This window comes from Hyaena hyaena, unplaced genomic scaffold, assembly GCF_003009895.1.
Source record: "Hyaena hyaena isolate Hyena2069 unplaced genomic scaffold, ASM300989v1 scaffold_880, whole genome shotgun sequence".
Classification (NCBI taxonomy): Eukaryota; Metazoa; Chordata; class Mammalia; order Carnivora; family Hyaenidae; genus Hyaena; species Hyaena hyaena.
Window position 1 is genome coordinate 555,358 of NW_024081515.1, and position 72,089 is coordinate 627,446.

General features: G+C 36.9%; 1 protein-coding gene across 1 annotated transcript; it reads right to left on the reverse strand.

Annotated features, from left to right (window-relative positions):
* Positions 1-12,531: 12,531 nt before the first annotated feature.
* LOC120222488 (zona pellucida sperm-binding protein 2-like) lies at positions 12,532-43,597 on the reverse strand. Its single transcript, XM_039220334.1, has 2 exons — positions 43,561-43,597; positions 12,532-13,014 (listed from the first exon to the last, which is right to left on the reverse strand). Exons 1-2 carry the CDS (start codon positions 43,561-43,563, stop codon positions 12,532-12,534), a joined length of 486 nt encoding a protein of 161 aa, XP_039076265.1. The 5' UTR covers positions 43,564-43,597.
* Positions 43,598-72,089: the final 28,492 nt, after the last annotated feature.

The following is a 72,089-nucleotide window of genomic DNA, read 5'->3' on the forward strand; positions in this document are numbered from 1 at the left end:
CTCTATTTTCAGCACGGAGTCTGACATGTGCTCAATCCCATGACCCTGGGGTCATTACTGGAGCCAAAATTAAGAGTTGGATACTCAATGGATTAAGCCACCCAAGTGCCCCAATTAAGGAGTTTTAAATAAGAAAAAGAGTTAATCTGTTTTGCATTTCAGAAACATGAGTCTACCAAAAGTTTTAAATATGGGTTTCCTCTGTGTGTATGTATTTGGGTGTTGGGAAAGGGGGCCGGACAGAGTTGAGATGAGTTGACCAAATGGGAGGGTATAATAGTAATTCTATTGGGAAATGATACATTCCTGAACTATAAGACATAGAAGGATACAAAGGATAAGATGGTATAGGGTGTGAAAAAAAAGTTAAGAATGACCACCTGACAAATTCCTAGAAACACAAAATGTATCAAGACTAAATTGAAAATCTGAATATGACTGTGATAAAGAGACTGAACCAGTAATTATAAAAAAAAAAATCTCTAGACAAAGAATATCCTGCACTTGATGGCTTCACAGATGAATTCTACCAAGCATTTAAGGAACTAGTACCAATACTCCTCAAACTTTTCCAAAACATTGAAGAGAGGGAACACTTCCTAATTCCTTCTATGAAGCCAGTATTACCTTAATACCAAGTCAGACAAAGACACTACAAGAAAACTACAGACCAATATTATTTCTGGGTGCGGATACAAAAATCCTCAACAAAATGCTAGCATAATGAATTCAACAGCATCTTAAAAGAGTCCTATACCATGGCCAAGTAAGATTTATTTGTGAATGAAAGGATGGCTCAATGTATGAAAATTGATCAGTGTAATACACCACAGAATAAAGAGCAAACAAATAAACAAACACATGATCATCTCCGTTAGCACAGAAAAAGCATTTGGAGAAATTTAACATCCTTTCATGATAAAACAAAATAAAACAAAACAAAAAAGCCCTCCACAAATCAGCAATTGAAGGAGGATGTCTCAGTGTAATAAAGGCATATGTGAAAAATTCATATAAAATGATATTCAATGGTGAAAATCTGAAAGCTTTTCCTCTAAGATTGGGAGCAAAACAAAGTTGCCCACTTCACCACTTTTGTGGACCATTCTACTGGAAGTTCTAGTCAGGGCAATTAGGCAAGAAAAACAAATAAAAGATGCCCCACTTGGAAGGGAAGAAGCAAAATTATCAGGCTTCACAGACTTGATATTACATGAAGAAAACCCTAAAGATACCACAAACAAAACTACAGACAAATCCTGTGGGAATTAATGAGTGAATTCAACAAAGTAGCAGGATAGAATATCAACTGACAAAAGTGAGTTTCATTTCTTTACACTAATAATGAACAGGCTGAAGAGGTGATTGAGGAAACAATTCTGTTTAAATAACATCAAAAACAGTAATATACTTAGGAATAAATTAACCAAAGAGGTGAAAGCCTTGTACAATGAAAACTACAAAACATTGCTGGAAGAAAATAATGACTTTGTTTAACAGAATTGGAAAAAAACATCCTATAATTCATATGGAATCTCAAAGGACCCAAAGTAGTCAATACAATATTGACCCAGAATAACAAATCTTGAAGCCTCACCCTCCCTAATTTCAAAATTTACTACAAAGCTACAATAATCGAAACAGAAAACATAAATATCAGCAAAGTAAAAAGATAACTCACAAAATGAGAGAAATATTAGCAAATCACATATCTGAAAAATTAATATCCAAAAGGTATAGGGAGCTCCTATAATTGAACAGGGAAACAAAGAATCTGATTTTAAAGGTCCAAAGGATTGAATATATATGTCTCCAAAGAAGACATGCATGCAAATGGCCAATAAGTACATGAAAGGATGTTCAATGTCATTGATTATTACGGAAATGCAAATCAAATCTATGGTGATATACCATTTCATATACATTAGGATCACTAGTATAAACCAACAGTAACAGCAACAGAAAATAAGTATTGGCAAGAATGTGGAGAAATTGGAACCCTTGTGGCATAGCATTGCTATTAGAGAAAACAGTATGGTTGTTCTTAAAAAAAATTAAAAATAGAACTACCATATGATCCAGGAATTCTACTTCTAGGTATATACCCAGAAAACTAAAAGCAGGATCTCAAAGAGATATTTGTACACCCATGATTGTAACAGCATTATTCCCAACAGCTAAGGTGTGGAAGCAACCTAAGTGCCTACCAACAGATGAATAGATAAGCAAAGTACATACAATTGAACATGATTCAGCCTTAAAAAGGGAGAAAATTCTGCTCATGCTCCAACATGGATGAAACTTGAGGGGATTGTGCTAAGTGAAATAAACCAATCACAAGAAGATAAATACTATATGCTTCTACTTATATAAGCTACTTAGAGTAGTCAAAATTATAGGGACAGAAAGAACCATAGTTACCAGATACTGGGCGGGGTCGGGGAAGGGGGAGGTGTGGTAAGTGGGGAGTCACTGTTTCATGGGTAGAGAGTTACAGTTTTACAAGATTAAAAAGCTATGAGAATGGTTGATAGTGATATTTGTCAATATTATGAATGTATTTAAGACCACTGAACTATACATTTAAAATAGTTAAGATGATAAATTAAATGTTACGTGTATTTTGCCACAATAAAAAAAAATTGGAAAAATGAAGAATGATGAGCTGGATTCTGACCTGCTGTCTCAGGTACCAGGTGATACTCATCTGATACAGAGATGATGTGTTGGTCTGAGAGTTAGTACCTTCATTTTGCCTTTGTTCATTATGAGAGTACACTGGAATTTTCATGCAGGCAGTCAGCATACTGGAGTTCATAGGAAGGTATTTTTCTGAAATATTGTGTTATATGGATGTTCATACATGAACTCATCTCTGTGTGCAAGATATTGCCACAGTAAGAAGTTTCAAGGGATTAATGAACAATGCAGGCAGTGCATTACAGAGGGTAAGAAACAGATCCTTCTGCTACACTGTTCAATTCAATTTCCATCTCCATAACTTACCAGCTCTTTAACCTTGAGGAAATAGCTCTGAGAGTCTCTGTATTCTCATCTATAAAATGGGTCAATAGCACTACCTACCTTATAGCATTATTATAAAAATTGAATAAATGAATAATTGTAAAATGCTTGGACCAGTGGGTGATGTAAAGTATTAGTATTATTAGAGATTATTATAATGAATGAGAGACACCAGAGACTGCAGTGGGAGGAAACAAGAACATTAAGAAGAGAATCTGGGGAGCCTCAGCATTTAAAAGTAGAAGAATGAGCTGACAAAAAATTATAAAACAGAGAGACAGAGAAAAAGAGCAAAGAGACCCGGGTTAATTGTGTTATCTAAGCCAATGGGGAAAACATTTTCTGGTAGTGTTTAATATGGGCTGATGCTGACACATAGTTCAAGTATGATTAAAACTCAGGAGTGCCCTTGGATTTATCAACATTGGTATTTTTAGTGGGATAGTCAAATTCTCAACAAGATGGCCCACATCAGAGGACTGGGGATGAGCAAAGGATGAACAAGTATGTGAAAATGCTTGCTATGTGGTGCTCTTTCAAGAAGTTTGACAATGTGAGGAAGGACAAAGGTAGCTGGAGAGACACACAGTCCAGAGAGAGTGTTTTTGTTATGAGTATTGGTGATCATTGTCTTTGTTGTTGGGTCAAGTTTAGTTACTTATTCTGAGAGAGTGAGAGCAAGCACGTGGAAGCAGGGGAGGGGCAGAGAGAGAGGGGGAGAGAAAGAATCACAAACAAGCTTCTCTGCACTGTCAGAGCAGATTGCAGCTTAAGACTTGATCTCATGACCATGAGATCATGATCTGAGCTGAAATCAAGAATTCGGCATTTCACAGACTGAATTATCCAGGTGCCCCTTTGTTGTTTTTAATATGGGAGAATCATGATACACTTATAAAGCAAGCAGGAAGTAAGCCTGAAAATACACAAAAGAAAAAGAAATGTATCAAACAAGTCCGTGATGAGAAAGAAATGAGGATTTTCTTTTCAATGACACCAAAAAAAAAAAAAAAAAAAAAAATGCTCGGAACATCTGTTTTCCCTACACCATCCAACCCCAAACTGAATTCCTGACAAGGTCCCCACAGTCTATATTTTGGGATTTATGTTCTCTTATGAGCAGACATCAAACTGAGGTGAATCTATACCCCTTTGTCTCTCCCTGTACTCCGGTGGTTTTAGTCTGTGCTCATATAGTAGCCATGAGCCATCTGTGGCTATTTCAATTAAATTTTAAATTAAATTAAAAATTCAATTGCTCAGCTGCACTAACCACATTCAAGACCACGTGTGTCCTGTGGTTTCTGTGTAAGGAAGCCCAGGTACAGAACATTTTCCTTATCACGGATATTTCCTTTGGATGGTGCTGTTCCAGGAGACGAAACAACTCCCATTTCTCTCTGAGATGTATCACAGAGAGAGGAGCTCCGGATGCAGCTAACATCATCAGCCTGCTGATCTTGAACCCTTCAGCTTGCTCCCCACTGTGTTCATGGTCTTTTATTTGTTCTCTCTGTGGAATCAGTTTGTCTTTTAACCTCTATCAGCACCCTAGGGTGCAGTTGTTCTTTTGGAAATCTTCATTTGTCACGGCCCCTCCCTTGAACACTTGGGTAAACAGCCTCGCCATTGACTGTGGAAACACTATGCGAAACTGTCCTCTTTGTTGAGCCCTATATTCTACCTCAGCATATGTCCACTCCTTATGCAGAATCTACCCCTGGGCTCTTTCCATATTAAGTCAAAGGCAATGTGGCAAAGCAGTTCAACAAGTGGGCCAGCTGCCACAGCATTGTATGTGTAGAACATGGACAAGATGGTCACCTCATAGATAGTCACTTACCCCACCGGTGAAATGGGGAGGAAAACAGGGCTTCAGTGGGTTTTATGAGGATTACATGATACAGATTTGTCACACTCTTAATGTGATACATCCTAAATTATACACTGTCATTCCTTTCTTCTTCCCTCCCCGCCTCCTTTCTTCTCTCTCTCTCTCTGTCTCTATCTTTCCTGCCAGGACTATATCACAGGATATATTTGATTACAAGTCCAGAAGCCTGAGTAAGCGGAAGTTTAAGTGCATACTGCTTTGCTACTTGCTGTACAACATAGAAGCTGGTGGGGGAGAGGTCCATTGGCTGGAGGACATGGCCTCTAAGATGTCTTCACCTCTCCTTCATGCTGCATGAATCGTGCTGTCATTAAGACTGTGATTCATGGTGAAGGAAGAGGAAGACCTAGTACTTGTCTAAGCAGGAAAAAGTTTTCCCCAGAAATCCCTAAGGAATCTGGAGGGTTGGCTTTCAGCTGCCCTGTCTTCATTGTAGAGAAAGTCAGGGAAAATGGGTGAGAGTGGACTGTAGTGAAATGACCTGTAGATTCCTCCACAGTATGAGAGATAAGTTCCTGTGTGCACAGTTCTCTTCTCATGGCTCTTCTGTGATTTCATTTCATGGAAATTTTTGTCATTTTTGTAGGTGTGTCTCAATGACCATAGTAGAACTTCAAGAATCCCTTGTGCTTTCTCTCCATTGTTTTAGGAACCTCACTCCACCCCCTTGTATCTTCTACATATTGTATCTTCTACAGACAACATGTGGGTGCAATGATACATAATTGATAACTTAATTTTAGGTATTTTTCTAGCAGAATATAATCATTATTAAAGACTCTGGCTTAGCAACTATTCATGCCTTCTTAAAAATTCAATCCGTAGCCATGTGGTTAGTTTCTTTCCACAGCTCTGAGTCTGCATACTCGAGTATGCAGATTTTACATATTAGAGTCAGAACATGCTTTGTGACATAAACCATAATACAATGACATAAAAAGCTCTTTTCATAGACAGGGTATCAATACATTCCATTTTGTAATAATTTGTCTTCTTTACATATTTTCTCCTTTTTCATATCTGTGGAGTCCATTTTCAGACTAAGGCCTGTGTCTGACTGTTTTTAATATTTATTTGAACACATACAGGCACATATTTGTATACTATATCTTGGAAAGAGTGACTGTCCCTGACTATTTTTCACTTTTTCGCATTTTATAGTTTTATTTATTCCCATAATTTCTTTAGCATGCAAAAAAGATGAAAATATTAAGGGAAAAAATGTATAGTTTGGAGAGGGTTTGATACATTAAATGCTTTCTAACTTGGAGATCCTGTGAGTAATATCAAAACTAATAGCCCATAAAGAGTTTCATTGTAATGTTGAACATAAACATTGCCCATAAAGTCAAGACTCCAGAAGAAAGTTCAAAGACCCACCATGCTTTTGACTGAGCAGTACCAATGCTAAAGTTCCAAACATCTGTTTAGAAGAGTTTCCATTAAGGACTGTTCTTTTTTTTTAATGTTTTTATTTATTTCTAGGAGAGAGAGAGAGACAGCGTGAGCAGGGGAGGGTCAGAGAGAGAGGAAATCACAGACTCTGAAACAGGCTCCAGGCTCTGAGCTGGCAGTCAGCACAGAGCCCGACGCGGGGCTCGAACCCACGAACCGCGAGATCATGACCCAAGTGAAAGTCGGACGCTTAACCGACTAAGCCACCCAGGCGCCCCTGGACTGTTCTTTTACAAGGAAAAATCTGAAGACATTGTCACGTGTGTACTACTACATTGTGCTATAGACTTTCTACACATCTGTAAGACCCAAGGTTACGTGAGCTTAAAAACTCGTAATAAACTGTCACTGAACCGTGCTCCGTGTCACATAGTGGACATTCCTGGAGGTTGTGTGTTGAAAAAAGGACAGCTCAGCCAGATTCATACAATGGATATTGTATTTTTGATTACAGTTTTAAAACAAAACCTGTACTGTGCAGGCCTCCTTTAAGCAATCTCTGTTGGGGACAAGAGAAGACAAAGCAAAGCAAGCAAATTCAAATAAAGCAAAACAACTCCAAAACAAATTTGATTCACAAAGCAAGTGGGAAAGGGAATGGTTCTCAGAACCATAAACCACATATGGTAGAGCCTGTGTCTATGCTTCACAAGCTTCCAAAATGAGAATTAGTCTAGAGCAAAGTATCAAGCACCTAACAAAACCATGTGTTAGGCAGGAAGGCAGTGTCCCTTTCAGTGGCATATTGGCTTTTTGAGAGAAAGCCATCTAATCTAAGCATGGTAAGAATGAGGAAGTATAGGAGAAAAGACTCAGATTTTAGTTCCGATTCTGGTCCTCTTCAGTATGTGACCATGGGAGTCACTTAAGCCATCTAAAAATTCAGTTTCATTAATTAAAAAAAATCAACTGTGATATGTCAATTATGGGATTATTCCATTGTAAGAGGCAAATGCTGGCAGATGCTTACAGAAGTGCTTTGTGAAATGTAAACACTGAAATGATTATTTTGTAATCTTTTTTTAACGAACTGTGCAGGAAAAAAAATAAGTTTTTGAACAACAACAAAAAATCTGGATTTTTTACCTTTGCTTTAGTTGAAATAAAAAAAGAAATATTAAGTATTTTAAGCAAATAAAAATATTAAATACCAAGACATTTACCACAGGATTTCAAACCGACAGTTACCCAATAACTAGAATGCCATCTACTTTTTCAGTATTCCCTTGTGTAACCTATTGCAATTCAAAACAATTTTCCTCTTTTGTTTGTTTCATATGTTATCTAAAACTGGGGCTACCCATGTTACAAATTTCCAAATTCTACTCTACGAAATTCCCATACTTCTACTTCCTCCACTACTGTTTGTAACCTATAGATAAAAAGTACTCAAGGGGCGCCTGGGTGGCAAAGTCAGTTAAGTGTCCGAATTTGGCTCAGATCATGATCTCACAGCTCGTGGGCTTGAGCCCTGCGTTAGGCTCTGTGTTGACAGCTCAGAGCCTGGAGACTGTTTCGGATTCTGTGTCTCCCTTTCATTACCCCTCACCCACTTGCACTCTGTCTCTCTCCGTCTCTCAAAAAAAAAATGAATAAATGGTAAAAAAATAATAATAATAATTAAAGAAAAGTACTCAAGATAGGTTGGGGTAGAAACCCAGCCCTTTAGCTTTCTATCCTGAGGCTATTATCAGCAACACTCTTTTTATTACAACAGAAAAGTACTTCAAAGAAACTAAGTTAAAGATATAAATAAACAAAAGAACATCACCACTTACCATGTTACAGCTCTATTGACTATAACTGGATTTCTTTCCATAAACTCTGTTTGCTATCACATGGTTACATATATTGTTCTTTCAAAAAGGAATAACTCTCCTAATTTACCAAATTTATTTTAATACAATGACAAGTCCTATGACATACATTAGGCTTGATGCTTTTCTATAATTGAGTCTGTGCTGTCCCATACTCTAACCACCAGGCATATATGGCTCTTTAAATTAAATTTTAAATTAATTAAAATTAAGTAAAATTAAAAACTCAGTTCTTCAATCACACTATGAATATTTCATGTGTTCAGTGCCCATTCATATGTGTCTGGAGGGCTGCCATATAGATTACTGTTACAGAACATTTTCTTCAGTACAAGAAGTGCTATATGGCAGTACTTGACCAGCTCCTTTCCATTTGGTCCATGATGGCTTCACCTTAAAAATGAATAAAAAAATAACTGTGACCAAAAAAATCATTCAGAGTAACATAAAGTTCAGATCTGGGAAGAACAAGAAAAACTAAAAGTTTGGCCCAGATTTCTGCCTTCTTCTAGATGAGATCATGTTATGGATATCTCCAAGGTGAAACAATGTGGGCCCATAAATACCAAGTGACTGGTTTAAATTTGTACTGAAAGGGCGTCAGACAGGAAACTTTAACTTGGATCCCTTTTTCTTACTGCAATGTTGTTTTTTAAATTTCACATTGATCCTTCTCCATTCATCATGCACCCTTAAAAGACAAAACCCGACAGGCTTCAATTTTATTGACTGTGATGATAATTCCTTGTAAAATTTAAAGCCAGTAAGAACCTGTCTATGAAAACACATTCACAATTAAGGCCATAAACAAAAATACCACCTTGTTATCATATATCATCCATAAAAAATAAATGCTAAAAGTAGCATGTGTCTATGTTCTACACACAAGCAGCATATACCTTATGTATATCACTTCACTAACACACATTTCAATAACATACATAACATAAATTAGCATTATTATGCCAATTTCATACATGAGGAAATGGCAACTTAAAGAGGTCAGGTAGCATCGTGCCTAAATCCCCCACACTAGAAAGAAACAGGTGTCCTAAAATTTAAATCCAGGTGTGTTTGACTGTAAAAACTCATTTCCCCTTGCAGAGCACTTCATAGATAATCCTCTGTGAAAAGTGAGCTGTGGTAAATATTCTCTAAGTTTTCATCATCTCTAACATTACATAAGATTGTGTGTGTGTGTGTGTGTGTGTGTGTGTGTGTGTGTGTGTGTGAGAACAACGTTGTTTATACTGTTCATATGTCTTCTCCAATTTCCATTCTGATTCACTTATTCCAGGGCAATTAACTCATATGATAAAGATAACAGAAGAGGAGGTTAGGGTAAGATGTATAAGAATGAGAATTTATCAATTTATTAAGCATAGATTTATCAAATATAGAGCGCAAACAGCTCCTCCTTGCTGTCTCTGCTCCAACCTGCTCTCCCTTTCTCTCTGTTTTCCTCCATCTCTCTTTCTCATACTCCTAATGAAGTTCAGTTTTTCAAGTGTGGGTAGTATTTACATCCAACAGGAGAGATGTGTCTTAGGATTAGGAGTGTGGATGTAATACTCATTTTTTCGTTGCAAAACAAAACAATTGAAACAAATTTATTGAGTGTTTCTGGTGCTACAGAAATCGTGCCAGGTTTTAGCTACACAAAGATAAATCCAGCAGCATCTGTGGTGCGAAGGGCATTTCCAGTATGTAAGATAAGTGATGAATATAAACAATCCCAAACCAAATGATAACAACATGGTAAAAACCCTTGAAATAAAAGGCTTTCTGGGACAAGTGTCTGTTGAGAGATTACAATCGCAATATGGATCATCATGCTGTTTATTCAAATAAATATTCATTCTACTGAAAAGGTTGTGGTAGCAACAGGAATAAAATGAGAGTTCATTTCTAGTATGTGCCTCATTCTCTCTTGCCTCATCCTTGGTAAATGGAGGGGTGGCTACATAGAATGGCAGTGCTTTTTCACTTTGCCATATGTTTCTTACGTGTACTACCTAATGATGAGTTTCCTTTTAGAACATGAATGATTTGACTCCTACCTCATCTTATCTTGAAACACATAATGAAATAGATACATATGTTAGCAAATGTCCAAACATATTGAGCAAGCCCATCATTATTCACAGAATGAAAATGTTAACATCACGTTATGGAAATATGAAGAACGTTGCATATTAATGAAATTCTTTTATATTAAATGTTCGCAGGCTGAAAGCTTGTCTCTAGCTTAATTGATTCAAGCAATGAGTGGGGCATAAGATTTAGAGAAACGTGCCCATCAATATCCTTATTTCTAGACCAGTGGTAACCCTAGCATGTTGGTACTGTTTTCCAGATGACCACCAAAATACTACATTCCTCTGGAGCTATTTTTCATAATGCTGTATCTTTCAATTGATCAAATGCCGAGAGACTTGATGCTTTCAAACCATGTGGGAGCCATACATTGGCAGGGAGGGATAGAGACCTTTTAGCAGCTGATTAGCAGACCTTGTTATAGGCTTGCACAATTCATGCTCATAGAAAGAGTCAAGAGCTAACACCACTGCCGAACGCTTTATTTCTGTGTTTTACCTATTAGATTTTCATAAGCCCATATTACAACCAAATTTGAACACCAAATACACAATATTAAATATTAATTTGAAAGAACTTGAAAGAAATCATATTACACCTTCTAGTACATTTCATTTAAAATGCTAAAAAGCCAATCGTTTTCCTTATATATTGTGTTCACCTTCTTGGAAACAGGACCATGCAAGCTGATTTTCATTTTTATTAAGTGAGTGCCTATAATTGTGGGATTCTCAGAAGTCAGAAAATAAAACCCACATACCGTTGGAAATGGACAAATTCTTATTACTCAATAATTTATTTTCCAGAGGCTTGCTAATCATTTCATCCAACAACCAATTGAATCTATTTAAATATAATCTTCCTTTGCCATATTTCATGGATTTGAAAACTAGTTCTCAATAATTGTCTAAGAAAGAAAAATCATTGAAAATCAGTTAAAGTCATAGTTAAAATTTTTTTTAAAATGGGTGGTGGGGACACTGAGCAAGCACTGTCATTCCATTTTATTACTTATTTATTTTTCTTTACCTCAATACTTTGGTTTGACAATAGGCTTTATTGTATTTTTCCAGAAATCCTTGGGAGATGCAATTATATAGATTTTATTTCATTATTGCCTCCTTCCTTCCTTCCTTCCTTCCTTCCTTCCTTCCTTCCTTCCTTCCTTCCTTCCTTTCAAGACTGTTGGAGAAGTAACAAAAATCACTGTCTCAGTTCAGAGTAAGGAAGTGATAAGACTATGCATCAAAATCCATACACAGCAGATCCAGGTGGGAGTATTCATTTGCTGTCTCCAAGTAGCCTGGTCACACAGAGTATAATCATTTTAGTCATTTCATTCAAAACCCTCAAAGCTTGGCCCACAGACACCGCTTCTTACCACTCAAAATCCCTTCCCTCTTCCCTTTCAGCTCTCCAACTCACCTGTCATCCAGCAACAACTTGTGTGCTCAAATATTCAGACTTGGTGAACTAACAGAGTACCTTTATAGTCACTTGAAAAAATCATGCCATGGGGCACCTGGGTGGCTCAGTCAGCTCAGGTCATGATCTCACAGTCCGTGGGTTCGAGTCTTGCATCAGGCTCTGTGCTGACAGCTCAGAACTTGATGCCTGCTTTAAATTCTGTGTCTCACTCCCTCTCTGTCCCTCTCCCACTCGCTCTCTGTCTCTGTCTCTCAAAATAAAATAAAGACATAAAAAAATTTAAAAAAAGAAAAAATCATGCCATTAGGTTAATGACCCTTGGAAATTTAAATGACTTGATTGCCTTAATCTTTGGATTTACTTGGTAGTGAAGATCGCTCTCTATTAGTTAATGCATTTATTTGACCACAGTGTGGACACTCCCCATTCCCCCCTCCCCTCTCCCCTCAATTTTACATTGAGCCAACATATTCACTGTGTGCCCAGGGGCTCCTTCAGATGGCAGACTCTAAGAAGCTTCCGTTTGGATTCTTGTCGGAGCTAAGGACTCTTCTCGGAGTCTGCCATGATGACTAACACCATGTCTGTCAGACTGGCCATACATGGACCCCAACCAGGGCTACCATTCACTAGCTGGGCAAACTTGGGCACGTAACTTAATGTCATTTGTAAAATGGAGATACTGTCCTATCGCCATCGCTGTGAGCAATGGGGATAAGGTATTTGGCACAGAATAAACGCTCAATATAGTGTTTTTTTGTTTTTTGGGGTTTTTTTTGTTTGTTTTTTTATTTCAATCACTTTATTTGAAAATCCTTAGTGATTTAACATCATGGTTCTCTTCTTGTACAGGTAGTTGATGAAGCCTAGGGTTGCCACAAGGCCTGCTAAGGCAGCCACAGCCACCACAGTCTTAAAAGCAATGTATCCGGCAGCCCCGTACCCTTTTGAGTCCACAACATCTCTGAGTGAAGAGCTATCTGATAGCAGGAGGATGGGTCCTGGAAAACTTACGATCATTTTCTCTTCTTTAGTGGTGTCTGTGGCTCTCTTGTGTCTGGATGACTCAGAGCAAGTCACAGAACACAGAGGGGAGTCAGGAAAGAGTTGATTGCAGATTAAGGCACTGCAGTGGAAGTAGACCAGGCTAGAAAGCACTTGGGCCTCTGATACAAAGGCAAAGGTCTTCACGTCAAACCTCTGATAGTGAGTAGGATAGGTGATGGACGAGCCAACTGGATGGAAGGTGGTTTTGTGGTTATCCAGGTTGTTTTCGCAGCCATCCATGATAATGTTCCACTGGGGGAGGGAGGTTGAAAAGAAAACAGAATTTATGCCAGTGTATAATGTTGGCAAAGAGATCTATCAGACTTTAAATAATGGAAATGATTTATTCATGTTAGTTTATTTAACTTCAACAGATATTTATTAATTATCTTCATCAAAATATTAAGTTTCTACCAATTAAGTAAATACTAATCAATGAATATAACAATGATAAGTCCATCCCAGACTAAAGAAGAAAATAATGGTAAGAAGCTCCTTGGTGCATTATAGTCTTAATTCATAGTTTGATTTTAGCCTGAAAAACCACAGCTCTATTTATTATAACCCCTACACTAAATGATATTGTTTTTTAAGCGAGGATATTCAAATTCACATAGGTGAAATAAATTCACATTGGAAATCTTTTAGTCATTATGAAATTTTGGGTTACAAAGGGATATTTACAACTCTCTAGTCCTTGCTTTTCCCATTAGGGTGACTTTGGTTCAAGTTCTCCTTGTATTTGCAAAACTCTCTGAACTTATATCTGTCATTTGAACTTTTCCCCATACATCCCTCTTTCATTGCAACACATTGCAACAGAATGGGCAACCTAAACTCTGGTTAATTTTATAACCCTGCTTTAAATTTCTCTGTTGCCCATAACAAAGCCCAAACTCCTGAGTCTGTTACATGAGGCCATTAATAATCTGGTTTCTTCTCTGTCTCAGTTTTTACTATTTACTATCTGAACAGTTAGTTTCCTACATACACAAACATACACATGTACACATATGTACACACACACACACACGCACGCACACAGGATGGATGTAGCAGCTCTTTGACAACTATTAACACCAAACTAATGGAGCTGACTATTTCAATAGGAGCTATGTGAGCCAGCACAGTAGCCAGAGGCCTGCAGGTGACAAACATGTTTTCTGGTTTACTTTCTATGAATTTTTGGTAACTGGGACTGACCTCTTGGCTGATAAAGCTGCCTGGAGGGTTTTTTGATTTGTCTTATTTTTGTTTTATTTTAATATATCATAGGGAATGAAATATTGGAATCTAAGTAGTAGAAAAGGCCATTAGAGAATTAATCTCATAGGGATAATAAAGATACGTGGCCTTAATTTGTACTTCAATTTGGTGAAGCTGTAAGAAGAAATGATTTCCCCCCCACATCTTTGTAAGGATTTCTCAGCTAAATAAAGCATGTTAACATGTGATGGCTTTCCAAAATCTTCCTAAAGATAGTGAGACCACCCCTCTTCTCTCATTTATCTCATCAGCCTCTTTTAATTACTTCATAATTAGACAAATATAATTGAAAAAGAGTTAATTTGGTAAGGATTTATTTATGTACACAGATGATCATTTAAGGATTATGTAGGGAACAGAATGCTGATTAGTTGATTTATATAAAAATATGTGGGGGGGATTTTAACTGCTTTGCAGAATATAGTCTAAAAACTCAAATGTTATTGATCAGCTGTATATTCTAATGCTGGCTATAAAAAAGGACAACTGAAATAAGGCAGTCTCCATATGTTAGGTCTAAGACTTAAATTATTCTTGAGTGTGTAAAATAATCAATTACTTTTTTCCTTTTAAAAGTCAACTTATTTCCTTTAGTGCCAGGAAAGCTAACATAAACCAAGATATAGTTATGTCAAGCAATATTGCCAAAAGAAGCAAGCAAAATCTTAGGAATGAACACCTTGAAATTTCTATTTTAAGATTCCTAATTAAGCATTCAGATTTAGCAATGTATTTTCTTGAGTTTTCATATAAAACATTATTTTAGAGACATTCTTTGGAATTCATCTCAGCATATGTTCATCTTTTCATTATTTCTATATTTATTTCTTCTCATTATTTATATATTTATTTATCTTGCACCCTAGCTGTTTTCTATTCTTGCTTTAAACCTCTCATTTCATCCTGCACAATCCCGGCCATCCAGCAGTAAAATGGGGGCTCTTCTTGATTCACAAGGAGTAATTTCCATGCTAGTTATTTTCCAATGTAATGTAGAGATGGGAAGAATTCACATCAGGACATATTTGCAAAACAATTTCCAAACTAATAAATCTCATGAATTTATCACTTTAATACATGTGATAAAGCTATATATGAGAAATTAATTTTTAAAAGAATGATACCTCGGGGCACCTTGGTGGCTCAGTTCGTTAAAGCCTCTGACTTCAGCTCAGGTCATGATCTCACAGTTTTCTAGTTTGAGCCTGGCATGGGCTCTGTGCTGACAGCTCAGAGCCTGGAGCCTGCTTCAGATTCTCTGTTTCCCTCTTTCTCTGCCCCTCCCCTGCTCGTGCTCGCTCTCTCTCTCTCTCTCTTTCTCTCTCTCAAGAATAAATAAACATTAAAAATTTTAAAAAGTAATGGAAAAATACCTTTACTTTTTAAAAAATGTTTTATTTATATTTGAGAGAGAGAGAGTGAGCAGGGGAGGGTCAGAGAGAGAGAGGGAGATACAGAATCTGACAACAGGCTCCAGGCTCTGAGCTAGCTGTCAGTACAGAGCCCGACCATAAACCCTGAGATCATGATCTGAGCCGAAGTTGGTCACTTAACCTGAGACACCCAGGAGCCCCGGAATGATACCTTTTCTAAATTGGTTGGGTAACTTGTGGGGCAGCTCTGTAAGTTCTGATTCATAACCTTGAAAAGATTTGGAAAACTTTCCTCTGCAAGAGATATTAGCCTCACCTGTAGCAAGAGAGAAAATGTCCATCTTGCCTAATTCCAAAACCTGATTTGAGGATAAGAGAACTTTATCCAGATTAAGAAAAAGGGTCTTCAATTCTTGTTATTTCATTAGGGCAAATTGGAGTAGTTTGACTTTATGATTAAAACCAAAACTCTTCAAAAGTATTGTGGTTGTAGGTTTCCAGGTTTCTCATTTGGCAATGAGAATCCAAAAAAAGGCAAGAAAGGTATTCACCAAAAGTCTTATAATATCTTCTGACCTTTTGAAATCATCTTTTTCCCCCCTGAAAGAGGATATTAATTTTACAATGTGTATGTGTATGTGTGTGTGTGCGCGTGCACACGCAAGTGTGTGTGTGTGTGTCTGTGTGTGTGTGTTAGTTTTAAGGACAAGATAATATTTATGATCCATTTAGACATTCACATGTATGGGATAAAAGTTGGAAGGGTGAGTAGGTTGTCCTAAGAGAAGGAAGGAGAATTACAGCCACCAAAAAACCATTTTCTATCCATTCCTATTTCCCAGCTCCTTATGCCAAGCATTTTGAGAATCAGGAACACAGAGTTTGTTTTTTTTCTTTTGGAAAACCCATATGGATCCCAGAAGGGAAGATATGAATTTAAAAAAGCTCATATGCAAGATGCAAGTAGTGATGTTTCTATACTACCCCACCACTTGAGTGGTTATACAGACATTGCGACTTAAAATCTCTTTTCAGACAGTCCAGTGAAATAATGCCCCCTTCCATTTCATCAATTATTCTAATACCAATTGGTAGCATTAGCAGTTGCTTGTATAGTGTAAATTTAGACTTCCTACATAAAATGGATATGTAAACATTTTTACTTAGTAGAAACCTAGGTGCCTTAATCAAGAGATTAAAACAGTGTTTCTGTTATATGTATTTTTTGCTTCTTCTGAGTATTTCTGTTTTTATCTTGGAAAGCCAAGTTTGTAGTCCTTTATTACTACAAAGAACCTTACAGCTAACTAAGAAAAGGCTTAAATTTTGTGAGAAATCTTAACTTGCATTCAACTCTAGAAAACACTTTGTGCACTTATCTTGGTGAAAGACACAAGAAAATGGAAGACACATCAAGGATTATGCAAGCTCTTTGATCCAATAAATATGTAACAATTTTTTTCTTTTTAAAATATATTTTTAAAATATTTATTTCACCCATCAAGATACAATTTAAATAAAAAATATTGGAATTTAAAACCTACTTAATCTTTAAAAACTGCAAAAGTTTTTAAAAAATTTAAAAAAAACTGCTCTAGAAGGAAATATTGTTTTTTTTTTAAAGTATAATTTATAACTTGTAGCTTTTGGTTAAAATATTTAATCAGTGTCCCAGTGTTGAATTTTTAACAAGGAAACTAGAAAAAAAAAACGGAAACAGAATGCTATTTAGAATAGGGGAGTCATGATATTTAAAATATTTTAAATGCTTTTATTATTATTATTTATTTTTAAAAATTCATTTATTTATTTTGAGAGAGAGAGAAAGAGGCAGAGAAAGGGAGAAAGAGAATCCAAAGCAGGCCCCATGCTCAGTAGGTAGCCCAATGAGGGGCTCAATCTCATGAACCATGAGATCATAACCTGAGCAGAAAGCAAAGAGTAGGATGCTTAACCAATTGGGACACCCAGGATCCCATAAATACATGTAAAATCTCAAGTGGAGGGACGCCTGAGTGGCTCAGTCGGTTAAGTGCTCAACTCTATTTTGGCTCAGGTCATGATCTCATGTTTGGTGTGTCTGAGCCACAAATCAGGCTCTGCACTGTCAGTACAGGGTCTACTTGGGATTTTCTCTCTCTCTCTCTCTCTCTCTCTGCCCCTCTTGCATTCCCTACGAATATGGAAAAAGAGAAGAAAATTATTCAAAAAGGAGAAAAAAATGTTATGAAAATATTGCTATACAAAAAAAGTGTTAATAACAATAAAATACCATGTTTCATTATCAAACATTTAGCAAACTTTTAAAAAGTTAATAACCTTAAGTGACAAGGAAAGTTACTATTACATACTTCTGGTAGTGATATAAATTTTATGGAACTATCTGGAAAGTAATTTGATGTAGTCACTAAAAGCTTAGAAAGAGTTTCATGCCCTTTAAATCAGTCATAGTATTTATAGGAATCTGTATTAAAGAAATGGCTAGACATATGAATAAAGATTTATGTAAGAATATATTCTTAATAAAACTATAATTGTAAAATTTTAGAAATATAATAAATATTCAATAATGGATAATGACTAATAAATTATTGTGCACCCATATGATGTATGGTTGGTAGTAAAAAGAATTTTAAATATAATTTAAAAATTAAGCTTGACACTTCTATCTTCACAGTTGAAGGCAGTCCCTGAAAGCAAAGTACCACATATGTAATCTTTCTTAAGTCATGGATAGATAGGTGATAGAAAAATGATAGAAAGATGATAGATAGATGATAGAAAGAGAGAAAGAAAGAGAGAAAGAAAGAAAGAGAGAAAGAAAGAGAGAAAGAAAGAAGGAAAGAAAGAAAGAAAGAAAGAAAGAAAGAAAGAAAGAAAGAAAGAAAGAAAGAAAGAAGAAAGAGAAAGACAGGGGCACCTGAGTGGCTCAATCAGTTAAGTATCTGCCTACAGTTCAGATCATGATCTCATGGTTCATGAGTTCAGAGCCAGGCTTCCAGCTCTCTGCTGTCCATGCAGAGCCTGCTTCAGATCCTCTGTCCCTCTCTCTCTATGCCTCTCCCCTGATTGCTCTCTCTTTCTCTCTCTCTCTCCCAAAAATAAATTTAGGAAAAAAAAGAAAAAACACAAGACAGATTTCAGAAGGCAATGCTTTTCCTGAGGAGGAATATAAAACAATAGTTACAGTTTGGTGAAAGAATATTATCCCTCCAAGAGAATTCCTGAAGGGAGGGAATTATTTGCACAAAAACCCAAAGGGGAGGAGCAGGTTCTTAAATGAAAGGAATATAAATCCCCAATATTTCCTTTCAGGATTCCGAGATCATATATTTGCTATATATTACTGCATTTAAAAAAGCATCCCCACATTTAGTGGCAAAACCACCACCATTTTAGCTTTTCACAATTCACATTCTTTGGTAGCAATTTGAACTGGGATGATCTGGATGGGTCCTCTGCTGGTCACACTTGGGATCACCCATGTGGCCATAGTCAGCTGGGCACCTGACTATTACTGAATGGTTAGGATAGCCTTGTACATAAATTTGGAGTTGGGGGTGTCTGTCAACTGTATCTTTCTCTCTATGTGGTCTCTCATCATCAAGAATGCAAGTTCAGACTTCTTCACATAATAGATTCAAACAGCAGAAGTCTCAAAATGGAAGATACAAAGCCTCCTGGGGGCTTTGCTCAGAGGGTAGAGAACATTGCTTCTACATATTTATTTGGCCAAAGCAAGTTATAGGGCCAGCTCACATTTTAACGGAGGAGAAATAGAGTCTATCATGATGGAAGAGTCACAAAATCATATTGCAAAGGGCATGCATGCAGGGATGGAAGGAATTATTGCATCTATCTTGGAAATCTGCCATGTATAGTATTCCCCATGTTGGTAGACTGGAATGGTATTGATGAAAGATCATTGGCTGGAGTAGACCTCAGAGAAAAATTCCTCATCGTAAGGGAGAAGACCAGAATGGTAATCAAGCCACACCACAGTTCATTCTTACAGGAGGGGTAATTTGTTATTGGGTATGGCTAAGACCTGAAGGTCCTTTGGATACAACAATGTCTTGATTGGAGGAAAATAAGCGTGTTTAAATGTACACTAACATGCCTATCACCTTGGAAGACTGAGTGTTTGGTTAGTAGTGAATCTGGACAGACAAGGTTACTATTGCACTACTGCCATGCCAGTAGACCAATATCTATTGTGCTATTCAGTAATAGTGTTATTGGCAGAGATACAAAAAAAAAAAAAAAAAAAAAGGCACAGTGGACTAATCAGATTATCTAGCCCTTTCTCTCTTCACCTGGCTGGACTGAATAAGAACTCCATCCCTGCCACCAATCCTGGTTCTTGGAAATTCAGTCAAGATAGAGATCTTGTGTAAATGATTTTGGACTTCCTGCTAATAGAGAATGAGTAAGAAAGAAGGTGAATTGCTAACATTTATTAAGTTTTTACCAAAATCAGACACTTTTCTAAATTCCTTAGAAATATTATCTCATTCTTTTGAAAACTCCAGTGAGGAAGGTATGGTCATATCAATTATTTCCTATTCATATGTGCATATGATATATGCAAATTAAATTATAAGTGTTCCTTTTTGCCCTATTTTCTACTTCACTATTTTACTCTATTGTACCTGAAAGCAGTACTAGATCTCAGCTCAAGAGAAGTCCATGCCCTGCAGACTCATCCTTGCCTTATAAACTGCACACTGGGGTTATCTGAGCCTACTGCTTCATATCTGACTTGTCTGGATCCCCATATGACCTGAACACAAATCATCATAATTATTGCGAAGATGTGCTCATTCCTCCATCAGTCAGGTTCATGACCTTGCCAACTGACACAGAGCTGGACAGGGCACTGAGGCCAAGGAAACACAGGGTGCTCTGGCTGCCTGAGACTTCCTGAATAGTCATGCCTTTGTGACACCCTCGTTTGCCTATGCATCTTGTAATGCCAACACCTGCCTCCTTATTTGATCCTATAGTTCACAGCGTTACTATGCTTTTTCAAGCCGGTACCTTCAGTCTAAGCCAGACTGCACTTGGGGACCAGACTATACTCTGTAATATGGAAGAACATTGGCTATATTAACGCTCAAGATAGAGAGGCTACTGTGAACTTGTTTGAAAGAAGACATACGAAAATCACAAGGTATATGGCAAAGCATATATTTTATTGTTGATGTAAGGAATTTAAAAGTGATTCTGACATCATATTTCTTCTTGGGTGGAACCCTCCTATGAAATATGTTGCTCCCACTCTACTTTTATTAGCAGTGGGAAAGCTGAGGCAGTGAGAAGTTAGCTCACTTTGTTGAGGTCATATAAGTCATGAGGGAGGTGGCAGAATTTGAACACTTGCAGAGACCAAGTCCAGAGCCCACACTCTCTGAAATATGCTCTTTTGGGAGATGAACTTGACAGGGAATGCTGATGGATCAAATACTGGCCAGAACATGAAGGAGAGTGAATTGTCAAGATGAAAATGCCATGGTAACTTCTCCAAGATGGAAGGGGGCCAGGCTGGGAGAACATGCTGAGTTTAAGACACCTTTGACATTGACATAGACATCAGGAACCCCAAATTTGACACGAGTGAAGTTTTCTTACAAATGTTACATATTTGAATGCCAAAGAAAAGTTTGGACTGATTTAATAACGTATATACATCAGTCAGAGTTGAATATATACCTTTTAAGTGCTTAACTTACTTAGTTGAACAATTTGTGGAGTTCAACATGCTAACTTGTGTCATGTGGTGTTTTCTTCAAAGTAGATTCAGTTAAAGAAGAGGCTGATACTGCAATTTAAATCCTATTAGTATGAGGTCTGTGCTGTAAGCTGAGTGCTTTTACTTTAGTGGAATTTCACTGTATCCGGTGTATTGTATTCCCAGCATACACAGTATTGCCTCCTAACTCTGTCACAACCTCTTGCAAGTTATCCAGTGTCCCATGTTTAGTTAGCAAGTGATAAGAAATCCCTCTAAAGATTAAGGACTCTGTAAGTGCTATTGCCTTACAAGAAGCTATGGAAAAGAACTGAAAGCATATAAACCTGCTGGTTTTGTTGACAGCATTAGAGAATGAGAAACTGGCCCCCACTAGGTAACTTATGAATTATAATTTTCTATCTTCATCTTTGCACATATCCGAGAGTTTAATTATACTTTGTTCATTATGAGTGCCTTGCCTGGGAACACGCCTACATCCTTTATAGTGAAATATTTGTGGTATTGACATCTAACATTGGTTGTGTGTGTGTGTGTGTGTGTGTGTGTGTGTGTGTGTGTGTGTGTAGAGGGGAGGGAGGTAATAGGGAAACAGCTTTGTGGTTTTAAGATTATTTAGGAGGGCCAAGAAAGGATTGTGTTAATCACTTTATCATCCTCAATGTTTTTACTTCTTTCATCAGTACCTTCTCAATCCTGGCTTGAAGTTAAAGAACCAGGTGAAGTGTTTGAAAGACTTCACTGAAAACAAAACAAAATAAAACACACATGAAAAAATGAAAACAATCCCCTTCACAACAGTGTATATATATATCTTTTATATATATATACATATATATATAATGTTCATTCTTTAATCTTTTCACTAACTTCCCTGTGTGGGTGTTAATTCCTGAAACATTCCTTGTACTCAAAACTCCATCACAGCATCTGCTTCAAAGAAGTCTATCAGTGACCATATCAAATATGATTCCAATCAAATAAGGCTTTACTGCTAAATGCTAAAAACAAAAAAACAAAACAAAACAAACTGCCTTGGCAAATCGGGGTCTGGGGCTCCCCCCCCCGCCCCCCCGCCTCTTCCCTGCTGAGGTATGGCAACCAGGCACCAAGTTTGGAAATCCTTTCTCCTCCATTCCAATCTCCTCATGACAATTAGAAGCAGAGGCCTAGAGGGCATTTGTGACCTACACTCATGCTGTGCATAAGGATAGGGTCTGACTCATGCCATCACTCCATTTTGATAATTCAGGGCTGCTCCAGGGTCAATCACATGTAATCTCTCAAATTCACTCAAATTTTAAGTCCAAATGGTATACAATGAATGTTATAAATAACATATTTAAAATTTGCAATAAATGTTATGATTCATTTCCTAAATCCACTTCTGAAAGTCACGTCTACTTCAATTCCAACGTAGCCTCCTTAAGGGATTTGTGAAGAGAAGTTTTGTAAATTAGATGAAAGCAGACTAGCTGTGTCAAAGAACAAGGCTTAGTCTGGGTAAGTAATCTCTCTTGCAACTTAATAAAACCCATTATGATGGGACTATGGGTCTCAAAGAAAATGAAATTCTCTAGGCATTTGTGACTGACCAGCAGGTCTTTCAGATGAGTGCATATCCTTGATTAAAGGATTTAGGGCATGCTATGAGCTAAGTCGAGGGTCACTGAGGTTTGCAGTTCAAGTGCCCTGACTCAGAGAGATTTAGAGTTTAAAATATTCTATTGCAAAGCAAGTTATATATGGTCTTCCTCAGGCAGTAGTTTTCAACTGAGGGTGATTTTGTTCCAGGGGACAATTGGCAATTCCTGAAGATCTTCTGGTTGTCACAACTGCTGAGTGCCAGTGGCATCTAGTGGGTAGAGGCCAGCTATGTCACTAAACATCCTACCCTGCAGAGAACAGCCCCCACAACAAAGAATCTTCTGACCAGAAATGTCAATAGCAAGGCCTTTGGAAAACACTGTTTTTATACCATTGTCCTGCTGATTTAACAGAATTGGCAAATGGCCCCAGAATGAGGCTTGGACCAGGAGCTCCAAAAGTGAGATTTGCTGTCTTGAGTGAGTTCTCCTGATAGAGGTTCTGAAAAGCATTTTGACTTGGTGATTGTGCTTGACTGCTTAGATCTAAATGTCACTTGCCTCACGTAGGCTCATTAGCTAGAACTTCTGCTCATATAAATGGCAGTTCCATGAGCATGCTGGGAGAGGGAAGTTGACACCATGATGAAATGAGGCTTGTCAAGTTTGTTGTAATTAAAAACAGCTCCAATGTCTGTCCCCTGTAGAAATCTAAATGCTATTAACAGGAGTATCTATGTGATAAATAAAAATGGCATCAAATTAACTATGCTTTCTGAAAGATTAAAACTAAACATTAATTTTTAAAAAATTGCCTCTTAGTTTCCTTCAGACCTAGTATGTTTCATTAGATCCTTTATATATTTTCCCCATTTTATTAGCTGGAAAGAACATTTCACTTTGGCAACATGTCTTTGACTCCATTTCCATATTCTCCTTCAAATTTGAGGTTCAACAAAACACAATGTTCTGATTTGATAATCATTCATACCCAGGTTCTTCTATGTTGTGTGTCCTCAGTCTTCTTGAAAATAGACTTGTGTCTTCTAGACACAAAGTATGAATAACTGCTATGATATTAGAGGTGCAAAGGGAGGCATGAAATCAGAAAAGATGATCATCCAACTCAAGGTGGTAAAAAAAAAAGCTGCTAAATCCAGCGATATTTGAACTAAATTTAGAAAGCTAAGTTAATAAGGTAGAATTAGAAAAGGGAGGTGGTGTGAATAAAGAGGGATGGAGGGATGGATATAACTCAGCATCTAAGGAAATTTTATAAGATAGACATTTCAACAAAAAATTCCAAATATATTTTATTTGGGCTAGTGTTCCAACTGGGATTCAAGTAGAGAAACAATATAGCCTTATTGCCTTGGGCTCCTATTTAAAAAAAAAAAAAAGTCGTGACTCCCTCCCCTTTTTGATTCACCCAGGCAAAATTTCTGTTAATACTGAATTATTTTTCTTTATCTGTTGACTTTTTTTTTACATCAGGATGAAATTCATTTGAATAATATTCAAAAGGTTTCAAATTAATAGAAACTAAGATTCATTTCTGAATGAAGCCTAAACATTCTGATCTGTTCACAAAATCTTCAGATATATTCAAATTTAATTTTTTAAAATGAATAAAGAGAAAAATACTCATTCATTGAGCTAAAGAACCAGTCACCACAGCACATTCTTACAGAAGACCTTCTCCCCAATATTAAGGAGCCACCTAGGAGCTGTTTATCTGCTTCCCTTACAGCCACCCAGCTGTTACTTCCATTTGTGGTCTTAGTGCTAATTGCATAATGTCCCTAATTTATACCCGCTGGTAGATCTGATCACCACATTACCTAGAGGGTAAGCTTTAATTAGAGAAATTTCTGAACAAATTGTCTAAAGAGCTTGTTTAGCATGATTAAATGCAAGAGGGTTTTGCCTCCTTTTTTTTTTTTTTTTTTTTTAAGAATGAACACTTTATACTAAAACTTTGCAGATAAAAAACATCGGTTCTAATTAAGGCCCATCAAATGAGCAGCAACGTTACCCAAGAAAACCAATTGAATTCTGTTGTGTACAGCTGAAATGTATATGACTCAATGTTACATTTATTCAACAGCTTCTGGCATTTCTACTTCGCCTCTGTCAGAACTAACAAGGTGAAACGGCAAACTGATTGAAAAAGGATAAACTGTGAAAAGATGATACACTGATGTGAGATGCTAATTCAGCTGTGGCTTATGAAAAGAGATTAGAATCGCCTGCTTTCTCATCTGCACATCTCCCGGCACTCACACAAGCCAACATTAAATTAAACCTTCCATATTGCTCATAGGTAGCAAGATACCATGAGAATTAATATACAATCATTTCACATTCAACTGAAGTGCAGATGAGATAAATATCATAATAGGATCAACAAACAGAATCCAAAAAAACAATTAAGGTCAACTTCACTGTTTTGATGGAATACTTTGGCTAAATGTCAGTGTAATAATGAAATGCAATAAAATGTAATTGGGAGAGTTTAGAAAGCTCGGTCACTTCTTTATCAGCCTATGTGAAAAGTCTATTATTCTTAATCATTAGCCTTTTTTTTTGATACCCCCTTGGCTGGATCTTTGTTAGAAAATACATTAACTTTAGAAATTGTATTCACTGTTTGAATACATAAGCAGGACATAGTAAAGTGTGATTGATTATCATTCTTTTGAGTAAACCTTCGAAAAGGACTATCTTTTGTATCCTTATCACAAACTTTCTTTGTGAATATTAGCAGTGGCTGCACATTAAAATCACTTAAATTTTTTTTTAATGTTTATTTATTTTTGAGCCAGAGAGTGAGTGGGAGAGGGGCAGAGAGAAAGGGAGACACAGAATGCTAAGAAGGCTCCAGGATCTGAGCTGTCAGCACAGAGCCCAATGCAGGGCTTGAACCCACAGACCGTGAGATCATGACCTGAGCTGAAGTCGGACGCCCAACCAACTGAGCCACCCAGGTACCCCTAAAATCACTTTTTAGAAATGCCAATACTCATCCTAAACCAACTAAATCTGATTACCTAGAGGTTGATTACAGACATAAGAATTTTTGAACAGTGTTCCTCATACTTCTGATGTACAGTGAGTGTTGAAAAACCACCAAACTATATAATCATTGATTAAATGGCAATTTAAATAGTAATCTTTAATTGGAACTCTCGATTGAGAGTTAAAGTACCAAGGTTATCATCCTATCCTGGCCACTATTTTATGAGGTGACCTCAGGCAAATCACTTCACTTCTTCCGGATCCTATGATGGGTAATCGTTTATGGTTTTTTTAAGCTAAGGAATTAATTTTATCATACATCCCTTACCTCTATGTGTGCACTACCCCAAAGAGTAGAGTGTACAATTTTCACATACTTTTATGTTCCCTTGTCATTAGGATACAATCTGTGCTGAAGTAAGTGGGAAGTAGAGAGATACTGTGCCTGGCAACAAGCTCAGCAGTACTTAATCCAGCCTCTGCCTTTACCAATATGTGGCCTTCTCCCTTGTCCATCATGGAAACATCATGGGTAGCAGGGATGTTGCAACTCTGTTTACTCAGGGGTGTAAAAGGACAACCAAATTTAGAATAGGCTGGGCATGTATGAAAATTAAGCACCTAATAAATTATTATTCATTATCTGAGCATTCATTGACTCACAGACTCACTTATGGTTTGATGAATTCAATGATTCATCCATTCATTCATTCATCTGATGCTTCACTCATTCTTTCATTCAACAAATATATATTTACCAGGTAGCAGGGCAAGCAGCAGGCCTACAGCATCAGAGCCCCCAGTGAGACTCAGCCCCCTCTGCCTATAGTAATGAACCACTCATTAATATCACACGCCCTTAAATGGTTTCACTTCTTTACCTCTCAAGTTTCCCTAGATTAATGGACATCAATTCTAGGCCCTTTGGAGGAAATATTGGAAAAAAGAAGCTATCCTTCCTCTGGGGTTGCTCATAAAATAAGATATCAATGCTAAGCAGCAAGCAGCCATTATGTCACCAGGAAGAAAGAGCTTCTTGAAACTGAGTCAATGAAGAGGAGACCCACGTGATAGAAAAAGTAAGACTGATACCATATGACATTGATTGAACCCAGGATCCAACTATACCTGCAGCTGAATTTGTACTTTTCATGTACGTGAGCCAATATATTTCCTTGTTTGGCTTAAATAAGTTGATTTATCATTTGCAAATAAAACGTATATAACAAATACTTCTTTAATATCTTATCCCTTAAAAAGTTACATCATTATGACTCCTTGCTTTTCACTAAAATTAATCACTCACTCATTCATTCATTCATTCATTCATTCATTCTAATAAGACACAGGTTTAATATAAAACGATGACTTTCTTTAGTACTCATCTGAATAGTATAGGCGACCTTAAAATGTATTGGCCAGCCCAGGTTGCCATAACAAAATATGACAGACCAGGTGGCTTAAAAAATAAAAATTGATTTCTCAGTTCTGGAGGCTAAGAAGTGCAAGATCAAGGTGCCGGCTCATTCAGTTCTTGGCGAGAGCCCTCTTATTGCTTTGCAGATAGCTGCTGTCTCACTGTGTGCTCACATGGCCTTTCCTCAGTGAGTGTGTGTGAAGAGATCTCCATTTTCTTACATGCCCACAAGTCCCACCATGAATTCCTTACCCTCATGAACCTAATCTAACCCTAACTAACTCCCAGAGACTCCATCTTTAAATATCATCACATTGGGGCTTCAAAGCATGAATTTTGGGTGGACACATTTAGTCCATAACAGATATATGCACAGTATCAAACATATGAGGAGTTTTTTAAATTCAATTTAAAAATTTTTATAGGCGACATCTGATTCTTGGTTTCCCCTCAAGTTTTGATTTCATGGTTTGTGAGATAGAGCACTGCATTGGGCTCTGCACTGAGCACAGTGCCTGCTTGGGATTCTCTCTCCTTCTCTCTCTGCCCCTCTCCCGCTCTTTCTCAAAATAAATAAACCTTAAAAAATAAAATAAAATAAAATAAAATAAAATTTCTGTCTGTGCATCATGTAATTTATTTTTTGTGACATTCCATCTTCCCCCTATAAAAAGATAAATGGTCAAGAAACTATCTTATCTAAAAGAGATTTAGAAAGTTTGGACTCTATATATCTAAAATTAGTTTAATATATCAGGGTAAATTAATCTTTAGATTTTTTTTGCATCTTTTATAGGTAATAATATAGATGTAATTGCAAAAGCTATGTAGTTTTATGTTATTTTTCCATTTTATATCTTAAGAATTTTTTTTATTATTTCAAGATCTTGTCTTGGTGGTAATTAAAAAAAATAAATTTGGTCTATAAGACACTGAACTGGTGTGCCAAAGTTTACATCCTCAATTTATTTTGGAACATTTTAACAATTACAAATGACGCTGTGAGGAACAGCCCTTTAGTATTTACATTTGCTCATGTTCAAGATTATTTGTTTTATTTTACTAATCAAAATATTATGAGTTTATTTGAAGTGTGTATATATTCTAAAATGGTAAATTGATTTATAGTGCAATCAATGATATATGTTGTTCCTTATATCATCAACCTTTACCACCTCTGGGTGTTATTTTTAAGATTTGCTGATATTAAAGAATACATATTCACAGTCAATGATGGAAAGAGCATAGAAATGTATAAAGAACTAAGTAAAAGTTAGCCATAATTGCACCATCCTTATACCTTCTCTTATTGCTTTTTATAAATTTGATTTTATGAAATTAGTATCATACTGAATATACAACATTGACTTTATTTAAAAAAATAACAGTCGGGGCACCTGGGTGGCTCAGTGGTTAAGTGGCTGACTTCGGCTCAGGTCATGATCTCCTAGTTTGTGGGTTTGAGCCTCACATCAGGCTCTGTGCTGACAGCTCAGAGCTTGGAGCCTGCTTCAGTTTCTGTATCTCCCTCTTTCGCCACCCCTCCCCCACTCCTGCTCTGTCTGTCTCTCTCTCTGTCTCTCTCTCTCAAAATTAAATAAACATTAAATTTTTTTAAAAAAATAAGTCTACTAAGACATTTTTCCATTAAATCAATTAGTTTAAAGTCCATCATTAAATTATTGTGATTATTAAATTTCATAATTGTGACCAAAATTAAAACACTTTTCTTGGTTAGAAGCTGTTTTTAATTCTAGTTCTCACAAATGTTACAATGAGAATTAATTAAAAATTTTTTAAATGTTTTATTTATTTCAGAGAGAGAGACACACACACACATAGGGCGAGCAGCGGAGGGTCAGAGAGAGAGGGAGATACAGGATCTGAAACAGGCTCCAGGCTCTGAGCTCACTGTCAGCACAGAGCCTGACGTGAGGCTTGAACCCACAAGCCGTGAGATCATGACCTGAGCCGAAGTCAGATGATTAACAACCGAGCTACCCAGACGCCCCTACAATGAGAATTTTTTAAGGTATTTTAGCAACACATTTCAATCATTTATTAAAAATAAATTTTTAGGGACACTTGAGTGGCTCAGTCGGTTAAGCATGAGACTTCAGCTCAGGTTGAGATCTCACAGTTCATGGGTTTGAGCCCTGCATCAGGCTCTGCAGGAAAAGCTGCTCTGGATTCTGTGTCTCCCTCTCTCTCTGACTCTCCTCCCACTTGCACTCTCTTTCTCTCAAAAATTAAAATAAAACATTAAAAAATCTTTATAAAACAGTTTTTGGATTGAATTATATAGTTATATTCTGAATTCTTGATATATCAAATAGAAATTATCATTCAGAAAATCTTAGTATACTTTTTTTTTGGACAATCAACCAACTCAAGAGTTGGAAGAACACAGAAAGAAAACACTCTAGTCACTGTTAAATACAACACATGTATATAATATATTAAAATGACTTCCTAAAAAGCCTTACATTAATCCTCTTTTTTAAAATTATTGTTGTAGGCACTAAAAATACGTGAACATATGGACACACCAAAAGCATGAAAAATAAACAACAGTAGCTATCAAAACAAAGCATGTCATATACGCCTAATTATTTACCCAATAATCAGTTTTAGTGGTCATATTAGAACAAGCCATGAAATTTTAGGTAGAGCATTTGGTAGAATTTCACACACAAACTAACATGAAAATATTTCATATGACAAGTTGTCAAATCAAATTGTGTTAAAAGAGTCTCCCGTTAATCAAAACAGAGCCACTTTCATAGCTAAGCCTCTACTAAGTAGGTATTTCACAGCATAATGATCATTGTTTTTAATTCTTTCTTTGCTAACAGAAACTATATGGAAACAATTCCAGGGACTATTTAGAAGTCCCTAAAAAGACAACCAGGAGTAATGAGAGAATCAGATGAGACAGTTTTAGATGCAAGTGACAAACACACAGTTCTCTGAATTCATGTAAGCAAGAGCTCTCGGAATGTTGCCAAATCCAGGCATGTCTGCATCCAAAGGTTCACCTGATGTCACTGGGATCGCTTTCCTCTCTCTCTCCAGCCCCCTACCCTCCCTCCCTCTTGTCTTTCTCTCCATCTCTCTCTGTGCTCTTATTTCCTTGGTTAAAGCTTCATTCTTAGTGATTTTTTTCTCAGCAATAGTAAAATACAAGGCTATTGGCCATGTTCCTTGTGGTCCTAAGTGAGAGAAGACATAGAGTTGTAACAAGTGATGATTCTGGCCCGGCCCAGCTAGAGTATACCAGGCCCTATCTCCATCTCCATATATTCCTACAGGGTGTGACTGAGTCATCTATTCCTGATGTGCCTAAGGAGATGGTGTAAGGAACGGAAAGTGGTGAGACTATCCCTTAGCACACAGATGGAGAGGATGGTTTCTAAAAAAAAAAAAAAGAAAGAAAGAAAGAAAAGAAAAAAAAAGAAAAACAAACAAAAAACCCCAAAAATAATAAACCCCCCCAAACAGAAACAAAATCCCAGAAGGAAGACTGAAGTGAGAGGGTGGGTGTGGCTGGAGGAGCTGAAAACACAGAGTTCTGGAGCTAGATGGAACAGTGAGGCATAAAGTTTGTCTTTGGAACCAAGGCCAGCACACAGCACACTCCGCTCTCATTCTCTCTCTCTCTCTCTCTCTCTCCCTCTCTCATCCCAAACAGCCTCTGCACTGTCAGCACAGAGCAGGATACGGGGCCTGAACTCACGAACCACGAGATAATGACCTGAGCTGAAATCTGACTGAGCCACCAAGTGCCCCTCTTCTCTCATTTTCAAGAGTATTCCATGCTCCAGATATTTTTGGCATCCCTTTTTTCTCTCATAATTTACCTGCTCTTTGTCTTCCATTCATTCAGGGTCTTACTTCCTAATAAAATAATAAAATTGTAAATAGGCTCTAAGAAATCATAGGGGCCCTTCAGTCGGAACCTCTATGCATTGCCTTAGAAACCTTTTCAACTGATTTCAGCCGTCATTTACTGAGTATCTACTAAATGCTAGCACCTTGCCCAGCACCATGGGAGAGAAGAGAAAGAAAGAACGTGGGTTTCCAAGAAGTTCATGTATAGAGATCAGAGTAAGGTCATAAACTAACCTGATAAGGGATCATTTTAGTGTTGCAATGATGAGAAAGTAGTGATTAATTCTGCCAAGGAGAGTCAGAGATGGCCTCATGCAGGAGCTGACATCTATAAAGGAGGATCTGGAGTGTGGAAAGGGTATATTAGCGAGAGAGAAAAACATAACAAAGCAGACAAAACAGAAAGTGCTGGGTATTCAGGAGAGTTGGCAGGTGACATTAGCTTGTGAGTAGCACAGGTCTGCTAAGCTGATGGAGAAGCCATTGAGGCAAATTGTCAGTGACCCCTTTAAACATACAGAATCTAAAGTGCCAATCCTTTAAAATACTTAAGATAGTTTCTTTCTGCAAAAATTAGATCTGGGTCAGCTAACTCCCTGTAAAGTCTTAGGCTTTCCATGCTCACTGGTCCCTGTCACAACTCTATTAGAACATGAAATAAATCAGCCATAGAAAATATGGAAATAAATGGCAATGGCTGTGTTCCAATAAAACTTTATTTACAAAACTAATCAGCCATTCTCCAGGTCATCAGTTTGCTGACCCCTGAATTATGTTAAGACAGTAGTTGGATTAGAAACTTCTGCTCAGGAGAGGGAGAAAATAGCATAATGTTATAGAGCCATAATTCAGGCCAAAATACGGCATGTCTGTTTTTTGATATACCCACATGCACAAGACTTTTAATGTGCTTAAAGTAATTTTTCATAATATTTCAAACTATATATAATAAACAACATAGTAATTTTTTCAACTTACTAATTATTAAAATACAACTTTCCATACATTTTTAGTTAGAAAGGATTAGGTATACTTTGACAGCAATAAGAGGTTTCAAGCCCCTCTCTTAAAGTGTTCTTTTGTCTTATCTTCCCCTGTGGTAAACCTAGAAAATACTTTTCAGTAAAAATCACTTTCCCATCTGTTACGGATGTCCCAGATTTGCATTGTATTCCCCTGATGTGTTACTAACTTTCTTTTTCTTTTTCTTTTCTTTTCTTTTCTTTTCTTTTCTTTTCTTTTCTTTTCTTTTCTTTTCTTTTCTGTTCTTTTCTGTTCTTTTCTGTTCTTTTCTGTTCTTTTCGTTTCGTTTCGTTTCTTTCTTTTCGTTTCTTTGCTTTTTTCTCTTTCTCTCTCTCTCTCTCTCTTTCTTTCTTTCCCTTTTAAAAAATCTGTACAGGATGACAGAGAAGGAAAAAATAGAACTTTCTGGGAAATAAGGTGTAAGAAGTTTGAGTGGCAAAGAGATCAATGTAGTTTTCCTTAGAGTTTCCTGGACAAAGCACAGAAAATGCAGATAAGTGGGTTTGCTTGTCAGAGAGCGATTCAAGTTGTGTCTACACAATGCTATCATAGCTGGGAACACTGGCTTGATTTTTTTCCCCACTTACTCAAATAACTACTTTGACAAATTTTCCCACTCAATTGACCTTTGTTAGAGGTTGTAAAGATGCAACCTGAAATACCTTTGAGACCACTTTTTTTGTTGTTGATTCTTTGTTTTTGTCCAAACAGTGGCAAACAATTTAACTAAGGGCTTTATTTATTCTTTTTGTCCCTTGTGACTTTCGTTTTCATTTAGATGTTACAATATTTTCTGGTTTCCTTATCTCACTTCCATCTGCTACTTTCCCCAAAATAGTTTCACTTGAGATTTAGTCATGGCTTTCTCTGTGTTAGCCACATGAATTCTTCTATATCCTGCTTCATTTTGTTGTTGATTTGCTAATTGTCCTAAGTGAAAAATGCCTGAGTAATTAATCCTGCTTTCTAGGATGCTATTCTATTCTATTGAGTTTCCTCAATAGTTTTGAGAGTGTGGTCAGATTAAAGTGCGTGGGTAAATTTAGTATGATGATCATGCTGAACTTTGCAGATTTAAGAAGTTTGTCTAGAAATTCTTGGTACTTAAGGAAGAATATAATAATATAAACTTTCTAATGTATGAACAATGCATTACTTAAATTTTCTGCAAAAGGGTTAAATCTTACTTATGAGCAAGATTATTTTTTCAAATGTTAAATTATTATATATTAATATATTATAGATGTATGGTCAACCAGAGCAGCATTTTTCCCAGCTCCTACATATGGAAAAGTTTTCCTAAAATATATATTTGCCTTTTCCACTGGTCACCTTATTAGCAAGCCGATAATCAATATCCCTTCTTGTAGTACCATTTTGTAGGTTAATTAAAGAACTAGTAGCCTAATTCAAGGTCATTATTTTAGAGTGCCTTCTGAATTTCCCTATTCATCTCTTTCCTTTGGGTTCCCTTTGTGATTTTGATATAATCCATCCTGGCATTTCTATTTTAATGATGTGTTTATGGATTTCTATAATCCTTAAGTGGTGAACTTTTCAAAAGCCAGGGTCATGTTTATTAATTTTTGAACTTTTGGTGCCTAGAACTGCAGCTGGCAACCTGGAGGTAATTAATTTCCAAATGCATACATGGCTAGTACAATGTATTGGTCAGACTATTAACATTTCCCAGTCTTTGGGGACAGGTACTAGAATTTGATCATTTGGTTACAAGGTAAATCTACATTTAGATACAGAGAGGTAAATGAGAAAAGAGAAGTTATTTCTGTAATTGAAAGGTGCTCAGTAGTTGCCATAGTGTCATTTGAGAGGCTGAGGTTGTTCTAGCTTTATTATTTATTATTTGTTATTGATTATTATTTATTATTTCTGTGCAGATGAGAAGTCCTTCAAATCCTGATCCACTCCACTGCAAGTTGTAAATGGAGAGCTACAGGTTGAAAGGTTTCTTAACCAGTTCACCACTGATTTAATTCCTGAACACGGACTATGTGAACTTAATTATCTTGAGACCTTTCAAAGGACGCTGACATTCTGTGATTTAAAACAGCTACTGCTATACATAACTGACATTTCAGAATAGAAAGAATGCAATTCACATTAGTACTGTATATTTTGCCAACAGATTTACTTTTCTTAAAGATTTTATTCTACTTCTAGTTAGTTAACATACAGTGTTATATAGTTTCAGTTGTACAAATGTAGTGATTCAACAATGCCATACATCACCTGGTGTTTATCACAAGTGCACTCCTTAAACATTATCACCTAGTACTGGCTAGTTAGGATGGAATATATCTTCATAGCTAAGAGCAAAGGATCAGACAGTATGAGTTCTGAGTTCAAATCCTGACTCTTACGTTTACCAAGTATGTGCCCACTGAGTACTAGTCATGTAAAGTGAGTTGGTAAAATAAATCAATACCCGTATGATATGGTGTTGTCAAGATTCAATGTGACATATTCAACAAATAGCCATTGAGTGCTCATCATGGCTTCAAAGGAGAACAAGAAGACAGACAAGGTCTTTCTCATCAAGGAGTCTATATCCTATTGACCCTCTAGAGTTAATACATCTAGAGACTGAGGATAGTGCTAGACACGAAGCAATCATTTTGGTGTTATTAGTACAAATGAATAAATCACTCTGTCCTCTAATCATGCATTACAGATCACTCTTATAGCACAAGTCCAAGATAGTCAACAGAAATCTGCAGTGCTAAAGTTTTATATTGTTTTCTGGAAAGGGATGTAGCCAGATGCTGCAGATATCTTGGACTTCAGGTGTTAGGGGGACTTAAAATGCCAGGAAATATTAGGAAAATCAACCCCCAACCTTTTAACTTACTGACAGTTTTTTCCCTGGTTGCATCATCTTCCTTCCATCTGTACTTCCCCATCAGAAGGTCCTCACCAACCATGGGTGGGAGGATATCCTTTGGGGAAAGCACGTGGACCAAGGTGTGGTATTGCACTTTCCCAGACTTTCTTTATTTGGCAAAGAAATTCAGTTTGCATTTTTGAGGTTGATAGGAAGCAATACTTAACTTCATAACCTTGACTCATATTCTTTCTCTTAATTGTTCTAACAACTAATATGTATATTGCCTGATTGAAAAGAGGCTTTATTTGACCCAGACATGAAGACTCCCAATATTCCCTTAGTCTTCAAATCATAAACAATCAAATGCTTGGAATGTGTACCTTACAAGAAAACAATAAAATAAACGTAATAACCTTTTATGGGTAAACAATCAATAGCCTACTAAAAGTTAAACTAGAATATCTCTTTTGATTTTTGTAGAGGGACAAAGCTTTATTTTGTATGTTTAGGATTTTCCAGTAGAGCTGGAATAATTATAGAATATATTTTGGAGATAATATATTCAGGAATAAAATAATGTGCAATAATTCAACTTGATAAATAGGTTAATTGTAATAATGCCTGGTTCCACCAAGAGTTTTGAAATTTAGAAAAACTCATAGTATTTATGTTTGTCACTTAAAGAATTTAAGGAGATTATTAATATTCAGAAACACGTACGAATTTCCTTTGAGGGGATATAATTTAGTGGCTATAAAATAACCATTGGCATTGAAACTCGGCAAACTTAGTTTAAATCTGGCTCTTCCCACTTACTTGTTATATGACTTTAGAGAAATGATTTAATCTTGATTTTTTTCTTATCTGAAAAATAGGGCTAATGATATTGAATGCTTTAGTAGTACACCAAAGTATTCCGCAAAGATAATGGAGAGCAAAGGAATTGGATGATACATAACCACTATCTGAGAAGATTTTTAAAAAATTACAAAATAGCAGGGCATCTGGGTGTCTCAGTTGGTTAAGCTTCTGACTTCGGCTCAGGTCACGATCTTACGATTTGTGAGCTGAGGCCCTGCGTTGGGCTCTGTGCTGACAGCTCAGAACCTGGAGGCTCCTTCAAATTCTGTGTCTCCTCTTCTCTTTGCCCCTCCCATGCTCATGCTCTGTTTCTCTGTCTCTCAGTAATAAATAAAATGTTTAAAAAAGTAAAAAAAAAAAATACCTATACCTCCAAACCCTAACTTTCTGATATAATTGGCTCTGGGTTAGTCTGGGACTGCAGTATATGTGCATTTGTTTGTTTGTTTGTTTGTTTAAATCCAGATAGACATAGCCCCTACCTTTATGGAGTGGGCATCATAGTAGATGATACAGATGATGTAAGTAATGAAATATATTGAATAGGAGATTTGGTGTCAAACAGACTTGTCATGACTGGTACTCCCTGTGTGTCCTTGGATAATAACCTAATTTCCCCCAGTCTCAATTTTCCCATTGTATAAAGTAGGCACTAAAGCCAATGCCTTTTAGCTTCAACACAGTGATTTAGGACTGCCAGATAGGAGGGGTTCCCTAAATAATATTATTCTCCATAACTAAAAACTGTTATTGCTTGTAGTTTTGCCTCAAAAAGATGCCATGGCTCTGATTCTCTGGGTCTACAAATATCTATCATCCAGCTACAATACTTAAAGATGTATAATATAACTTTCCAAGGTCAAGAAAAGGTCTCAAAGGTTAAGAAAAATCACATTCTATCTCATCAGTATGGGCGGGGGGCAGTTCTAGGCTTCTTTCCAGTGCCAACTCACTATGAGAAGGAAAACCAACAAAAGCAGATAAAAAAGAGCCATTTTAACCCAATATCCTAGGCCGGATACTCCCCTTGCACCCTTTTGGCTTCTATAATCTTGTTTGCCTCTTGATCAGCTGACTGCCACATAGCACAACCGATAAGTGCTCCCCCTTCTTTTCCCTTGAGCCCTGAAATCTCGCCCATCTGTGCAGCCATTAGAAAGTTAACAAGTACTGGGAGCTGGCCAAGCATAAAAGTAGGCCAGAGCCAGGGCTGGGGACTCAGCCTTTGGAGAGGACTCCACTGGGCCAGCACTGGGGCAGAATAAATAGTCTTCTCTGATTCCCTGAGTGTGTGTTGCTTGTCTCCTCCTGGGCACCAAGTATTTGTTCTATACCTACTAATGTCTGTACATCTTTCTATAAAATATATCCATCACTCATGGAATTTGACGTGTTCATAATTGATCTATATTTCAATATACAGATGTAGCTAAATAGCATTTTTTTATGATTTTAGTTTTAGTAACCACTGTGTGTGTTTTACACTTTCACCTTACACCTTGTTGTATGTGATGGTGTCAAAAATGTTGGTAAGCATGGAGAAAAAAGTGACCCAGCAGATGCCATCATCCATATCAATTTCAATTCAAGTTCTACTTTATTTTAGCCTAATACTTAGAAACCTAGGGGTGCTTTATATAGGCTCTTGGTTCTTAATTAAAATACCACATTGCCTAGAGAAAAAAAATCTACTTTTCCATGTGTTTCTCCTTTCCAGAACATTAAGATTATAGCTCTTGGCCTAAGAGTTTAACCTTATATAAGCAGAGGGTGATTTTCACCATATCCAATCTGGTATTTACCATTTGTGGCAGGTTCCAATTGTCAATGAAATTTCTTGGAATATATGAAAGAAAGATATTGGCATATAAAATGCTCCTGATTTATGGTACAAGACCTTCGTTTTGAAATTATCTTGAGGGACAGTTTGGCTTAATTGTTATTTTTCTCTTGATTTTCTACCTTAATGTGGTTAAAATAAACACTTTAATTTGAGCAATTAATTAAAAATTAAGGACCTGTTTTCTCTGCGTGAAGGCATAATTAAAGGTACAATTCCTCAGTTCTTTTCCTTTTTTCAGGCTGTTTCATTTGGCCCAAATCAGAACATAAGTACAAATACTAAAAGAAGCCTCTTTATCGTGAAAATATAAGATATGATTATGGAATATGAAGCCTATTCCCAAAGCTTTACATAAAATTCGGAATTGTGATTCACCTTCAAGTGAGCTAAGAAACAATCTTCTACCCTTGTTTCAGAAATCAGGTTCTGCTGACCTTAATTTCATAACAGTAGAAGTTGAGATTTACAGGTCGGGGTTGACTAATCATTTCACCCAGAGTCCCATTTTTACGTTATTTTCCCCCTAGGTGAGACCTTTCCTAAACTACGTTTGGATTGAGGCTTATTCTTCCAGGAATACCATATTCATTATATAACTACTATTCTATTCCATTTCATTAAACCCAGAATGAACTCAGTACTCTCTGCCACCTGGACATAAAACATTTGTTCAGCCTCAGTTTTTCACCTGCATTATTTTCTACTTGAGCCAGAAGCCCTGAATGTGTTCCATGCATTCTTCATCCTGTACCATTCCATATATCCTTCTCCTTGTTTGGACAGACCCCCCTCCTACTCCATATCTGGGCAGAACAGACAAAATGCCAGATCTTCCTCAGAGCCTTTTCTGATCATGAATTATTATAAATTTTCTTGTCCTTTTATTTTGTTATTTTTTTGTTGACTTTTCAATTAATCTTTACTGTTTAATTAGTCCATACCGTTATATAGTTTCATGTGTCTGCTTTTTTTCTCTTCAATTACATTGAAAATTATTTGACTGTAGATGTAGCAATACTTTTTCCCTAAACTCACAGAGCAGAAATCTTTTCTTTTTTTTATGTTGATTTATTTATTTTGAGAGAGAGAGAGAGAGAAGGAGATAGAGAGCATGAGCTAGGGAGTGCGAAAAGAGAGGGAAAGAGAATCCCAAGCAGGCTCCACATTGTTAGCACAGAGCCTGACACCATGTTGATCCCACAAACTACAAGATCAAGACCTGAGCTGAAATCAGGAGTTGGATGCTCAATTGACTCAGCCATGCAAGCATCCCCAAAACCTTTTTTTTTTTCAACAGACTTTTATCAAGCACTTCCAGGAACTCTGCTAGATGTCCAGGATGCATCAGAGAATAGGGTATGCCCTATTTGCAAAGATGTAAGAATTGCTGCTTTCGTTTCATAGTTTGCTCAATTTCAGAAGAATGAAAGGTTCAGATAAGTTTTACTAGGCAAGTAATTATGACACACTCAATGAAGTATTCAGTTCATTATTAGTGAGTCTTATCAGTTTGGCTTATTGTCAGAAGCCCCTGGAAGGAAGGAGGAAATAAAACTAATAGTTACAGAAAAACACATATTTATATAATTGTTTTCATTTAAATTTCACCATAGATCTTGCAAGGTATTTATTTTAGTAAAAATTAAAAGGTAAATGTATCTGAGAGTAGATGGCCTACCAGAAAAGTCTTGGTCTGTCTGTCCATATCATTGAAAGTAATTTCTTATTCAGTGACAAATGACATCTATGTTTTCTGAAGTCAGTTCTAATTATCTGGAATATCTGGCATGAGGAAGAGGTTTTGACTCAAATAAAACACAAATTAGCCTCTCAATTAGTTAACCATAATTTTGGTTGAACATTGGTATATTGTTTTCCAATAATTCTCTAATTCTTTGCTACTTCCTGGGAATTCTACAATTCCATTCAATTCTGACACTGCTGGGAGTTAGAGCAGACCATGCAGGTAAAGGGTGAATTCAGTCCCACAAGACCACCCTCACTTCAGATGCCAGCCACAGGGTCCCCAAGCAACCAGTACTTCTGCCTGGCTGACTATAAATTCTGAAGTTCCTTTGACCCACTCACCTTGTCCAAGCATGACAATTCACTAAAGGACTCATAGAACTCAGGAATGCTCCATACTAATAATTACAATTTTATTATGAAGGATGCAATTCAAGAAATGCCAACTGGAAGAAATGTGTAAGGCAATGCATGTGTATGTGGGTAGGTGGAGGGACATAGAGAGCTTTTGTGCCATCTTCTGGCATTCTACCTTCCCAGCATATTAATGTGTTCACCAACCTAGAACCTCCCCACCCCCAGCCTTCTTTGTTCAAATGTTTCTATTGAAAATTCATGATGATAGCATGACTAATTGAATCATTAGCTATTAGTGACTGATCTCAATTTCCAGAGTCTCTCCCCTCCTCAGAATCAGGGCTGAACGTTCTAACCTTCTAATTGGTTGGTTGGTTTTTCTGGCAACAAACTTCCATTCTAAAGGTTTCAAGGACCCAACAAGGGTCATCTCATTAGCATCAACCCAGGTATGGTCAAAAGGGATTCATTATGAATAGAAAAAGATACTCCTGTCACTCAGGAAATTCCAAGTGTATTAGGATATCTGTGCCAGTAACCAAGACAAAAGCCAAATACATATATGATATTTATATATATGATCATATTACAGTTGGAAATACTAAGGAGCTTATAATCCAATGGTTAGGCTTCTCTGGTAATTTAATTGAGCTGATTTAATTTATCTAGAGTGGAACCCCATCATGGACACTTTTTAAAGGCTGTCCAAGTAATTCTAATGTACACCTAGGGTTGAAACTATTTTTTAAATACAGCAGGAGTGAGAATATTACACATTTGATAGTCAGTTGTCAAGTGTTTGTTGAACTATGGTCCATGCGCTATGCTGGATGTTTAGGAGATAGCAGTAAACCAGGCACATTCCTTTTCATATGGAGCTTTAGTCCAATAGGAAAGTCATAGATTACACATATATGGCAAAGAGAATGGAGCTGTGGAGGTAAGGAAGTGAAGGGTAGGGTCAGAAGTTGTTCCTTTAGGAAAAGACATTGATGGGAAATCTGAAAGAACAAATAAGAGTTAAAGAAAAGCATGAGGATTGTTTTTCTTTTTAAAATTTTTTTAAGTTAATTTATTTATTCTTGAGAGATGGAGAGAGTGAGGGAGGAACAGAGAGAGGGAGAGAGAGAACCTCAACTAGGCTCTACACTGTCTGCATAGAGCCCTGTGTGGGGCAAGAAGATTGTTTTTCTTGGCACTCACTTTTCAAGTGAGGTTCACGGGAATAGTAGCATCAGCACCACTGAAGAGTTGTTAAAAATACAAAATATCAAGCCCACTGAATCAGAATCTACATTGTTCATAGGTGAGCCCTATACAAAATCAAGTTTGAGAAGTACAGCTTTTGGTAAGTCCTCCAAAAGGAACTGCTTATAATTTCCCCAGTGAGATCCCTAAGGCAGCTTTGCTTCCTGTCCTTAAGTGAACTAATCATACAAATATTCCTATAATTCCATAAGCTACCCAAGGACATTACCACTAAAATTACTTTTGCTTAAACTAGTAAGATTCACATTCTATTGTCTCTATGATAAGTACCTAAGTAACAAACAAGACATTCCATTCCCAAATTGCCAGGAAACAATGACTAAAACTGAAATTACATCTCACATTTTTTTTTAAATGTTTTATTTATTTCTAGGAGACAGAGAGAGAGACAGCGTGAGCAGGGGAGGGTCGGGGAGAGAGGGAGTCACAGACCGAAACAGGCTCCAGGCTCTGAGCTGGCAGTCAGCACAGAGCCCGACGCGGGGCTCGAACCCACGAACCGCGAGATCATGACCTAAGCAAAAGTCGGACGCTTAACCGACTAAGCCACCCAGGCGCCCCTCATCTCACATTTTTAATTCAGTATTCAATAATGTATTTCTAGCATGTCACACATGATCTGAAATGTTGTTCCTTTCCTTCATAACTTAAGACATATATAGTTTAAAACCAATTAGTTTTGACTGGTACTCAGAATTTTGTGCTTTTGGTTAGCTAAATAATTTCTATCTTTTCTTCAAATGTTTAGTTTAGGAAAGTAATTACCTATTTACTTATGAGTTAATTACCTATTATGCAGAACATCCCCAAAATAATAACTTAGGACAACACTTACTATCTCACATTTTTTGTTGGCCAAGCTCAGGATTGGTTTAATTGGGTTATTTTTACCTTCTGAGGTTGCAGTCAAGATGCTGACTAGAGAATAGCAGTCATGTGAAGGCTTGCCTGGGGTTCAAGGATCTGATTCCAAGAAGATTCATCCCTATGGCTGATGCATCAATGCTGGTGGTTGGCATGAGCCCTTACTTACTCACCACATGGACTTCTCCATAAGTATTCTTGAATATCTTTATGTCATGGACTCTGAGAAGTGATCCATGTGATAGAGGCTGAAGCTACAAGATTCTTTTTGAGCTAACCTTACAAGTCATTCTCTGTCAGTTCTGAAATATCCTATTGATTGCCAGGTTAGCCCTGTTCAATGGAGAAGAGGGAGACCAATAGGGATGTAATGTGACTACCAGAAGAGAGAACCACTGGAATAATCTTAAATGCTAGCTAACACCAAGTTCATATTTCATACTGTTTCACATTTCTTCTTCCAACTATGTTTTTTTTTTAAATAATGAGAACCAAGTGTAATAATATATCAAAAATCCTCCAAAGATAGTGACTTCCTTGAAAATCATAGTTGGTAACACTGTATGATGGGTATTTTAATATGTATATATAATAATGCTAATAATATAATATCTGACATTAATACATAATAATATATGGATGACAAGCACTATTCTAAAGGCTTTCTATATATAAATGAAGTTAATTTTCATGACAAATCTATGAGGTAGATATTATTTTTCTCCCTATTTTGTAGAGAGTCACAGGGAGATTAAGGAAGCAATGTTATTATTTTCTCTCTTCTTTATATTAAAATTCCTAACTACTATGACTAAATACATAGGTGGTAGAAACAAAGGGTTAAAGACTAACAATGAGGATGGTAAGAATATGGAATGTTTAAGGATTAAGGATCATTTCTATTTACTGAGATCCAATGTTGGAGAGTAAGTGTGCAGGTGCAAGAAATTAAAAGAACATAGTTTTAGCCATCAGTATATTTGAAATATAACCAATTAAAGAAGAAACAATTCAAAACATTATTATTTTGTGTCAGTTTTAAAAATGTTCAACAAATCATAGCACATGTTTTTAGATTAGTTTATTCAACAAATATAATTGAAAACCTACTGTATGCTAGGTACTCTTGAAGAACCTGTGATATATATAGCAGTGAATCAACCAAAAAAAAATTCTTGCCTGCATGGGATTTATATTCTAATGGGAAAGAGACAAATATTAAGCTAGATAAATTAGTAAAGTATATGTAGATTGCATATTGATAAAAGCTAATGCTAAAGAATTAAGCAAAGGATAGGGGTAAGAAATATCAATGTGGGGGAAAGGGAGGTGATAGAGATCCAAGGAAGATTTTACTGGGCTGGTGACTATTGACTGAATACCCAGAGGATGTGAGAGAGCTAGATCTGGAAGAAAAGCATTTCAGGCAGAAGGAACAGCAAGCACAAAGGCTCAGAGGCATGCATAGGTAGAACAATTCTGAGGAACAACAAATGGTCAGTGGGATTAAAACAGAGCAAATAAGGAGGGAGAAATAAGAAATGGATTTAGAGAGTTAACGTGTGGCAGAGTAAGCACAGATCATGTGAGACATTGAGGGTTGTCAGTACTTACTGTGACCACTCTGGCTGCTGGGATGAGAATATACTAAAGAGAAACAAAGGTAGAAGCAATAAGCCCGTTTTACCATTGTAGTAATCCAGGAAAGTGGTGGTTATGCTTGGTCCAGGATAGTAGCAGGGAGTTACCAGGGGCATATTGAGAAGTGGTAGAGTATGTCACAGAAGGAATGGAATACCCAATACAAGATAGCTCACCTTAAAAACAACAACAACAACAACAACAACAACAACAACAACATGATCATGATGTTTAAGGGAGTAAATTAAACAGACGTGGTCAACAGCTATGAACCACTGGTATCCTGATAAGAGAATCAGTATTCACTTAAGATTGCTGTTTGATGGTTTTGGAAAGTACCCAAGCCAGTACCTACAAAAAGAAGCTGATTTTTAAGAAAGGAATTTTATGTCCTACTGAGTTACTGGCACGAAGTTCAGAAAGAAATATAAAGAATTTAAAAAGAAAAGGGTACTCTGAAGGTTTAGAGTAATGTTCTTTAAAAAAATATGCTAACTGACTGATGATCAAAGAAAAAGTTGGCAAATTCTCCTGGCAGTCAAATAAAAAGAAAAAAAAAGATCAGAGAATTGATTTGTTAAATAAGGTAAACGTATTCCTAGAATTTTCAACTAGCTATTTACAGACACATATTCAAATGTCAAGCCAAAATTAAAGTGGATATCAATAATTTCTCTCTAGAATGCAAACACACATAATGTATGGAACAAAGGAATGTGTATCAATAGCACTAGTCTCAGGGTTGTGAGAGATTCACTGCCTGATGTTGACATCTCCATAATGGTCAAAAACAAAATATCTTGCTAGTGGGGGAGATTAGACTCTTCCAAAATGATCATTCCGTCTACAATCATTTGATCGTCTGTGAACCAAATGCTAATGAATTATTTCAAACACTTTTTAAATGTTTTTCCTCTTTCAACATATGCAATCAATAAGTCTAAAATGGGATAACATTCTAAAATTGAGTATCTAGACCTGGAAAGAATCACAGAGATAATTTAATCCATCTTCCTTTACCCCCACCCATTTGACAGAAGAGAGTGGATAGAAGTGAAGCAATTTGCTTAATGTACATGACTAGCTAGTTCCAATGTTGGTAGTGAAAAGCAGAGAACTCTTTCAGTATTTATATCTTTATCTTACTCTTTTATAACCACAGTTTTCAAAAATTGATTTGTGATGTTCTTTTTCCATTAAATCGTGGAAAATGCATATGTTTTCCATTTGGAATCACATCGGAGTCTATCCACAGTTCTGGAGGCCAGGTGAAAGGGAAATGTGTGAGGATGTCATTTCCCTCTCTGGCTATGGAAGTGCAAATCCAAGGCCACCTCACTCTTGCAGTGAAAGGCAGACATCCCTAGAATCACATTCAGACAAGTCTGTTTCTTTCACATTTGTATCCTCAATGCCACACAGAACCTGGGGCATACAAGATACTCAGTACAATGTTGCTAAATCAATGAGTAAATTTTTTTTTTTTTAATTTTAGAAAGAGAAAGAGAGATAAAATGCTTACAAGTGAGTCGGGGATAGGTGCAGAGGGAGAGAAAGAGAGAATCTCAAGCAGGTGCCATGCTCAGCACACAGCCCCATGTGGGGCTCAATCCCATGATCCTGGGATCATGATTTGAGCCAAAATTGAGAGTTGGATGCTCAACCAACTGAGCCACCCAGGCGCCCCACAAGTAGATTTTTCTTTCCGTGATGTCACCTGAACCAGAAAACCTTAACATAGGGTAGGTCACAGGAACTAAACAAGAGCTTTAACTTTCAGGGCCTTCTAGAAGACAAATTTATCCTGGTTGAGGTGGGAGTAGAGGCTTTGAAAGGAAGACTTCAGTGATGGTACTGGACTCTACCTTAGCCTAGACTAAGACATAGGTAAAAGGAAAGATAAAGAATGTGTGGTGAAAGCCTCCTCCAGATGTAAGAAGAGAGGAAAGTGAGTGCTGATGAGAAGGAATAAATGAAACGATATGGGAAGAAAATCAAACCCAAGTTGCTATTTCTTTTAACATTTCCTGTAAGGTACTTTCCTCCTATGGTATGTAGGTTAAAAATGCCTTTTTAGGCCAGTGTATTCTGAAATTCTGGTTCTTATGAAATTCTACCTACTAAGCCATGCTCCTAATCCTTCAGTTAGTCAAAGGACTCTAAACCATCAGTTTCAAGAAGTGAAAAGGAAGTATGTGTGCCCCCCACCAACACAATAGGAACATGTACACACAGGTTATTTGCCACTATAGGTACACAACAGCAATTTACTTTTCACTGAAGATTGTTTTCAAAATAAAAATTTTCAAATGGTGAGTAGTAAGAATTCAAAATCCCTCCACTATGCCAGGGAGTTCACTTTAAAGTTTGATGCAAGGGACATTGTACTAGAGCTGCATGACTGCCTTTAAGTGTATTGCCAGGATGCAGTTGAACTTTGGAATGTTTAGCAATCATCTACATCCAACAATGGACAGGTAATAATTTACAGCCAATTAAGTGACTATAATTCAGTCCTTTTTATCTAATTTTTTAATTTTCTAAAAATTTTAGACAGATGAAGAGAGAATGAAATTGGGGGAGAGAGCAGAGAGAAGAAATCTTAAGTTGAGCCTGGAGCCACATGAGGGGCTTGAACCCACGACACTGGAATCATAACTTGAGCCAAAATCAAAATCAAAATCAAGAGTCAGGTGCTCAACCAACTGAGCTACCCAATTGTCGCTGAGTCCTTTTTAAAAATGAAAATTTTAAAAGTCAAGGTCATATTTTATGTGTTGTTCAAGTTCAGTTCATTTTTGATCAAAAGAGAAACATCTGTAGTCACTAACTTGAATCTCTTGAGCACACACAAGGATATGTGCACAAATATATACACAGATGTGTCCATAGAGTGGTCAACTGCTTACCTTTGTGCTTACTTCTTTGCCTAGAACCAGCCCTAGAATAAGGCACTTGCTTTGAGTGCGAAATTTAAGGGAAGAAAAAACTCATCAATTAAGATAAGGATCAGTAACATTGCTGAGCCATTATAAGGAGTCTGAAGTAAAAGAAAAACATCTATAACTTTTATCCTGTTTTAATTTAAAATGTAGAGATTTTCTTTATTATGGATTTTTTCAATACATTCAATTTTTAAAATTTTATATTTAAATATTATTTATTTTGATTGTTGAATTTTTAAATTAAAGTATAATTGACTTAAAAGATCTTATTAGTTTCAGATAATGGTAACTAGGTGTACAATGGGGATCATTTATAATGTAAGAAATTATTAAGTCACTGTGATGTACACCTAAGTACTGAATTTTTGATATGCCTTAAATTTTGCCCCTAAGGCAAGTGCCTCATTCATCTCATGCACCTTACCTTGGTATCAACCCCAACTCAATGATTCTGCTTTATCAAAGACAATGAAAGAAATATTCAAAGATTGAAATCTATTAGAGTGTTCTACACACTAAGGCATATTGGACTCTTTCTTCCTTAAGTTCACATTGAGTCCTTTGAGCTATTCTTTAACAAGACTAATCCTAATCTCAATCTATTAGACTCTTTTAAAATGTGAAGGCACACAAAAATGGCCTTCTCTTAAAGCAATTTATTTTCCTGTTGGACATTTATCCTAAGAAGATAATTATTACTATTTTTTAAATTAAATGTTGTTTTGTAAATTGAATTCTATGGAAATAAGGAGGAGCATCTTAGTAACTATAACCATCAAAATTCAGTCCTCACATTATTTTGTAAGGGTGTTGATGTTCTCAACCATGGCTGGCCATCAGAATCTTCTGATGGAATTTAAATAATATGAGTGTTGGGAATCAATATTTCAGAAATTTGTCTCTTTAGATCTAGGGTGGAACCCAGGTGTCCTTGTTCTTTAGAAGCTCCCTAGGAAATGTAGGGCTGAAAACCACAGCAGTCTACCACTTAGATGAAAAGGAGCGATCACTCCTCCTCGACTTCCTCCAACTCATGCAAGGAAAACTGCAAGTTAAAATACATTATTCAGTTTCATAAAGCAAGTCCTTTCTTTGCTTTTAAGCTTCTGCTGAAAATGGCAATGATTGTATTATTGTCAAAAAAAGATTATCTGGGGATTGACAATTTTTTCCTGGTTTGCTGGTTGGGTAGAAAAATTAGTTAAATATGGTGGTCCCCTGAAGCACTATGTGACAGGTGTTCTAGAAGCCAGAGAAATCTCAGTGAATTTTCTGAATTTTAACTCAGAGAAAACATTTAATTATCTTGTGAAACACTGTAATTAAAGATAACAATAATAGCACTTTACATCAAACATTTTGTGCTTGTGTTGCTATCTCTTTGAGGCCTCATGAAAATACCATGAAAAAAGGAGATAAATTTATGTGTCAATTTATGTATTTACAAACTTCAGTGACCTGTCCATACAAGTCTAGTACCAGCTATAGAAGACAAGCATTCTAATGTTAATATTATCCATTTAGCTTAATAAGTGCTACCATAATCATATCAGACTCTATGAAGTATGCTGTAAAGTATTTTAGTGGTTTAAAAAATATATATTAATGCCAAACAGGAGAGTTAAAAAAAAAAAACTACAAATGAACCAGATTTACATAATCTAATATTTCTATTGGGCTTTTAATTTGGTTAAAGATAAGACATTTTTCAAATTATTATTTTAGAATAAACATTCATTGGCTTAATGAAATTTTACTGAACCTGATGAACAGTTGATTTCAGGCACAAAAGCTGAGTCCTTCAGGAAGGGAGGAAAGCATGTGTGGTCCTGCCGGCTGTTTATTTGGGCAGAATCAGAAGCACTTTTAAGTCTGGCTCTATTCCCCATTTTTTAAACTGTTTTCCATTTATAAGCACATAATGGCCACAAGGAAATACTTCAGGTTTTGTACGCTACTCTGAATTGGTTCTTTCATGAGAAGATACCCTGGATTTGAAACCATCTCTTTAATGGAGAATAATTTTGATTCCAGGACCTATTATACTTATGAGCAAGACTCATGTGCCAAACACTGTGCTAAGAATTCTAGATTCAGAGATGAATAGGACATAGTACTTATTTTCACATGTATTTTTTCTAAGTCTCACAGAGATGACCTCTGTATGATGGGGCTAATCAATTTCACATTCAGGGTGGCTCCTGACTGCAGATTGGATTCTTACATGGATCAGCAGCAGCTCCTCTAATCATATATAAAGGGACCGAAGCCAGAGAATCATGATGTCCAAAGCAGAGTAACGTAAGGCTTGAGCACTGATCACTTTAAATGTTTCAAGGCTATGTACATCTGCTTATCTCATGTGGTGGTTTTGTTTTAAGTTAATAAAAATTAATAAAATTAGTAGCCATTATAGATATATATATATATATATATATGTATATGCATATACATATATAAATTTTAGGGGGGCCTGGGTGGCTCCATCGGTTGAGTGTCTGATTCTTGATTTCAGCTCAGATCACGATTCCAGGGTCATAGGATTGAGTCCCATGTCAGGCTGAGTGTGGAACCTGCTTGGGATTCTCTCTCCCCCTCTTCCCCTTTTCTAGCTTGCACTCTCTCTCTCTCAAGTAAAAAAAAAAAAATTAAAGTTTAAAAATGAGAGCGATATCTAAATTTTAGAACAAGAAGTATTGCCATCCTGCTTTCTAAATAACAAATTGATTCAATAAACCCCACCATTTGTCAAATAATGTCAGGAGCTTGATGCACAGAAATTAACCAACATAGGATATATTTATTTATTCAGAACTGATTTTTTTGAAATCTCTTTCTGAACTTGCGAGACTCTGTTAAACAAATTATTGTTGATGTGAGCCCTTTGAGTCGTAATCGAGTTTCATTGTAAATGCAGGTTTGACCATGTCTCTTGAGTTAGAAAATGCACATTGCCTACTCCATCTATAAAATTATCAGTAAGGAGAGCAAAAAGAAGGCATAAAATGTGAAACATTTTCACAGAAACCCACCATGCTATAGTCGTCCGGCATGTCATGTTGGATTCATTTCAACAAAAAAACGGCTTTCACAGAATGCCCACCAGACATGTTCCCACAGGCTGTTTTGCCATCTGTAGTATTAAAGAGTATCCATTATGGGTGCCTTGGGGCTAATCTTTCAGAATTGATTACAAAGTGTTCATGATACATTACCTCAAATGGAATTATTGGCTTTAATTAAAGGAAACAAAACAAAACAAAGCAAATCCCTCCAAACAGTAGCTTTAGTAAAGTGGAGACAAAGAGGAGATCATGCTATAGACTTTACATCTGGATTGAAAGAGCTCACACACATATCCGTTTATGATAGATCTCCATTAATAGAATATCTTTGACTAAATAATGGTTATAGAAAATTTATGCATAATGTAATCTACTCTAGACACCATTTTCTCCTTGATTTATGCAAAAGGACACATCTCAAAATCCGTAAGTATATAGCTCATAAAAAAGAAATGAGGAGGTCTCCTCTTTCTTAAATTTTGGCATTTAGCAGCAGTTGAAAACACATGGAAAATAGCCTACAAGTTCTGAAAACCTGTATTATGAATACATTGATTTCATCTAATTTAGGAACCAGAGAGTAAAGATCATAAGGATATTTTAAGTCATTTCCTTAGTTGTAACACCTTTCCTTTAGGTGTTCTGATTAGTAGCTATTCAAGTAAATTTTAATTTTTATACATTGAGGTAATTGTATAACCCTTAAAAAGCTGGAAATACCAATGTGATTGTACAGCCAGTGTTTAGAATCCTAGGTTTAGATACTCACCAGCACAAATAAATCCTTACGTGGCTTCCAATGTAATTATACTAGTACTTTACTTTCTGTTTTATGCAGTCTTTCAAGTCCTCAAAAAGCACGATTCTGAAAAACATATTCTCAGCCTCAAATGACAAATTATGTTCCAATATGTTATCAAGAGGAAATGGAATAACCATTATGCAAATTGGATGCTTAATTGCTGCCCTCTCTTACTCAGAAAAGCTTGATTTGGAACCAGTCCCAGAGGTCATTTAGTCAGGGAGTCATCTCCCACCCCAAGAAGCCAGAACACATACTCTACAAGGCTTATCCCAAGTCCATACATGTGACATATTGTATGCAATTGAATTAAATGCCTCTGACAGAACACTGAATGGCCGGAATGTCTGCGGTACAATTTTGTCAGGTCCTTCTACTACTGCACATTCCTAAATGTTGGTAAGTTCCTCTTGTTGAGGTGGACACATATTGTTTCTCTGTCCACCTGAAGCCACTCCCTTTTCCTAGTAGTGAATAATTTTTCTCTCCCATTGGTGTCTACAGCCCTGGTGCAAACATGCTAAAATGCTCTTCATTCCCTTCGAGAGGCCGGAGCAGGTGTTCTTCACCAGATGCTTCCTCCCTCCCAGAACCAAGGACAGCCACGTGGTGTAACCATCCTCGGACTTTAAATCCTGTGAGGAGTGGAATGGAGATGAGATAGACAAATAATTGAAGATTGTCGAGCCACTGCAGGGCCAGGATGCTAATCAGGTGGTTTCTGCAGAGTTTTGCTGCTGGCTTCAAGATGGCGTTGCCTCCAGCCTCTCGCTAAGTCAGACTCCAGGTCTTCTTTTAGTTTTTGTGACTCCTGATATTTTTCTCATTAATTTTGTTTGTTGAAGGCCACCGGAGTCTGTCTATATTGTCTGCAAGAAAAGAACTCTGTCATCACAATTTCCAGCAATTTCCCCCTTTGTTCCTAAATTTACTTTCCAGAATTTGTCCAAATTCATAAATCCTGCTTTTAAGTGTTCAAATCCTACCTTCTGCCTTATTCTGGTCAAACACATAAACTTCTTATTACTGTTACTTAGATTATTTAAATTTTAAGGCTTATCCCACTCTGACCACATTTCTTCTCTGGGGATTTGACCCATATAAAACTTGGAATTAAGGAAAACTCATAAGACTCCTTCCTAGGTGGGGTATGTGTGTGTGTTGTGCGTCTTTTTTTTTTTTTTTTTTATGAGAGAGATGAGCTTGTTTCAGTGCTATTACCTTCATAACCATGTGTGACCATGTTTAGTTAATTACAAACTAAATTTAAAACTTTAATTTTTGACCGTTACATTTTATCTAATGAATTATCTCTATTAATTTAGCAGCCACCTCTTATGATTTAGATGAAATATAATATTATTTCTCCCAAATCTTCATTGAATTTACTGATAAAAATATTGAGTAAACTGGATCCTTTTAGTAAATTGTCAACAAAGTGCTTTGTTGTGATTTAATAGTCAATGGCTTTTTGATGACGTTGTTTTAAAAAACTGAATTACTGGGGCGCCTGGGTGGCTTAGTTAAGCGTCCGACTTTCACTTAGGTCATGATCTCGCGGTTCGTGGGTTCGAGCCCCGCGTCGGGCTCTGTGCTGACTGCCAGCTCAGAGCCTGGAGCCTGTTAAAGAGTCTGTGTCTCCCTCTCTCTCTGACCCTCCCCTGCTCACCTGTCTCTCTCTCTCCTAGAAATAAATAAAAAAATATTAAAAAAAAAAAAAACTGAATTACTTGGGGCATCTAAGTGGCTCAGTTGGTTAAGCCTCTAACTTCAGCTCAGGTCATGATCTCTTGGTTCATGAATTTGAGCCCCACCCCCACCCCGTCAGGCTCTGTGCTGACAGTTCAGAGACTGGAGCCTGCTTTGAATACTGTGTCTCCCTGTCTCTCTATCTCTCTGCCCCTCCCCTCCTCAAGTTCTGTCTCTCTCTCAAAAATAAATAAACATTAAAAAAAACACTTTGAATTACTTAATATACCTAACCATTTAACCATACCTAAATATCTATCTACACATCTGTTACATTTTAATTCACTCTCTGTTTCTCTACAATTCCTCCATCAGATACAAAATACTCTCTTTAACTAATAAGTAGCATTATTATTAATGGGAAATGCAGAACGGTAACTTAGTCACAGATATACATATATAAGTGAATCAAGTTTCAGAAGCAAGATTTATCCTTGCTATATGCAATATATTGTATTAGTTTCTATCTGTTCTATAGTATTATTTTTAAGCTAGTCATATAAGACTGATGGAATATATCAATATCAATATCAACTTCTTAGCTGTGGTATTGTACAATAGTTACATAAGATGTTACTATTGAGAAACATTTGATAAAGAGTATGAGAGATCTCTATTGTGTCTGACAATTGCCTTCGAATAAATAAATAAAAGCTAGTCATAAGCTACTAAATCAGGGCGCCTGGGTGGCTCAGTCGGTTAAGCGTCTGACTTCGGCTCAGGTCATGATCTTGCGGTTCATGGGTTCGAGCCCTACATTGGGCTCTGTGCTGACAGCTAGCTCAGAGCCTGGAGCCTGCTCCAGATTCTGTGTCTCCCTCTCTCTCTGACCCTCCCCTGCTCACGCTGTCTCTCTCTCTCAGAAATAAACATTAAAAAAAAAAAAAGAAAAGCTACTAAATCTAGATTGTGATCCACCAATGATTCATCAGCAGAAATTTATAAGATATTAACAGACACTAACAGAAACATTAATAGAGACATTAACAAAATAGTCTTGAATAAAACAAGGTTGTCATCATTGTTTTTCAATGTTATACTAAGAGTTTTAGTTGCTGGGGTGCCTGGGTGGCTCAGGTGGTTAAGAGTCTGACTGTTGATTTCAGCTCAGGTCATGATCCAAGGGTCGTGGGATCATGCTGAAGATGGAGCCTGCTTAAGGTTCTTTCTCTCTCTCCCTCTGGCCCTCTCCTCTTCTTGCCTTCTTTCTCTCCCTCTCAAAAAAAAAAAATGCATAGAAAGAGATTTGGTCACTGAAACACATGTAGAAACAGGAATTTTACTGTTAAGAAGACAAACTACTATTTTCAAATTATAGGAACATTTATACAGAAAAGTGTTAAAATATAATTGCAAAATTGGCAAGAGACAGAAAAGGATGATTCACAGAAGAAAATAATAGCTAAAAAGGTAAAACTATTTAATCTTACTATAAATAAAATAAGATATTGGTTTTTGCTTTTAAATAAATGCATTTAAGAAAATGTATTAAATTTAATATTTCTGTGACTGGCAGGTATGACTTCAAGTTGCAATTATTAGGTGAAATTGGTACAAGATTTTGGAAAGAAATAGTAAAACTGTTAACTTCTATAACTTTAGTTCATATTCTTTTTCTCAGTGTGTATCTGCTTATACTCTAAGGACATACATAACTTGGGGAAGGATTTCTATAATAACTGTTTTTTCACAGTTAAAGTTGTGATATAATAAATAAACAAGGGTTTGGCCTGAATGTTCAACACTAGGATATTGTTTAAATACATTTATGGATGGATTATTTATAGCTTTAATAATGCCTTTCACTAAGAGTATATGATAACAGGAAAATAATAAATGCAATATTAAATGAACAGAAAGAAATTTATTAGAAGGTTAGTTGTTATTTCTGGGCAAAAGCTTATGCATGTCTGCATCCTCTTCTTGAAAGATAACCAGGCATAATGGATTAAGGCCTACTTCAATGACCTTTAAACTAAACTACCTCTTTAAAGACTCTATTTCCAAGTACAGTTAATTGTGAGCTACTAAAGATTAGGATTTCACCGTATGAATTTGGGGGAAACATCACTGAGTCCATAACAGTACCCTAAAAGATCCAATGGTGCCATCTACACCCAAGCCAGTCTGCTCCTACGGAAATAAACTGCCATGGTTTATAACCAGAGAAGGCAGGTTAGTTGACTCCACTTGATATCAAAGCACCAAGGCTGTTGTGGCTCATTAAACTGGGAGATTTGCTGTCTGGGGCCATAGAGCAGCTGCTGCAATAGACAACCCATCAGATTCCATAGATCTGATGGCATGAACTGATGGGGAAGAAAGCTGATATACAGGCTTCTATATGTCCTTCTAGGAAAGACCCATCAGTGTGCATCATTCATGAATGTCTTTCTTTGTTATCCCAAAGAATTTGCCTAACTAGACTAATTTCATATTTACTAGACTTTTAATGACAAAAACAACCACAACAAAGAACTCTGACTGTCAAGTCACTCTCTGAAACAAGTCACTCTCACAGGAAACTAGTACCATGCTTAGTAGATAAAGACAATACTTAGGAAAATTCTGTCAGCAAGGGCACAAAATAAGAGTTTCTACACATGAATAGTTAACCTGCTTATAAAAACTTAGCTGTCCACAAGGATTCATTGCTGAAGATTCTGGAAAGCAGCTTATTGTATTGTACACCACTTGGGTTACATAGAAAGATGACTGTGTATACCAGCAAAAGAAGAACTACTTCAATGCTTCCAATTTTTTATCTTCTTTAGGCGAATGTCTGTAATATACAGATATATATTTATTGTTAAATACTATACAGATACTAGTGCCTTTATATATTAACACGCATAATGTATACAAAACTAGAAAATAAGAATATTTTTAATAGTTGGGTTTGTTTTTTGTTTTTATTTTTGTTTTTGTTTTTAGAGAGAGAGTGAGAGCATAAGCTGGAGATGGGCAGAAAGAGAGGAAGACAGAGAATCAGAAGCAGGCTCAGCACTGTCAGCGCAGCCCAATATGGGGCTCAGACCCATGAACTATGAGATCATGACCTGAGCCAAAGTTGGACATTCAACCAACTGAGCCACCAAAGTGCCCCCTAGAAATTAAGAATATTAAAAAAATGTGAACAAATACATTCAAACAGAAATTCAAATCCTTAGTTCCCAAAACTGTGCTCAGCGCCCATATCCCTTGGAGGGCATACAATCTGTTTTAGGGACCTCTGATCCATGTACATAATATCATATTATAGGTGTTCAGTGCTTAAAGATATTTCCCCCCACCAGTGACAATCTACACAGAAATTACAAGAAAGAACTTACCACACATGGTAGGTGTGGGTCCTTTTATCTTTATTTCCTCAAAAGTTAAAGTAGTATTTAGTTGTATCAGTAAAACAGAAGACAGTATATAGCTTTAATGTCATATTGGACTTCTTTAAAAATATTTAATCAGTTTAGGGGTGCCTGGGTGGCTCAGTCGGTTAAGTATCCAACCTTGGCTCAGGTCATAATCTCACAGACTGTGGGTTTGAGCCTGCGACAGGCTCTTTGCTGACAGCTCAGAGCCTGGACCCTGCTTCGGATTCTGTGTCTCCCTCTTCCTCTGCTCTCTTGCGCACACTCCACCTCTCTCTCTCTCTCTAACAAAAATAAATAAATATTTAAAAAATAAAATTTAAAAAATTAAAATATTTAGTCAGTTTAAGTAGACACATGATCCTCAGAGGATATTTTCTTAGCTCTTCTAATGATTCTTATTTAGAGGAGCAATTTGCACACTTTTGGTTACAAAAGGCAAGGTGTATGTCACCAAAAAAAAATTCCAAATCAGACAACATATTCTATCCTAATTATTTCATTTTATTAAATGAGGCAAAATTGTGGCTTATAACATTAGGCTTATGAACACTTTGGCCTCCCCTTTGGATTTTATGTTCGATTTTTATTTGATTTCTGGCATGTGAAGTTTTATCATTTTTTTCCATTGTAGTTTTTTGGTTGTTTTTCAGATATGGAACACTAGTGATAATGTGACTACATCTGTTTTTCCTATGTGTGTCTTCCCAACTGTGAGTCACCTCTGGATGCTGAACAGAAATTCTGATAAATCAGTCAACAGAAGCAGCATTTTGTGCCCAAGAAGAAGGAACTGACCCTGTTGAAGAGGCAAAGACCCTCCTTAAACCCAGTCTTTTCCAGGCCTTAGAGCAAATTTCTGATTTGAGCCTCTACCCAAGGAATATATCACTATTCACACATTCATGGAAGAGGAGGTTTTTAACTTTCAGCTGATGGAACAGTTTGGGAAACCAGAATAGAAAAGAGCTGGGTATTTGGTATAACAGGCGATATGGCCACAGATGTATCATTAGCCATTAGCTTTTGGTATTGGCAATTCTATAAAATGCACTTTCTCTCTCACAGTGCCATGACTAATTTAATTTGTTAAGTCAGGCTGGAAGACTATTTCATGTGAAATAAAACCAATTCTTTGCAATAACATTTCACTGCAGTGTACTCATATCATTTAGTATTTATTTCAAATTCCATTTACTAGAGCAGCACACATACAAAAGTTAATGCTGTCCATATACTTTGCAGTCTAAGTGCCTTTGACAAATATATGTCATACTTGTCTTTTTAACATCAACACTGACAGTTTGTAAAGTAGTTAAGGTAATATAACAGTAACACCTTCACTCCCTTACAGACATGAGTAAAAGTATAAAAGAAAAAAAAATGTTTCAGGGACGCTTTTGAATGGCTCAGTTTGTTAAGCGTCTGACTTGAGCTCAGGTCATGATCTCGCAGTTCACAAGTTCAAGCCCTGTGTTGGGCTCTGTGCTGACAGCTCAGAGTTCTATGTCTCCCTCCCTCCTTCTCTCTGCTCTTCCTCTGCTCTGTCTCTCTCTCTCTCTCAAAAATAAATAAGTAAATATTTTAAAGAAAAAAATAAGTTTATGGTTGTGAACTTTGCTTCCCAACACCTTACTAGATTTTCCATGAAGTTGGTAAAACTCTAGTGTATAAAATAGACCCATCTGTCTGCAAAGAACAGATGCACTCAAATTAGCATAGGCAACAGAGATTATCCTAAGACTACAAGGAGGTGTAACCTATGCTGGACAGCCTTGCTTGAGAAACCAGGAAGGCCAGCGCCTGCCACTCTGGAACTTTGCTGTTAAGTTGACTCAGCTACTTGTCTGATCCACACTATCAGTTTCTAGTTGTCAAATTCAGTTTGTCCTTCCAGTCTATATACAGAGGGAATATAATTTACTTAGCTCATATTTTCACAGCCTGTTGGTAATTAACCTGCTGCACTGTGCGCAATTAAGTCAATGGGATTGCACGAAACAGAGCACTAAGTGAAATGTTTGCTGTTAGATGAGGTTGTGGATTGCTGAAGCACAGACTGGTGCATCTAGCACACTTAGTTTCCTGAACTAACCACCCGGTGGGTTGGATCCAACTAATAATTCAATTCCACCAGTATCTAGGAATTTTGGTTCTAACTTCGTTGAGGAAAAACGTACCAACATGGTGACCCTTAAGCCTTTCCTTCTTGTTGCCATCTTGATGCACACAGCTAATGGCCCATGTCATGGTCAGTTTCTCCTCTACACATTCTCCTGGAGTCACTGGTTTTGACTTAGCCACTTCACTAAGTCTTTGAAATACAGATGTTTACAGCTTATCAAGCTAGAGAAGCTATTCTCCAGGAAGGAGGATTTGTTTCCCAGGGGACATTTAATGATGTGTAAAAACATTTTTCATCGTCACAACTGAGTGAGTGCTACTGATATTTATTGAGTGGGGCCAGGGATGCTGCCAAACATCTTGCAATACAGAGAATAGCCCCTGCAATAGAAAATTGTTGAGACCCGAATGTCAATAGTACCGAGACCAAGAAAGCTTGGTCTAGAGGCATTCTGAGATTTACATCCCCAGAAAATATAAATGCAGGCTAATTATGAACAGACTAGTCTCTGAGTTAGAGCAAACCTTATGACCCAAAGGAAACACCTATGATAAACATCCACTCTCACAAGACTGGCGATCCAAGATGACTGTTACCCCGTGTTGCATTCCTTGCCTAAATATTAAGCCTCTGGCACATCTGCATGCACAGACTCTAATGCAGCTGAGGAAGGCTTTCTCTTGACCTTTGCTCTTCCAAAGGTCGGCAAGCAAAGCAGAGTACCCAATTCTACATCTCCCCAAACACCTTCCCTGTTACATTCACATAAGCTTAGAAAGCTGCATGCAAATAGAACTCCTCATGCCCAGTTAAGAGCTTACAGATCAAGCTCTCATTAATCCTCAGTTACTTTAGTGACTTTAGGGAAGCTTACTCAACTTGATCTTCACATGTGTTTGGAATTCAAATGAAGGAGTTGATCAATCCAGGGAGGAGCTAACATTGTTTTCTGCATGTTAGCTATATGCCGGACCCTGTGCTGGTTTGGAGTAAATTGTAAGATTGAAACATCTACCCTTTCATTGATTATATAATTGTGTCTCTCACATAAAATTTGTGTCACATTCATGAATGTAACCTTCCCCTTATACGATGGTGGCACACAGTGCCAGGGTATCCAGTGCTCACTAAGTATTTACTGAACATGTGAATTTTCCTCAGCTCTTTAGTCTTCTGCAATACAGATGAAGAGCACATTCACATTCCCACACTCCCATTAATAGCAATAGCATGGACATGCTTAAATAGATGTGCAGTGGGTTGTATTCAAATATGCACGAGTGGGAAGAAAAAGAAGAGAGGGATGTGAGAATTTGACAAACTCTTCCAAGTATATTGGAGTCCCTAGATCTCCAGTTGAAAGTGACCACTATATACTTTCTTACCAATATCTCACTAGTAAAGTATTTACTAGATTCTAAAGCATGTTGAACTGTCTTTCTGCCTCAATACTTAGTGCATCTTTTGCTCACGTGTTTTTCTAAACTTGGAATTACAATAGAAAAATAATGGCCAGTGATTTTGAATGTTTATTAGGTACCCAGAACTATTGATGAGTCTGTATATCCCTGAGTAGCTCCTGTTACTTTCCCCATAACGCAGATGGGACTACTGAGGCACAGGACATGTTAGTCAGGTTGGACACTGACGGGCTACCTCTAGGGACTCAGCTGCCCTCTTTCTACCCAGATCGCTTCGGTTCCAGTTCAATCCTCATTTATGAATCCAGTTACCTATCTGTCTCAGGGATCTGCTCAATTCACAGCATTATTTCCTGCATTTTGGAGATTCACTGGGCACCTGCTTACAGTTTCCCTGGTGTGGTTGTGTTACATACTTGAATTTGTACACAGCCATCGATGAGTGTTATCTCCTACGCTCACTTCACCTTTCCTTATCTTTTAGTTATTTGACCACTCTCTTGACCATAAGCAGATATTCAAAATCCTGTTGCTTGTATTCAGTAGTTACAAATAATCAAATGGACTTTAGAAGGGCGAACATGATTTTAACGATATTCCAAATGAGATTATGCTTTTAATGTTTAATTTTCTAACACTAGAGACCTGAAGAACTGCCCTGTATCATCACCCAGAATTTATCAGCGAAAGCAATGAGCCAGCCAGTCCAGGTGACATGGGGAGGAGGCGATGGAGCCACTTATTGGGGGTCAGGCCAGCGTGCAAGAAGCCTTTCCTTTGGTTACTCAGATCCACGCCACTAACTCTTCACCTTTCCTCCTGCTTCTCCAGGTTTCCCCCTCTTATACAGTCATAGCCTTCATTGAAAAGGGACAATTTCAGAGAACTTTCTCAGAGACAGAAGCGCCAAACCCCTTTTGCCATCTGCTCTATATCACCTTCCTGTTCCTATAACAATTAACATTACTTGCTTTTTATTATCATGTTTTATGCTCCAAAATGTTTTGTTGAAGTTCCTTCCCAGGGTTTCCTGCTTGTGAGGATAGCATATGTAGTTCACTGGCTTTATTCAAAGAAAATTAATAGACTTATTAAAAACTAAGCGTTTCTAAAACATCATTAAAAGGATATGTTTGTTATGTGTGTGCTCATATGTGTCTGTTGGAATCATGTTAAATAGGTGCTTGGTTACCAATAAATATGTGACTTATGGGGTGCCTGATGGTCCAGTGGGTTAAGTGTCTGACTCTTGGTTTCAGCTCAGATTATGATCTCACTGTTCGTGAGATTGAGCTCCATGTTGGGCTCTGCATTGACAGTGTAGAGCCTAATTGAGATTCTCTCTCTCCCTCTCTGATCCTCCCCCTTCTTGCACGCAGTCTCTCTCCCTCTCTCTCTCCCAAAATAAATAAATAAACATCTAATAAATAAATAAATGACTTATGGATATTAGTGACAGTAAGATCTCCACAAATAACATATGTGATGTGCCATCCACATGCACTCATTATGTCCTTGTTTACTGGATGTTTCCAAGAAGTTTCTTCTGGAGACTAAGTAGTAGCACATGATAAAAGTTTCCTATTACACAGTAAAAAATCCTCTACCCACCTGAATGACAAGATATGTTTAAAGGAGATGAGATGCTGGTGTACTTTATAAGTTACTTAGGTAATGATAGAGAGCAAAGATAGCCCCACTAATGTGATGTTTTGTAACAGAAAGAAATATTGCAAATATAACCAAATGGCTAGAGGATGACACAGCTGTATAACCAAGGTTGGGGAAGGCCGAATACAGAACTTTGGGTCTAAATGTTGACCACCATATGCAAATTTTACAGCTCACTCTTCCTGAATAAGAAATTCTGTGCATGATTTAAATGTCATAAACATTTAACAAGTCTTCCCTAGCAGCAGATTTCCTGTTCTGGGAGTTAAAGGGCAAGTGTAAACCTGAGAACATGCTGTACATATGTATGACAGACATAAAAACACACAGAATGACCTTTACAAACATATCAGGATGACCATATCTATCCTGAAGAGAAAAACTGGCAGACTGAATCCACACTTTGATGGAGTCACTGATATTTAAAATCTGTAGTTCTGAAAATATAGTGGACTCTTTTATAATTATAGGGATAATTGCCTCAGGTTCTGTGCATTACCTCGTCTTTTTACCATTCGGAATTTATTCTCTCTCTCTCTCTCTCTTTTTATTCCTGACCCAGAAATACAATAAGACACACAGTTTATCCAGATAGAATAAATTCTTTTCTAATTAGTTTCTAATGTACTACATTAATGTGGTTACGTTTACAGATTGATTACGGCCTGCACAGTATAATTGCAGGAGCCAGTCAATTTCAAGTAAGTTTCCTGCCTTCAAATGACATGATCAAGTTTATATTACCTGCCTACTAGTTTGGAAAACCAGGAAGAGTGAGAATACAAGTGAGAAGGAGGAAACCTGTAAGGATGCAGTAGGAAGAAAAGACTGAAAGATGGATGGAAAGCAGATTATGTTTGCTTCTTGACTTTGCCTGGGGGCCAGAAAGAGGTATAATTATCAAATAAATACATTTTCAATTTTGCCTTCCTTTTTGTCTGCCAGACTAAAAGAAACTTCCCAAATGGTTTACTTACTTATTCACAGGGTAAAAGGCGAGCTCTACAAGCCATAGACATAGATACAAACGTTTAAAACCTGAGCAATACACTTGAACATTTCTTAAAATTTCAGATTAAGGTCTAACCTGGTTTATTAGCAACAGCAGTTTCATCCACTCAGGAAAATTAAAAGTTGCAGGTGAATAAATCTTGATGTGCCGGGACAAAATCCAACCTATTTGACATGGCATTCTTGTGTTTTCTGATACTTTTCCTGATGTCCTGGAAACGCCATTCTCATACTGCAATTGGAGAAAGCAGCAGAAAACATATAGCCTGAAAACGTGGACCATGACTTCATAACTGCACCATTTCAAATACCTGGTAATTACGTTTAATTTGGATGGCTGATATTTGGAATGATCTTTTTGCCTTTACTAATTCTAATTTTTTTAGTGTTTATTTATTTTTGAAAGACAGAGAATGAATGGAGGAGGAGCAAAGAGAGAGGGAGACACAGAATCCAAAGCAGGCTCCAGGGTCTGAGCTGTCAGCACAGAGACCATCACAGGGCTCAAACCCACGAACCATGAGATCATGATCTGAACTGAAATTGGACACTCAACCCACTCAGCCACCCAGCACTTCTTACCTTCCACTAATTCTAAAAGAGGTGGTCAGCAGAAAAAAGAAAGCTGTTATACACTGCTCATCGGCTTTATATTCAGAAATCTGAAGCATAAAAGAATGTTTTCTTCTCTGCTTCAGATTGAAGCCCAAAGAATGTAAATCTTAAACATGCTGGAACTTGAGAATTAAGCTCTTACATATTTGGATACTCAAGTTATTTATTTTTCTAAGAAACGTTTTACAAGGCTCCTTTTTAATGTCTGAGCCAGTAGCACAGCCTTCTGTATATTGAGAAGATATAAGCTTAAGAGAAGGATTGTTCCAAAACACTAACTGAATTAAGATCATCAGACATGCCCCAAGACCACTGTGGAATCTAATATTTAACATCAGGAAAGTTTATTTTTCCATGTATCCTTCTTCCAATTACTGTATATTCTAGCTCTGCCACTCCATGTAACATTATGTAAAGAATCCTCTATTAAAGTCATGGCAATAAACTCTAGTGCTTCTGGTCCACCCTACACGGGATATACACCCTACACATGTTATTCATTTCAAGTGCATTTCATCTGTGGTTGCTGTCATTGGGGCTAGATAACATATAAAAGCATGGAAAGTAATGTGATGCAGAAGATATTATTAATATTATTATTTTATCTGCATTTTTAATCCAGCTTGCAAGAATGTTTTTCATGTCTGGTGAAAAAGGAGACTGTAATACTATCACTGGACAATCTGTTAATAGCAAACATCAAGGAAATGTCATCTGCTTTGATAACTTGGTTGAGGGAATTTTAGGAACTACTCTGAAAATCAACTGTAATCCTCTTGGAAAAACGATGTGATTATATGAGAGAAAGGAATTTTCCCACTGGATATGGCTACTTGTTTAAGCATAATTATATAATATTTTGAAATTGCATTCTCTCAAATATTTAAGTAAAATATTAAGTATGGGGCTTTATTAGAATCCCAAAGCTTATAATTTCTGTGCTGGGGTAAACTTTATTCCAGATTCTGCCCCTAACCATGAACTTTTTCAGATTTTATTGTAGGACATTCATTTTTGCATATCCTCTTTGTCTTGTTGGGTGATAGTTTTAAAACAATATGTCTTATTTTATCTACCACATTAGAAGACTGCAAGATCTTTATAAAATAAAAAAGAATATTATTGGGGACCCAAAACATCTGAGACTAAGTATATTTTATAATCCTATTTTTCACCTTGGACAACACAGTGCTCCTTGTGTTTATTTCTTGATTGTGTACCACCAGTCGATTCCTAGCATTTTCCCTGGACCTGGCATATAGTGCGTGGTCAGTACATGTTATTCAGGTTGAATTATTGCTATTCATTTAGTGGCATACCCGACAGCATAAAAAGAATTCCAGTAGTCTCATGCATTTTAAATTTACATTTAGTTACTATTTTTAGGTAGTAACTTACTTAACTGCCCAAAGCTGGTCTAATCGTAAGTAATAATCTTCTGAACTATTCATAGTGCTTGTTTCTCAAGGTAGACAAGAATTTGTTTATTTATTTTCATGTTTTGTTTCTTTATTTAAATATTAGTCTTCATTCTATTACTTATGCTGAAAGAGACAATGAAGTAGTATCAATGATGAATTATTAACATACAAAGCTTGAACAGAGTAAGATTGCTTGCCACACAGTACGAGGACCTTTCTTTTCAACTAAATTAATTACATTAATTAATTTTTAAAAATAAATTAGATGCTCATATAAATGAATATATGGTACACTAAGCTGCTTGTTATTCCCATGACCCACTATTTCTCAATTCCGCTGACTTATGTATTTTCTTTCTTTAGCTCCTAGAGTGGCATATGTGTGTGCCAACACAAAAGACAATGAAAAAAATTAAAAATAAAATAAATTGGCTTAACATGCCTGAGTTGATAAAGTGAAAAAAGTTTGTGTTGATAATGTTGATTCAATTGCATACTACAAATTATTATTAGATGAGATTTTCTATATCAAAAAGAAGATAACATCTTTCCCTGGACTATAAATAAGGAATCAGTAGTAAGGTATGATCATGATAATATCACTTGATGTAATTGTCTACTATAAAGGTGGTAGTTTAGTATTTCTATCTATATTTGTATTTATACCTATATCTATGTCTATATCTATATCAGCTACAACTATATCTATATCTATATCATCTATATTTATATTTACATCTAAAGTGTGATTTACAAAGTAAATGCCATTGAGTTTTTATGTCTTTGTCTCCATATTGAATTGTGTTCCCATTGAATACTGGTAGCACCTGTCACTCAGATTCTAGGAGCTGACTTTTGTGGTTATGCCATAAAGATGATACTTTATGAGTTTGGCATAATGCATGCAGTAAGCCTTAGGTGTACTGGGACTATACTAAATTCATTACTTTTTCACTACTGCACAGCAAAATGCATTTTAGTTCCCATCCAAGTTATTTATGTCTTAAAATTAAATGTAATCTTTTCAAAGAAGTAGAGTGAGATATTGGGGGGAAAAGACCAGATGTAGCATTTTCAGTTTTCCATTTGTGCACTGTGTTCTGGGACCCAGAGACCTAGCAACACAATTAAGGCTGTATTGATCTGCTCCTGTCATTACATTGTAGACAGACTGGCTGGGGGTTTGCAGTTTATACATTTATGTGACTTCACCTGGTTTGGGGTTGTTTTTAAGTGAATCTAGAGTTTTGAAAGGTGTAAAATTGACACTCTCTGAGGTCCTCCAGGCTTCTGTGAAATAGTAGTAAAGGAAGTGACTGGCTGGAGCTTCGGTTCTAAGCACTAACGGGAGGTCAAGGAGGATAGCAGGAAGGCAAAGGATCAGGCCCTGAGGGCAGAGCATGAGTGCAGCCCCTTCTAGAACCTAGTATCCATGCTTGCAGATGGTAATACAAACTGCCTTTCCCTTAGTTGTCACTCCTCACTAGGCTCTGTGCTGAAGTGCCCTGTATCCACTCTTTCCATTTACACCTCACAATAAAACTAAACAGTATGCACTGTAATCCTCATCTTACAGATGAGGAAACTGAGGCAAAAGTGAGTAAATAATGTGTTTACTGCCACATAGTTACAAACAGACAAAACTGGCATTCATATCTGGCTCTGCGCCTAAAGCTGGTCCTTTCATCTACTACTCGCCAAGTTTGCTGTTCCCCAAATACATTGCTTGATTCAGCCTGTTTCTCTGGGATTTCAAGCCATTTTATTCCTTTAACAAACAGACCACATTACTAAAACAGTCTCGGTCTGAGTGTGTTTGATAAGTCTCCTTGTGAAAGCTCAGTTTTTATATTTTTAATTTCACTTGACTACAGGCAAATGGGTCTCAACCCAAGTAAATGTTGAAGTCCTTCCTTGACTGTGGACAATGGGATTTGACTTTTAGCCTTCATAAATGGGAAAAAAATCAGTTTGGAGTCCTTATTACTTTAAATTTTTTTTATTTTATTCTTTACTCATCACTTTTTTAAAAAAATATTGTTTTCTGTAAGATTTAATAGAAAGTCTACAATGTAACTAGAATATAAAGATGGGTCAGTAGAAGACAATGCTATTTAGCTATCTAGAGAGTTCTGTGGGATCTCCCCCAAACATCCCTTCTCATGCTATTGTTATTATCATCGTCATCATCATCATCTATATTCCTTCTTCATTAAGTGTCACCAGAGAACACAATTACAGAGATGGGTCTATTGGCTATGTTCAGGAATTAGACCATTTGGAGTCTGAATCCTTGCTTAATGCTCTAACTCTGGGTCTTGCAACAATTAAACTCTTTAAGTGTCAGTTATCTTTAAACAGGAATGATAATTATATCAGAGTGTTAACTCTTTCTTTTGGGATCTCAGGTTTGTAATTGCAACAGAACTGTAGGCACTTTCATCTGAGAGAATCCTGCTTTTCCTACATTGCAAATATAAGCATGTGAAGCAGTTGCTTCTCTGATTACCATTGGTAAGGAAGAGGTCTGGGGAAGTTAGTGGGTGGCTAGACTATAAGAGAAGAGTCTGGAACTGTTTGAACCATTCATTGGTTGTTGTCATAAGTGGTTGGAGGAAAAACAAAACATGCCAGGAATTGAGCTCATAAGGAACACAGATGACCTTTATTCCACTGTTCTTGATCCTAGGGACCATGTTTATCAGCGATGAGAGATGCTCAAAGTCAAACACAGGTCTGATGTTCATGACATAGTCTATGCTGAAAGAGATCATTTCAGGCTCTTCAACAATTTATTCTAAAGATGTCCCTAGGCACAAGATTCATCCCCAGAGTAAAATAACTTTCATAAGGGAAGCTTTTGAGGTAACACATTCAATTCATTTAGGCATCCTGCCAACCAGACACATTCCAGTTTCCAAATCACGCTTGTAGAGGGTGGAGCCCTGTTATCAAATACCACAAATTATAACTTGTTCATAGGCAGCCCGTGTTACCAGAAGAGTGAAGTTTGCCCTGTAAATTCCTTTTTGTCATCCTCAGAAAATCTTCCCTGAGGCCTCTCCTGTCAACCCAGTCTCTGGAGAACTGCCCAACCGTCCACACTGCCATTTATCCTATAGCACTTTTGTTCCCAAAGTGAACACCTCTTTGAAGCCAATAAAGACTCAAATTCAAATATCATCATAAATTGTTAAAGAAGCAAAAGAAGTGAGTCTATATGAATATAAACAGCTATCAGAAAGGCAAGAGGCAAGAACACATATTATTTTCTGGCCACAAAACATGGTTACATGGAAAGATTTTCATGAGGTGCTCTAACATAAGTGAGCTGGGCCAGAATATGCATGCATATTATCCCAAAAGAGTTGAAATGACTAGTTCTTAACTCCTTTTTATCTTCACATGATGCCAACAATATAATTGTTTTACTTTCCTGTTTCTGCTGTAGCAAATTACCACAATCCCACAGCTTAAAACAACACAAGCTTATTATCTTACAATTCTAGAGGTCAGAAGTGCTAAACCCAAAGTGTTGGTGGGGCTGAATTCTTTCTGGAGGCAGTATGGGAGAATCCCTTTCCTTGCTTTTTCCAGATCCTAGAGGTTGCCCATATCCTGGGTACTTGGTCCCTTTCTTGACCTCCAAAGCACATCGGTACATCTAATTCTGTCATTGCGTCTCCTGTCTCTGTGGTCCTGTGGCCTCCTCTTCTGATGACCCTGTGATTACATCACATCTGCCTGAATAATCCGAGATGCACTTACTGTTAGTTCCTTAACCTGGTTATATTTACAAAGTCCTTTTTGTCACGTAAGGTGACATATGCACAAATTCCAAGGATTACGTTGTAGACATTTCTAAGAGGACCATTATTCCGTCTACCATACTTGTCAACTGATACCTATTGAGCACTTACAAGTCATATCTTCTTTCCATTTAAAAGTATTGAATATCTCTCATAGTGTGAGCAATTTGTTAAGTTTTAGTAACACAGAAATGAATAAGACTTTGTGTCTGCTCATAATAATAAGAAAATTATCTAGTACTTATTAAGCTCTTGACATGTGCCAGATACTCTGGGCATTTAATTCTTTTAATCTCCTGTTAAGTCTATGATGTTGGCTCTATTCCTTCTCCCACTGTACAGCTCAGAAACCTGAGTCACTAAGAAGTAATTTCCCAATTTAAACTGGTAGTAAGAGATAAAACTAGGATCTCAACCTAGGCATCATGTCCCCAGGGCTGTCATTTACCTACTTCGCTGCTAGCCAGCCCTCTTTATAGTTCAATATCTACTTCTTGTCAGTATAAATCATTCAGACTTCAGCTAATTTTAAGAACAGTTCCTGGCACATAGTACATACTCTGTAAATCATAATGATGGCAATGATGATGATGATGATGATGATGACATTAGTTACGATAATGATTCCTCAAAGAACAAATTGGCTATCTTTATTAGGGAAAGGTTTGGCTAAAGAGAGCTTGAGCTCTAATGTTCACTTACTCATTAGCACTACCGGGATATTACATCTAAATATAGAAGGATCAAATAAAGGGAGTTCCAGAAGACAGTTACCGATGAAGAAGAAAGAGAGTAGCCCAGTTCTCGGTTGCCATTTTTATCTGAAGTCTCTGCTATCTGCTCTAGGAATGAACAATGTATTTGTCCTATGGCTTCCCTAATTATCAACCAATTAAGAAAATGATGGATAACGACCGCCTCTTTCCAATAACACAAGATAGGTGGGCCAGAACCCTATGCAAAGGGGTGTGACAAATACACAGCCTGGCATCTGCCACTAACAACATAATCTCAGCTCCCAACTCAGTAAACCCAGCCAGTCTTTTAAACTGTCTTGTGATTAGATTTACTCTAAATTGTGCCCCCTCTCAGATGCCCAAATTCAGGAAATTCTGCATCTCACAGTTGATCTAAATATATTGAAGAACACAAATTAACATCTCAGTTTATTAGGAGCAACAGAAGGAAATGTCCATAAATTCAAACTCAGTCATAATAATTGGATTTCTATTTACCATCCTGGGAGGTATCATTTTACAAACAGGGAAAGAAAGAAAATCATTTTAGTTGCTACCATAACAAAATGGACCTCCACAGAGACCAGCCCCAATATTTTGCTTACTTTAATTATTTTGTTTATTTTCTCAACCACTCCCACCCCCACCACTCTATCACACCAAAGGTTCTAGATTTTAAGCCTGAGTTTTATTTCAAGCATATGATTACATTGGCTTTCTTTCAGCCATATTTGTTTTTTTTTTGTGAGTCCACTAAAATGAATAACATTTAAGCCTTTGTACAAAGGTATTGAATCAAGCCTAACTCGAACAACTTACAAACCAGATGATACTGAAAACACCTTTTCTAATAAGATTTCTAGCACAAATGTACACTGGAGAAGCACATGGGTAATCATTATGATAGTTGTACAAGGCTTATATTAAAAAACCTTAAAGCTTGTAACAACTAGTTTGAACAATATGGGGACACAACTCTGAAAAACCTTTCAGGAAAATTTGGCATTCATTCACTCAACACTTATTTAGTAAGTGAATGTGATCAGTGGCAGTATTCTATGGAGTGGATATATGAAGCCAAAAATATTTCCTGTCTTGTCTTTTGCAGAAGGTTGGCTGATTCTTGCCCTAGAGGATCTGACCTCATCTGTAAGAAAAGAATGTTTCCTTCAGGTCTTTGCAAACTTCACCTTTACAGCAAGTTTCCTTCTGCCCTCACCACATGCACATACCTCATACATTTGCTGTATCTCTTCCACATTTTTAATTTTCTTTCTTATCACTATCTGTATTAGTCAGGATTCTCCAGAGAAACAGAACCAATAAGATGTGTGTATATATATATATATATATATATATATATATATATATATATAGAAAGAGTGTGTGGGAGAGAGAGACTTATTTTAAGGAATTGGCTCATGCAATTATGGAGGATGGCAAGTCTAAAATCTTCAGGGTGGGCTGGCAGGCTGAAGATCCAGGGAAGAGCAGATATTGCAGTTCAAGTCCAAAGGCCATCTGCTACAGAATTCCTTCCTGCTTTGGGAAGTCAGTTGATTGGATGAGGTACAACCACATTATAAAGGATGATCTACTTTATTCAAAGTTCACTGATTTAAACATTACTTATAGCCACAAATATCCTCCAGAAACATCAAGGTTAATGTTTGATCAAATATCTAGACACTATGGCTAAACCCAATGGACACATAAATTAGCCATCACATTATCTAACTTATTTATATATTTAAATATCCTCTCCCACCTCTAACTTAACAATGAGTTCCACATGGAAAGGATTTTTGCTTTGCTCACTGTCACACATCCCAAGTACCTAGAGAGGTTGCCAAGCACATAGGTGGTGTTCAATATATATTTGTTGATTAAACAAATAACCTTCAAAAACATATATATATATATATATATATATATATATATATATATATGACCCTCAGGATTATATATTTAGCCTAGGCCTTCCCCTGAGCACAAATAAATATACCCAATGACCTTACATGCATCTCCTCTCATAAGAAATCTCAATATGCCATGCTCAAAATTGAACTCATGATCTTTTTCCTGACACCTTCCTATCTCACACACGCACCTCCTTCAGAGAGTCCTTCTGTGAGCCCCCTATTTAAAACAGCAAATCTTCATCTCTGCTTTGCTTCCCTCAATCATACTAATCATGATCTAATGTTTTTTCTATTATACTCATTTACTTACATGTAGCCAGTAACCCTCACCCCATAAAAAAGTCAGTTGGAAGCACAGATGTCTTTCTTTTTTTCTTTGCTGTCCTTTCCTTTTTATTTTTAAAAAAAATTTAAAAACTGCTTTTGCATTTTACTGCTGTATCCCCAGTCTCTAAAACAATGGCTTGGTGCATTTTATAGAAGTATGTTGCCAAATCCTAATATATAAAAATGAACAAAGTGTTGTTACTCTAGTTAAAAAGCATGTGAGTGGATGGAAAAAAATGCCACACCACCACCCACCTGTCCCAAAAACATCTTGGTGGAACTAGAGACACTTTAGTATAGCCTGGTCCCCTTCCCATTGGGAGCCCCACCATTCAATATGTAAATCACACTACAAAGCACCCATATCTCACATTAAACATAATTTTTGGTTATAAAATTGGACTTTGAATGTTTAATTTATTTTTGAAAGAGAGAGAGAGACAGCATGAGAAGGGGAGGATCAGAGAGAGAGGGAGTCACAGAATCTGAAGACAGGCTCCAGGCTCTGAGCCAGCTATCAGCACAGAGCCCGACATGGGGCTTGAACCCACGAACCGTGAGATCATGACCTGAGCCGAAGTTGGGCGCTTAACCGACTGAGCCACCCAGGCGCCCCAGAATTGGACTTTGAAATAAACTGACCATGAACAACTACAAAAAGTTGATTCTGACCTCTCATCAACCATAACCTTTTTTTCCCTGAGAATGTTTAAGGAATGAGGAAATTCTGGCTTATAAACAGTTTTCAGTTATAATGATACAGTCAGAGATATTAAATTCAAAACTTAATATAGCTGGGGCACCTGGGTGGCTCAATTGGTTAAGCATCCGACTTCGGTCATGATCTCATGGTTTGTGGGTTCGAGCCCCATGTAGGGCTCCGTGCTGACAGCTCAGAGCCTGGAGCCTGCTTCGGATTTTGTGTCTCCCTCTCTATCTTCCCCTCTCCCACTTGTGCTGTTTCTTTCTCTGTCAAAAATAAATAAATGTTAAAAAAAATTTAAACTTAATATAACTGATAAAAATGCCTTGTAAAGTAGGCATTTAATAAAATATTTGTTAATGTCAAACCAAGTTTATAATTCTTCTATTTTTGAGCCAATATGTTTAGTTTTCAGAATTTTGTTGTTGTTGTTGTTGTTGTTGGCCTAGGGCGCTTAGGTATAAAACATCTTGCTCAGAACCATGAGAACAAAGGAAATTTTAAAATCCACTTGAATAGGGAGACGTTAGTGTTCCAGGAGTCTAGAAAAGTAAGTTGGAGTCAGCATGCAGAGGCCTTTTATTGTTTTGTTTTGTTTTGTTTTGTTTTGTTTTGTTTTGTTTTGTTTTGCTTTGTAGAGACCTTATATCAAGGTGGCTCTCCCAGACTCGCTCTTGGACATTAATGACACATGGTGACAGTGACTTGACCGTCTCTGCATGAGATGGACTCCATAGGTGTTCCTTGTGCCAGAGATCACACTGGGCTGGCTGGGGCTTCCTCGGGGCACTGTGGTCAGTGGCTATTTCTAAACAACTCTTCTTCCTTCCCTTTCTTTTTTCTCAGGTGTCAGACCTACAATGGTCAAAAGGTTTTCTTGCCTA